Below are 72089 nucleotides of genomic sequence, written 5' to 3' on the forward strand. Positions count from 1 at the left end.
CGCAATAGTTGCTATAGAGATATTCTCTTCGACTTTTGTTCAGGCGACAGCGTGCCCGATTTTCTCCTCTTCGTATGCAACCCTCGTGGCCCGACACGTTTCTCCTCTGCTCTTCCTCGTTTCCCTCCTCTCTTCCTTTTACTTTACAGACATTCTGAGACTTTCACGCGACGTTGTTCATTCGACAGCGAAACCGTTTCTTGCCCAATCTCCACGAAAACGTTATTATAGTTATTCGCGAACTTTAATCTTTGAATAAATTAAATTCTGTCATAGAGAGAACACAAATAATTATAGATTCTTCACCAACTATTGTCGCTAATTTTAAATATAATTTTTTGATTCGTTTCTTCGTGATTATTAATGAATTTTATTTAAAATGTTCGCGCAAAGAGAAGATTGCAATAAATATATTAGTTAAAAGAGAAAATAATTTTTCTGCTAAAGTTTCAAAATCTGTGGATAGATTTTCAGAAGTTAATAAAATAATTGTCTCTGATATTTATATTTATACACAAATGATTATACTAGAATTAAATTTCGATAAACTAAGCTTCCAAAAATGTTATGTCGTATATTATGGTTATATTATAGATGGAGATGTAATATATTTTATAAGCTCCAGAGGCACACACACACACATACACACACATTCTAGGATAAGAAAACACTGAAAAAAAGACGTTCCCCAATTTATTAAGCGTACCGCATTCATTCACGTCGTCAGCAGGTTGTAATTAATAACCCGTTTAATCAGGTTCACGGTGCGCGTTGGATCTCCGATGGAAAAAACGCATCCGTAAAAACGCACTGATTTATAGTCAGGCGAGAGAGACAAAATAAAAGCGTGCCGAGGAAGCGATGCGGCTCGGATTGATTGACGTTAAGTCGACCGGCTGACTCGATTATCGTTCGTCCCTCATCATTAAGAAGAAACATGGTTCGCTTCGAAGTAAAACTTCCACTTATGCGGATTAAGATAAGTAATTACGTCTTATGGATTCAGAAGCTTTTCAGATTAATCGATTTCCTGCGAAAAAACGGACTGCCAATGCGTGCCAACTATTAATTTTCATATCATCCTGTATTAAGTGTGTGCTTTCATGAACGGCAATGCTGTTGTCGCTCATCCGAAGCGTTTTATTCCTACATGGAAGTCGTTCGAATCAATTAATTGCCTCATTAACGCGAATAATCGTTCGCCGAGTTGAGCAAAAAAAGAAAAATTTAATTTATCGTCGAGAGATGCGTAGCGCAACTAATGATACTCTCACGATCGATAATATCTCGGTGTTTCGCATTTGCAAATAATGCTTTCCAAATATTGAAATATTAATCGAAAATGCAAATTTCACCTCCGCCGCTCTTGTTCACTTTCGCTTCTCGATAACGGCTTGATCGACTTCCGCGCATTTCAACTCGACGACGACGCGTCTTCCACGTCGAGATACGGTGTTTCCCCGCAACATTCCCCATCTTTAGCAGACTCCCGGACTTGCCGGAAGTCCTTCGCAACACGCTCAAGGGCTTTCTATTGTTTCGCAAGACGCAATACGTACGGCTACTGCCGGTTGAGCAACTTGTCCGCCGCAATCTCGCCAATATTGTCCGAGTTTGAGCGTTACCTCTGGAGAACGTCAGAACGTACGCCGGAAAGCAACCAAGTCGAGCAACTCCGCGAGAGGAGAGACCGGAATCCCGGTGAAGGGGGAACGCACACGAGATAGAATCCCATTCAATTTTCTATGGCCTTCAGGAATCTAGAATCATGAATTTTACGAAATCTCGTGACTGGCGTAAATCCTTCGAGGAATTAAGTTCCGCGAGCGGAGAGAAAGACCTTGCCGAACCATAGACTATAACCTTTTTAAATCCATTATCAGAATTACATGCTCTTGCCACCGCCGAGTATCGACCGTTACCATCGCTCGCGGTCACAAAATACGGCCGCATTACGTTGCTGCGCGAAAAAACGAGATTGAGAAAGATCGGACGCGCAAGAAATCTCCGCCAGACGTATATCGAGCGGTATCAATTAAAATTGATGGATGAAAATTTATCGGCGATTGATAGTCTCCATCAGTTCATCCGCAGCAATGCCCGAGATGGATGATGAGAAGGCTCGCAATAAGACATCCTACGAGAATATAATTTATTAAAGCGAAATGTAATTACGAGAGGAGAGATTTTAAAATGTCAATCAAAATATCAATAAATATATAATTATTATTGCCCATATAAATTTAGCATGTATGCGTCTAATTAGTTTTAAATTGAATATAAAAAACTATTTGTAGAATTTTGTACGTCTTTTTAAAACCGTAAACATCTGTTATATCAACACTAATTAATTTTTGAAAAAAATTCGTTTGCATATCGTATATATCGTGATATATAGAATAAAAAAGGTTGAATAAAAAAAGAGAAAAATGTGCTCCCTGATCAATTTCCGTTGCGACTCCATCAGCGTATAGTCGTAAACGTTGAAAAAACTTATCTCCCAACTTACATCGAAAGACAAATTATCGCATAAAGACATCCATCTTTCTGATTGATATCTGCGGACAAGCCAGAACAGATGCGAGCGCTAGTCGTTTCGGTGGGCGCGGGAATAAGCGAAAAAAGGAGCGATGGAAACAGAAGCGGATGAATGGAGACGAAATCTCTAGAGTGCGGAGAAAATCCTCCCGTAAACCAACGCTTTACATTCGTCGTTTGCGAACTGGAAAACGTATATCCATTGTACATTCACTGAGAAGCGAATTAAGGCGAATAGATTTTTCCACCTATCCCCGTCTCTTTCTTTTAAAAGCGAGAAAGAGAGGGAGATAGAGAGAGAGAGAGAAAGAGGAGAAGGACGACGAGGTCGGGATACCACGATAGGCAGAAAGAGCACGCGTACGTGCCGGCGTTGCACAAAGGGCCCGGTGTTACCCCGATGCATTGTGCAACGGTCCTGCAATCCATTGCGAGAGCCACGGGACTGTCAAGAGAGCAGTTCTTGGCCCTCTCGACTCTAAGAAAAGAAGAGAAGAAAAAAACAGTGGCACGAAACCGTTCCGTCGACCACACGACTCACGAGCGACGACGTCAAGGTAGACTGAGCGCCGGCCAGAGTGAATCACAGCGAATCGCGTCCGTGGAACAAGGACAGCGACTTGTATAGGCCTGCAGCTGTCAGATAGAGCGCTCCTCATCAGTGCGCGAAATGAACAAAATCTACACCTGCGAAATACAGGTCGTGGGTGCGGACATGACATTTTTTCGGAAGAGAGAGATAGGAGGGATATCGATCGCAGTCCGGCATCTCCGATCTCGGTTCCTCCCAAAGTCCTGTCGCATCCACCCTTTTTTTTTTTATCGCTCGCTCCGACGAAGAACTATCACCGAAAGGACAGACGTACGAACTTCGGACAACCCCATCCGTCTATTAATCCGACCTTTTGTGCCGCCTATCGATCACTCCCCCTCCGCGCTCTGGGGGGGCACTACGTATCTCTCTGAGCGATCCTTGATATTCTTTCTCTCTCCGTACCCTCTCGCTCAGGTAAAGCCACACGCTGCGTAACCAAAAGTTCCGCGGCTTGGACCAGAAACCGCGGGAGGTACTCGTCGGTCGTGTATTAATTATGATAATTATACCAGAAACACTCAGAGGTCAGTAACGCGAGCTGCGAAGGAAATAACTCTGGTGGACTTTCCTTAGATATGATAAAACGGATCGTTGACTGTCGTATCGAGGAAAAATATCATAAAATAAAGATAAGCCATAAGATTCCCACGAATATCCCAGAATTCTTGCCTCGACTTTACGGTTGAAACGAGCTTCGAAATATCTCTGTGAACATATAAAATGAAACAAAATAAAATTTTGAAGCTTAATCGACCGTGCAACGCAAGCTGTCAATTCGCTCAAATATCATCTTTCTTAAATGCGTCGCGTAACTCGTCAACAAATTTTTCATCCGACTTTTCCATTAACTCTTACGAAATGCTACACTTCCGTCTCGCGTGTCGTATGACGCAAGAGAAAATAATTTCGTCAAATTCCAAACTAACGGCGACACAACACGAAGCCCCGCAAACTTTGAAGAAAATTACACCGGTGCCCGATCAATAGCCGCTCGTCTCCTTGAGGCGGATATCTCGTGCGGGCAAAGCCATCGAGTATGCACGACGTATTGAAACGTACCGCGCGGGAGGGGGAAATGCCGACGCATTCATGATTGCATAAGTAGCGCAACGGCTCGGTATAAAAGCCTGTTGCACAAATGCATATCCCGCAGCGAGAGACCAGGGAGATCGCCGAGAGCCTACTCGAGTTACTCGCCGCCGCTCACAATTGTGTCGTCGTTGCGTGTGCGTAAGTCCTATTTCCCCTTCTCCCCCCTCCCCCCCGCCCACTGTCCTCTCTCTTGCGCGAACCCAGGCGATTCGCAAACTGCCGTGTAATAGCGCAATCCACGGGGATTGCAGGGTGGTTCGACGTTTTCAGAATGGAATTCCGTGGAAGAGCTCGCGTCGTGCAGGAGAACGGAGCTCCCTTTTCCACGCAACGTCTCGCTTTTCCCGATTATTATTATCGACGCTCGTAAACCATCGCCGATACAATGGAACTTTGCGGCGAGTTTGGAGCTTGGATGCGAACATGCGTGCGTGCGCACGCGCTCGCATATGGTAGTTTAATGACGACAACTTTTGTACACCATCGGATAGCCCATTGTTCGCCTCTATAAGCGCGTAGAAGCGCGAATCATAAACTCGTGCCCGTGCTGTTATAATGCGGATCTTTATTTGCAATGCGCCTCGAGGAGCAACGCAATACGTGGTAGTCGAAGCATTCTTCCGACAACAATCAACGAAGATTACGTATCAACTCCGAGTATCTATGAACTACAAGAGATACGTAAGATTGTATTCTCGCCTTCCTTAGCGTCGCATTGAAACGCTAAATTTAGCTATTTCATTTTTTTGTATCTCGTTACGTAATAAATGTAGGATTAACGTCAACGCGCAAGAATCAGACAATACAGCGCTAAATATTTGAGCGTTTCGAATCTATAAATATCAAAGTGACTCTGATCCCTTCTGACGCAACTATTTCGTTGTTATTTCACGAAACACATTCAGAAAATAATAATATATCCCGCCGCGGGCACTCGACCTAGATCTCGACTCGGGGTTTAAAAATTGGAGAGCTCACGCTCAAGATCGAGTACTTGAAAACTAGTAGTGTACCTTCGAGACGCGGTTCGATGTAACATATGCGTTGAAAAAATCTCTCGTAACAATTCCATTATATCACGGCACAATCGCAACAATCGCGATAATAGAAACAAGCGTTTCTCTACGTGGAACGTTCTCATCTCCCGGGCATTAGCGAGCTAATGAAACGTGAGTTGGATTCGAGTCCGTGGTATCGCATTTCCGGAAGCTGAGAGGGGTCTAGCACCGCGTGTCCTGCCAGCAGCAGGAAGAAGCGGGACAGGCGTTTGTAGAAAAAAAGAGACCGAGGGACGCGCGACGCGGGATGGGAAGAAACCTGATCAATTTATTTATTAAACGTTTTTCGTGCCTTTGTTGGGGCTGTTGGGTTCCCATGGGAAATACGAGGCGCTTAAATGAGTACCGACGGCGAAGGAGACGGGAGTGAATCTCGTCGCGGGAAGGAGTAAGAGCGGGATCGGGCGCAGATTCCCTCTTCTAATGGAATCAGCGTCGAGTACCGGCGGCCGCCAAAGGTCCAGGCGACGAAGCAAGACTCGATACGCGTGCGATAGCACGAATTTTCGTCGGCGGAACGAAACGCTTTCCCGTCGATCTTCGTAAGGACGGCTGCTCCCGAGAATCGGACCGGACGCGGAGGGACGGGAAAAGAAGCGAGAGGCCGATTCTTCTCCCGGGAGGAGACAGCGGTTCGCCATTAGCGCAATCTAATCGTCGGGGGTCCCTTAATAACAGGTTGGCCTCGGGTTCGTCTCGGTGCAAGAGAGACGGAGAGAGAGAAACGAGAAACACCGGCGCGAAGAGGAAAGAGAGGACGACGTCGGAGGCTGCGCGGACTCAAATTCATTCGGTTTCTCGGATACCATTCTGCGCGAGGATCCTTTCTGTAATCTCTCGACCGGAGCTCAATTAATGCTTAACGACAAACGTCGAGAAGAACCCTCGCTAGAGCGATGAGTGGTGCGTGGGATCGGCGAAGAAGCTGCTCGGTAAGAACGCTCCTTCGGAAGATACCGCTAATTGTAAAGCGCCCTCGTACCGCAAATTGCCGAGCATGCGTCCGAAGAATGCGCGTCGAATCGTCCTTCCTTCCTACGAGCGTTACGAGCGCATCGCCCGTCGAACAGGGTCCCTCGTCCTTGGGCGGATCGAGTTAGTCCTCCTGTCTTCTGGCGCTCTCGGCTCCGCCGCTTTCATCCGTGTACCTCCGCTAATTGAAAATCGCGATAGCGGCACGGTGAGGAGAAGTAAATAGCACGTTCGGATTGATTGAGTTTATTGAGTGAGTAGACTCACGATGTAATGTTCAATGATACACCCTGAATGGGGGTCTGATTGGCAGGCACTCGGCTGCGCGAAAATACACGGTCGTTAAGTCTCGATTCTGATAATGTATAATCGAAATAAATATCGTTTCACTTTATCTCGTGTGCTCCTCGTCGTCTTTTCAGAAGTCCGAGCCTAACGAGCGATTTTGTTAGCCTTTCGTAAGTGCACCGAGAGTACTGTTATTACGTAATATTGACGTGAAATTGGTTATTCGTTAATCACGTAAACGTCCAGATTTTCGCATTTATCAATAATATTAATATATCGTACAGGAATGATCAAATCTTCAAGTCATTGCTCGACATATTGCACAATGATTAATGATACGCAAATAAAGTGCGTTTTTGTTAAATATTAAAATTGTCATAAATTAAGATCGTTGATAAGATATTAAAAATATTTATCATATCGCATTTAATATCAATAAATATTTGCATAAAATCACATAAAATTATTAAAATATTTCTAGTACAAAATTCTTGTTAAATTCCGTATAAACAATATTTCAGAAATAATATTTTAGTATCACAAAATTATCGATATATCCTCTCCAACGTCGTCGTATAAAAAACTGCAACGGGGAGCACGACAATTCCTTTCATTTTAAACCTTACAATCCGATACACGTATCTATACGCGGATACAATTTGTTGCACGATTCTTCCCGGAATCCTGTGGGAGCAAGAGCTTTGTCATTATCTCGATAGGTATCGGACGCTGCCCAGGGAGAAGCAAGAAGCAGGTACGAGGCGAGGGAAAAAGCAGGGCTCTCAGTCACAAGTAGAAATTGAGGGAGAGAAATATCTCGTTTCTGAATTATAACCGGTCGCCGGTATAAAAGTCTCAAGAAAGATGGATCAGCCATACCGCGATCCCTTTCGCGTATAACCGACGTAATTCGCCTCCTAGGCAGAGCACGGGATGCAATCTGCCAGATTGTGGGGCACACCGAAATTACCGGGTTACGGGGAGAAGTCTTCGTAGATCGGGTCTGGCCCAGAGAGAGTCGTCGGCTTTCAGAAAACCAACGTGCCATTAGCGGCCGGTCTCCCTCGTCCGCTCGTCAATATCCCAGCATGCACGCAGGCGGGCCTCAACGCCGGTAAATAATGCGCCACGAGAGGGTGTGCCCTGTGAGACAAAGGGAAGAACTCGGCCCCCTTTTGTTTTCTCCCGTAGATCCTGACGTCGTAATCGCGTCGCCCGTTTCCTGGATCTTAGCTCGTATCGCGAGGCCGAGAAGCCTCGTATAATCCTTTTTATCGCCAGCAGGCAATTATCTTGTGTCATGGGCAACTTCCGGGAAATTAAAATTGAGAAAAAATACATAATGTACGATTGTGAAATATACGACTTTTAGTTTCGGTATCTGCCCCAGGGAATCCCTCTCGATTAGATTAATGGCATTAATACTATAGCGAGAATCACGCTCTCATAGTTTCTCATTGTTCATAATTTCCAGCGATATCGGACAAGAGATTCCGTAAATGTATGAAAATGTGTCGGCATCGATGAAACGAATAAGCGAGTTAAAAGTAATCGTATAAAGATCGCAGGTAAAACGATCATAAAAAGCTGACGGTAGCTATAAAAAGGACAATCAAATCTTCAACTATCTTCTCAGTCCATATACTGCCCAATAATGTAAGAATACCATCCAAACGATGGAACGAACTGCCCGCATCGTTCGAGTAGATGAAATTTATGACTGGCGCGAGTTTTATACGTGGAATGCCAGAGATTTGTCGGACAACTTATCGATTCCATTAAGTACTATTAGCGAAGCGGATTATAAGAGAGACGTAGATATGAAAGAACTGAACTCTAGGCACGCTTACCTGCCTAAGCATACCTCTCGGTCGAAAGGTGGATGTATTTGTTTTAGGAGGGCTCCAAAGGACAGAAAGATCCTGCGTGCCAGATAAAGGATCTTGGTCGAAGGTTCTCTTTCTCTTCGCGCGCGGTCTATCCTCGAATATTTCGAATGCATCGACTGGACAAGGCATATTCATCTTCTATGTTTCTTGGCCCCACCGATATCTTCGTGAAACCTCTGAAACGTCTAGGGTACGTCGAGCGAACATTTTTCATCTTGCTCTTTCTTTTCTGGTTTTTTCCTTGTTTTCCTGCTCCTGCTTTGGGTCCTTTTTTTACGAGAAATGGAACAAGCTCGAATTTCACTCGTGGGGTCTTCGAAGAGACTCGTAATTCTAGATGGTCGACATCGATTTTCCTCTTGAAAATTAATGGATACGTTGACACACGCAAAAAAACCATATTCCACTCTACTGAATTTCCTACGATTTTACCGCATGTCAATTTCATCGATGCGATCAGCATGTTAAATGAATCGTGCCGCGTTTCTATCTCGACTTATATATTTTTTTAATAAATTTTTATTTCATTTTGAGGCTCTTGTTATATAAGAAAAATTTTACATTTTTATTTCATAAATGTAATAAAGAAAATATGCATAAATGATATTATAAATATATTTATCTTTGAAAATATTTATAAATATGTACACACAAGCTGCAGATTATTTTTATATTTTAGGATATTATATTTTAAGAGAGAAATTTCTCTCGCACACTCAAAATCTGTTTTATATTTTAATCATCTCGCGGATTCTCATAACAAAATTTTTATACATATTTAGGTATATACAAAATACGAATTTTTATATTTATGTAAACCGGCTTGCCTTTCTCACCCCCGATTCGATTCGACCATAGAATTTCTCGTCTGGTTTTCTCAAGGGAAGAACGATACGGGAGCGGCGGCATCTTCGAGTTCAGTTGACCTCCTGGCGAAACGAAACGACCTTACAAGAGTTTCCTCTTAAGAAAAGCAACCCACGAGAGCGAATACAAGAATCTGAGAAAAAAATATTCTACGGCTTGTCGGCCGAACCTTCAACGAGGTACTTCTGGGTGAATTCCGCACGAGGAAGAGACTCGTTATATATCTGAGTCTCGAAATGTACGTTGGTAATTTTTTTATTTTCCGGTTGATAAGGACCGATTTCCGGCGCGTTTTTTTTAGAGAACGATTATATTTTGACGATAGTGCCGCATATCATGACGTACCAAAAAGGAACTTTTAAATGTGAAACGATTTCTGGGCGTCATATGCAATTGAGACTTTTTAGAATGAATGCATAACATATGTTACGTGATTGGGAAAATTAATTTTCTACAATCATTCTAAAAATTACAGAACTGATCACTATTAAGAATATCGTGAAAATATACATACAATTTTATATCGATAAAAAGTATATCAATAAATGTATATGTCAAACGAAAACAAACAAAAATAAGAGTATTTGTTCATAACTGCAAAATAATAGATAATCTCTGCGATTTCTTATGATAATAAACATATGCTTATTAAGCGCAGTCATCGCACATTAAATACTCATGAAATTATCATTTATTGATGATTCGCTACCATGTCTCTTTCGAGAAGCGTTATAACATTTCGAAGAGAAAGGAATTCAATAGAATCGGATGCAAGATCGTCGGAGGACCCGACAATCATTTGGAAGGACTGTATCATGGTCCAGGCATATTCACCCCCCGCTGTTAAGCAGCTTCGTGGCGGCAGACGGGAGGGGGTGTGGCACATGAAACACCCTTTGGGATCCTGTGGTCATCCCCGGCCGTCGGCAGCCTTTAAAGCTCCGTGCACAACGAACGTGGCATTATGCAGACTCAAGGCTACACGGGCCGTTACGGAACCGCCCCGTAATGGGATAAAAATAACCGTGTTTATATAGGATTACGAAGCGATCATCTTCTCCATTCGAGACTCTACGTAAAGTTATGACAAAGGGGGTTTGATGGAAGGGTACAATTTTTCATCTCTCTCTTACTCGCTATATTACTGTCTATCAAGAAGGACTTTCATTTCATCGATTAGAAATCCTATAACAGAGGAATATGGACGAAACACGTGCCGTATCGTGTTACCATATTATCAAGATCAGACACGAGAGTGTCTCAATAATTATGAATAGCGAATGTATATGATACATACAGACAACGATATTCTAATAATAGCGGGAATAAAAACACGCATGCAGAATTTTCGCTTGCTTCAAATCTTAATTAATTAATATTTTATACATGCACACAAATATATTTTTAAAAATTATGGGGATATTTATATATTTATAAATATTTGAAGTATTGGTTTATTTTTAATATTACATTTTTCTGTCTCTCTAATTTAAAACTTCGTATTTAAACTTTTATATATTGAATTTAAGTAGGAGGAAAATCCAGCATTTTCTACTTATGTTCGATATTATGAATATTTGACGTAGATTCTGAGATAATATTTAAGAAGAAAATAAATAAAGTACAAGAAAGATTCGAAATCGAATGAAATATTGATCGATCAATTAGAGCTCAAATGAAAAGGTCTTTATCACTCGATAATGAAGATATTTAAAATTAAAGACAATATTCTTCGTGGCAATCTATTTTTGCAGAACTAATCTCTTCGAAACTCGCTATCCCCTTGCACGCTCTCTGACATTCTCTTCGACCTAGGGTAGAAAAAGGGAAAGGGAGGGAGGAGGAAGGCGATATCGATGAAACTTGTATGTTTGTCTTTGTAACGCGTGCGTTAACGAGATACATCGCGAGGTTGGATATCGAGGATTATTTGATTACAATCTCACAAATTTGCATGAATTTACTTGTCGGAAATCCCTCACCGGTTAGCGATTCTCTCTCTCTCTCTCTCTCTCTCTCTCTCTCTCTCTCTCTCTCTTCTCTGTACTATGATCACAATACTATCTGTCTATCTTTTTGGTAAACCGAATCGATCAGCGGTCAGGGAAAAAGGGACAAAACTGGAATGGGAGACGCATGAAAATGAACATTATTAAATTGTTGTACGATAATGTGAAACCCAGCCATATAAATTGACTAATTTGACAACGTTGAATTAGGCGCGACGGGCTGGGACTGGGACATCAGATTGATCAAGATCAAACTAAAACGCGTTTGTTGTACCCGATTCCACGAGTATACGTATATACAGTCCAGTGACGAGGTTAAATTTGTATGTTAATAATGGGTTTGTTTGCGGTGTCCATCTCGACAGTCAATATTTATTTATCGAACGTTGTGATACAAGTACGTGCTACGTCGCGCTGACGAGCAGGAAAAAAACGAAGATGGGTAAAAAGGTCACTGTAAATAAATGGCCGGTGTATTTATTTGGCGGAAAAAAAAACAAATTTATGCATCAACCAGAAAAATGTAGATTCTATATATATATATATATATATTCTTAACTTGAATCCCTGTCAAAAAGTAAAAAGGATAGCTTTTCAATTTTCCAGATTTTGCCTTTTCCCGCGGACTTTTCTCTCCCCTACAATAGGGACTAGAAATCAAGCAGGCAACATTTTTTTTTAGTTTAATATACGAGTTTCGTGCGGTCGTTAATTCAATTTGTCCACGAAATATTCACAAGTTTAACGCGCAAAATATTCTCCGTCGAATTACTCGCGGTCTCATCATACATTTCTAACGTGCGTGCGCGTAACCAAATCAAATGCTCGAAAATTCGGCGGCGGCGTCCCTCGAGTAATCGGGGAAACAAGCAGCATGGACAAACATTCCTCCTGCGAGGTACCGTCCGCGACAACCGGATGGGATAAATATTTAACAAAGTCTGCGGCCATCTCTCTGTACACGGGGCTATATACTCCGTCTCGTGCGGCAGTTCGGACAGCACTCTGCGGCATCCGCGTGTGCAGCAACGAACAGCATCCATGCGCTCCCACCACGCGCTCTTTTCCTCTTAGCTGCCTCTCCGCCTCCGCCGATACCTACACCATCACGGCATCGCCTCTACCGCTATTACCACCACCCGCCGTCCGCTGTACCTCCACCACTGTCGTCAGCGACCTCCACCACGTTCGCCCAGCACCGGCGCCCAAGAGGCGAAGGGCCCCGGCATCTCCGCGCTACGCGTCAGTTGGCCGACATGAGCCGCGCGTGCTGGGGCTCCCGGTGTTTATCCGCTCTTAACGGCTAATCCCGAAGCGTACCCTCGTATATCGGGACGCGCGCGTGCACGTACCCGCTCGTGAAACGTACACGAGGGGCGAAAACGACGTTTCTCACAGTTCGTACCTGCGGGGAGATTTTTTTCACGTACGGACCTCTTCTCCAGCTACGATTTTTAACGGCGTGAATAGCTTCCTCGTGACGGGAAGATCTGTGTTCTTTGTCGCGCGTTTTGCCAGGATCACGATTACGAAGGGATCGCGAGCGAGATCGATGTGAAATAGTTTACCCCCCGAATTGGCAAACGAATATCGATAATTCGTGGTCCGGGAGTGAGGAATGACGTTACGACGTACGGTGTAACGAACTTACGACGATGATAACGCCAGTGTCAGTGCAGTGGGGTTAAAGTGCCAGCCGGTTTATGGATAACCACGCTTCACTGATTGGCTGCACGAGTAAGTGTTATCATTAGTTGCGTAATGCGTCGTGTAGCGAATTTTTCTTGTATCACGTCGACCTAGGAAATGCGTCCCGATAATGTATGTAAAATAACGCTTTTCGTCGAAACGTGCGCGGAATACCGTTCGTAAAATGCAAATATCTCATGGGAATAACATTACAATAATTTCACAAAACTGTGCGAAATAAAATAATAAAATTTGGACACCGTGTATTATGACATTTTGTCGTAATTTTAATGTCAATTCAGTGAAAAGATTAAAATTGAAAAAATATTTTCTTTAAAACATCAAATATTTTATCATGTATTTGTAAGCATAATTTTTTTTAATACAATTTAAACGCTTAATTTTTTTTAATACAATTTAAACGCTTAAATGCGTCGCCTTTAAACGTGATTTAAATGCTTAAACGCTGGCAGTCTCTCGCGACATTTCAGACGACTAATCGAGATAATTCATTATATATGCTCTCCAGCGACTACGAATATTTCCGATTCATTCCGGTGACTGCACATTTTCAAAAGCCCGCTAGGGACCAAATCGAAAGATGAACGTTAGCATTTAACCCCTGCATTCCCGCTGGGTTGCATCCACACCGTACAAAAGTCTCCGGGAGCCTATTAAAAACTCGCGTCTCTATCATAAACTCGTGGCTCGTCGAGCCAAGTTTCGTTCCCTCTTCGTGTATTCGGCCTCTTCCAAAATACCGGTTGTTACGAAGCGCGACTCGGTGATCGCTTTCCGATATCAACTACCGGATTTGCGCGAAACGACTATAATCTTCAACCCCCCGCTACTGCTCTGGCGGATTTGAGCACGCCGTCATATTACAGGTCTGCGCATTAAATGAATAAAGTCGTTGAGAAAAAAATTATACGAGCGGCATTAACTCGATACACATTATTACTTGTTGCTTCATCGGTGCCATGTTTATATCGCTCTTTTATGCCGGCATAAAAGTGTAAAACTTGACCGGAGGAGCAAAATATCCGAGACATTTTAAGGTGTATTTTAAGAATTATCTTAAATCCCACTTTCCTTCCCAGTCTTGCTAGATAAATGAAAATACACGCGAAATAAAAATAAAATAACGTCGAATACGATAAATGGCTCCCGGGCGATCGGTAAACCTACAGAGACTGCGCGCGAGGAGAAAGAGTACGCGTAATCATAAAGTATCCTCCCGTATGCACCATGGAATAAAGATTTACAAGTACTCGGGGGCACTTACTAGGATTACGTGTACGGGAGCACGTTCTTCGATACGACTTAATGGCAGCAATAAGTTGTCGGCGATTTATGTCGCGTATATGCCTCCCGTATCTTTTACCCTTTAAAATTTCGTACCATTGCCGCTACCTATCGCGCATCTACTCGTAAATACGCGAAATGCGTGTCTTTGGAGAGAAGTTCCCCGAAGATGTAGAGATTACACGCGATTCGCAATAATACATCGCTATTACATCGGCTAGATCGTTGATGGTGATTTGCACAACGATCGATTCAATCACGGCCTTTTCGACGGTTATCCCGGTAGAACGATGTTATCACGATCCGTTTTGCGGGCTTATAACGAGGAAAACGACGCTGTAAGCACGGCATTATCCTCAACAAATCGGTAACATTATGCTTCCAACTATTTACGGCATTTATTGGCTGTGAATCGTTAGTCGTGACACTCACGACCTCACAATCGCTCGTAAAGATCGCGTCTTTGTGGCACGAATAAATCTCTCGGAATGGAAAACGCTCGACACAGCGCACTCGTTCACTGAACGAGCGTCGTTAATTAATAATATCGCGCTATCTCTTTAAACTGCGACGGTAGAATGTATTAATCATATTAATGGCACCGTACATTAATAATTACCGCTTTGTTCCATTTCGCGCCTGTCATGCCCGTTGAAACAATTTCATACGCGTATCATACGCAGTAAAATGTTATACTAATTATACGCTCATAAATTTTGCGATAATAAATCGCGAAAAAATGCTAAATAAACGATAGAAAGTTTCTCTCTCGCGTTTTACTATCCTATCGCAAAACTTTATATCGATCGGAGAGCTAAATCTGTGGATCGATGTTTGCGATCTTGAATAGCGACGTAAGATCGTTATAAATAACTCTGGAACGCGATGGCGATGTGATCTCAAAACGATTACAAGAGAACAGATCCGGCCGTTGACTAAACATTTCGATCGATCACGTTGATGTGGTACTTGTCGATTGAAAGGAGGAGAGACCTTATATTTGACTCGGAGACACTATTAAACGACACGATAAACTGATCCGTTCCCAGCCTCATAATGATGACTACAACGTGGAAAAGGGCCCTCGAAAATAATGAAGCGCAGCGAGGCGCCTTATGCCTTATGGATCCCTTTATTTCTGCCTTTACCGCGTTCGTAAATACACTGATGCGAGCGTGACACGCGCGCGCTTCTTTGAATGTTGCCGTCACCGACGGTTTGCCTCTCGACCAACGTTGCCTTCCTTCTTCATCCGCGCCGGTTCCGTAACGCCGCGCTTTCAACTTCCGCTCTTTCTCGAGTAACAAAAAATAATTACAAAGGAAATAACTTTGCGTTTCTCTTACAAGATGCTCGCTGTGATTTTGCGGACACGTACGCGTATGAAAGCAACGAATTTAAATTACTAAAGACACTTTTTCTACAAAAAAGCAACTCAACAAATCTTGATGAAAAATGTACACCGTGTATGAGATAGTACGCGCGTTTTATGCATGAGATGTATAAAAATACTAGATTTTTCATCATCTGCTTTTCAACCTTAATAATGAATTAAGTAATAATCCAATAAAATTGTTTGCAATTTTATCAACAATGATTTGAAGATATTTATCGATCGGTGGATTTGCCGTTTTCCTCGCTTCCTCCGAACGTGCAATTTCAGCTTCATCGGACGCTTCGTAATGCGTTCGTTGAAATTCTCCCCTCCCGCTCCCTCCGCCATGAATAAAAATATCATGTCGGGATATTCTGGAGTGAAACTATTACGCGAAACCTACACTCTCGAATCTCCACGGGATCCGCGTAGAGGCCAGCCGTGGTCGGCCCGATACGTACTCCCGGCAAGTTAATACGCCATTCACACGCGATATTATTCGCGGAAGGGTATACATTCGTGCGCATTGGTCACGTTCGTGTCGGGGCCGACGATTTTATGCCGACGTCTATCATTTTACGTCGCCGCCGCCGGCGTCTTCGTCGAACGTTTCTCACCCCTGGCGCGCGCGTTTCCCGACTTCCGTTCGCGCTTGTACGTACGATGATATGCCATACGTGCCCGGTCGTCGAGTTCGCCGAGGAAGACAGGAAACTCGTACGTACGTGCTACGAGTGCGTGAACCGACCAGCGCTCAATGACTGCCGGTGACTATGGCATGATACCCCGCCGCGCTTCCCCGTGCTTCGACCATTAAAAACTCGGTACCGTTTCGCCTCGTCCTTCGTTATCGCGCCGTCAGGATCAATGAAGCCCGGGCTGCCACGCAGGACGCGTGTATCGCGGTCTCGATCAGCTCGCAGGAAACAGCGTTGCTGCATCGGCTCGAGAGGAGAATCGGCGTCATCGAAAGAGGGCCCACCTGGCACGCGCAGGGTCCCATCTGCGACGGTCGATTCATTCGGGGCCTCCGTGAGAACACGAAGCGCCTACCTGCCTCGAAGGGACGCACAAAAGGGACCCGGGGCCCGGTGTCCCTATGCGAAAAATATATTCACGCGTCGACGAATTTCTGCGGTGGCGAAACGCGATCGTGTCTTGGAGAGCGCGCTGACCGATCGATCGCGCGATCGATCTTTAAGGGACCGCTGGCTCGATGTGACGTAATCTGATCGAGGAACACGAACGATACAAATCGAGAAACTCGATGAAGATGCCGATTCAACGGCAGATGTTACGCGCTCTATAAGATTATTCGATTGATCGATAACGGTGTCGAGCGATGATCTTTAAAGAGTTAATGTATGAACGGGAAGCACACGAGATGAAGATGATAAAGACACGCAATTTCGTTTCATTCAAGTCATAAATCTTGAAATACTTTTATATACCTCCCGAATGTAGCGATAAAACCACATGAATAAAATGCATTTGAACGACAGCTATACCATCCGCTTTTTTAGATAATTCTATAGTTTATAATAAAGATTACAAAGTCGAGAGAAAGACCGCAACGCCCATCGCAAACAGTTTCACGCCGCTTTTATAGGAGCGTTATCGAGGATTCCTTATCGACGCGAGTAAAATTGACGAATTTTACAGAGGCCAGGAAGCCCTTTATCGTTCTTTACACGACGTAATAGCCGAAGGCGTCAAACGCCTGAAAAATCTTGGCGCGCGCGAAAGGAGCATCCTTCTCGTTTACGTCCACCGATATGTGCGGTCGCGTCCTCGTTTTCTCGCATAGCGGCTTTCGTCATATATCGCGCGCGTAGCTCCATCGCGATACCGAGGGATATCTCGCCCGAGGCGCCTCTAGTCGCACATTGTACTTTATATTCATGCAAAAACGTCAAATAACTTCCAGGCGCGGTGTTTGCCTCGTCGGCCAAAAGCCGGCGCGGAAAAGCGACGTTTGATCCTTCATCCAAAGTCCGGGGAAACTTGCGCCGCCGCCATCGTCGACGTGCCCGGCGCGATCCGCGTCTCCGCGATATATTTTCAGCCCGTTCCACCCTTTTTGGCGTTCCTGTTTGCGAGATGACTACGCGCAAAAGAGCCGTAGCAGCACGTTACTCGGCTCTGTGCGCGGGCGATGAAACGATCAAAGAGCAAAGGGGGACGGTGTATTTCGGTGTTTGGTCGAGCGTGCGGAGCCGACGACGTCGAGGCGATGCCCGATTTTCGAAATGCCCTCGAGAGGAGTGCACCTAGGACTGCCAAGGGTCGATCGGGAAAAACTCCTTGGCCGCGGTCGGGATCCTTTGATCCCGTTTCCGTGTTGCAAGTTGTAAAGATCCTTTTGTTACCGGATGCCCGGAATCGTGACGACACCGTTGCTTCTCCCCCTCGCGCGCAAAGTAATCGCAGAGTTCATGAATACCGCGACGCTTGATTTCACGGATTGCACTCTTTTAAATCCCTCTCGCAAGGCCTTTTGATCTCCCGAGTTATTACGTTTACTTTACGTTGGAAGCCGAAGCACGCGCCAAAGTTTTACTGGAATACGCAAGGTTGGCGCGAGATAAATATCCTTGATACCCTCACGAACAGATAACTTATGTTGCGATCTCTCTCTCTTTTTCTCTTCTACAAAGATCTCATTGTGAATTATCGATTTTGAAATCGCAAGTGTAATAAGCCCGGCAAAGCAACCTTTCTTACGTGATACGATAGGGTATCGCAAAAATGAAGAGGTCAGTGACTACGTTAGTAAGAAATATCGAGGCCGCGAGAAAAAAGCGAATTATTCCTACAAACCGCAAGCAATAGGATTCATCCCGTTACAGACCATTAATAACCGCTGGAAATCGATAACCACATCAGCACATCTTTGAACACCTGCAAATATCTCTCTCCTAACAATACAATTGCTTTTAAAACCGCTGCAGCACGGTGCCTCAAAGAAGCGCACAAATGGAATCCCTTTGCCGCAGGTAGTCACGAATTTGTATACGTTCACGAAGTCGCAGGTTTCCACTCCCGTCAAGTCGGGTCTCGCTCTCGACTCGCTTCTCTCTCTCTCTTTTCTCTCAGACCACGAAAAAACCAAACCACATATATATCTATGGGAGAGAAAAAAACGTACGCGACACGATAAGATCGATCTGATGGAAATAAAAAACCGCGATAATCTATCCTTGATTGAGGAGGATTCAGATCTTGCGCGGATAAGGCGCGCGACCGATCGAGTTTGTGTGACTAGACGCATCTGCCCGTTGGCTAAATAACAGCCAGCGAGAGAAGAAGGACCGGTATCTGGAGGAATCTACGAGAACGTCGGGAAAGAGAGAGAGAGAAAGAAGACGATGGATACAAGCACGAGGGAAGAGACACGAGAGGAAGAGGCAGCGCGCGCGGCTAAGGAAAAGAAAGGCGATATCCTCTACGTGCGGTCTATAAAGACGCTGCGCGAACCCACATCCCCGCGGCCGCCGCCCCGCGGGGGAGGTTGACATGTTTATTTCGCTCCGTAATCTTCTCGGATTACGTTACGGAGCGAGAGAGACGGATGCAAAGTGGAGGGAAACGAACCGAAGGAACACGGGCCCTCGGCGAGGAGTTCTGGATGATATTCGCGGCTCGATGTGTGTTCCGAGGGAATCTCCTGCGGTTGTCGGTACATCCTTGAGGAATGTTCGCGCAGTTTACGCGGATTAGTTTCGCGAACGCTCGTGATATTCCGCGGAAACCACGTTGCCCATGTTTACCAAATGCAAACGACCGGAAGCAATAGACGAAAAGAATTATTTCTGTCATTTATATCTGTGCAAAAAAAAACATAGGAACTAAAATATTTTAAAACTTCGGGACAAACATATATTTTAATACTTTAGGACGATTATAACGGAATAAAAACCTATTCGTTTAATTGTCAAGAATTAAGACGTTGGAATTTATGTCTGACATTTCTAATCCAGGATGATCGTCGTTTATCTCTGCCCGACGAATCTTAAATTATTGAGAACAACTGACTCTTCTAATATTTATATCCGCATTTATAATATATTTCTCTGGCACGATTATTTCCAGAACATAACGCTCGTATCCATCGAAAATTCCCCGAAAGTATGAGCGATATATCACACGTGTACATTTCCTGACCTGACCCTTCTGAAAGGCGACCGCATCGAGAACCGGTAGCTGTATTCTTTTGACTAGGGTCCAGTTTGGTAGTCGCTCTACCTGTTGTCATACGATATTCAAGATGCATCATTTAAGCCGCTCTTGTGTCGCGCTCGCCTTCTAGTTGTTACGAAAAAGGGTATCATCTTCGCTCGCTTTAGTTGCAAACGCCGACATTGCGGCGATATTGCACCAGAAGACACTGCGGCTTACCTAGGCATGTTCAACAAAAGGTAGAAAGAATTGTAGCCAGCTTTCCTCTGGCTTTTCCAACCAAATGGAACCCGGGACAAGAGGATTCGTGCCAACTGCAGCGTAAAATGCCATGTGGCGGTCACGTTGAGTGTTTTTAAACCTTTGCATGGATAATGGCGGGCACGTTTATAAATTGAATTCTCGTCCCGCGGGATTAGGACGAACTCTCGAGATGAGAAATCTGTCTATAGCTCAGCGATGTATGCAGTTATAATGCGCGTGTTGCATCGATTATTCCACGTCATGAATCTTGGAGAGCATTTTCGGCCCCGGTGTCGTACAGTAATTTCATCGATATTCCAAAAGCTATTGTTGATCGAAAAGATGAAAAGCGAACAGATTCAATCACGCTGGAATTAAAAAAAAATATTCGCTTACGTTAAGAATTTATTACGAAATTATATATATTTTTGTTATATGTATATGTTGTTGTATTTTTGTATTATATATATTTCATGTGTGGAAAAGTTAATTGAAATAATATATCGTAGTGTGTTAAAAACAACATTGTAAACTCGATTAATTTGCGAGGTATCGCTTTAAATGGCGAGTAAATTATGTTATCGCGATTATATATCCGGAGAGCAAAAAGACTCTATCGCCAACACGGAACTTAAAAAGGCGGCTCGCCATTTCTTTTTTTTACCGCACGCGAAATTTCACCTTTGCGTTTGCTCACGAGAAAGCTGCTGTACAATAGCGCTTACGGATGTAATCGAGCATCTAGCGAAAGACCTTGACGAACGACATTGATAAACGATCTCTTAGTTGCGTTTCAACTAACCGACTAGGATCGTATAACAGCTTGGTACTAACAAGCTTTGCACATACGCACGCTAGATAGGTGTGTGGGTGCTCTCGCAATTGTAAGTTTCTGCGCGAATTTTGTTGCATGATATGCGCACATCGCGTGGATTTTAAGCATCTCGCTGGGAGTTTAAAGTATCGATCGATAAGAGCGAGGGTAATTCTCGCGTAACATTCGAGGTGTAATGCCCTACGAGCGGCGATGTTATTTAAGCGTAAATGTAGATTAATATGCGCGACGAAATATACGTTACTGAAACTTCGTTGTAAAGCGATGCGTTTCGCAGGCAATATATTTAGAGATAAACTCGATGAAATCTCATTACACCAAGTTGACTCGTACTTTATCATTGACCCTACTTTTAAACGCATCGAGTTTTTTAAATTTTCCATCCACGACTAATAATTTTATATATATAAAAGAGATACGATATATTTAACAATGTTATTTATAATTATTTACAATTTAATTGATTAATAATTTTATTTAGAAATGTATTAAATAAATATATAAATGATATATATTTTATATATCATTATATATAATAAATTTTGTTTATATAAGAAAAGTCATACTTTCGACAGACGAATCACGCTTAATAATTAATTTCGACGGCTATCGATCGGAATCCGTCCTCCGAAGAAACAGCAGGTCTCGCGTTCGAGGGAGCTATCGAAACATAAGGGGAAATTACGCCCTCTCCCTTGGCTTTCCTTTCACGGTAGCAACGACTGGAAATGAAGGCGCCGCGAGGAAATTTTGCGTGCTGGAAAGTGTCTGCCGCCGTTGGAATATTTAAAAGCCAAGGGCCGCCAGCCACGTCATAAGTGGCACTCTCGACTTTCCTCTAACCGTCTCTTACGCTTTCCGGTAGAAACAACGTCGCGGCGACCCGATCGACGTTAAAACCATTTCACCTGGATACTTCTTCGCCCCGTTGCGTGCGAGATGGAATTTTCATTCTGCGCAAATATATTATACGTTTCGTACGTTACGTAGTAAGAAGCAAAGTAGGTTGCCTTATCGTATTTCTCGAAATTGCTCAAAGTCGCGCGAATTTTACTTATGCTCTTTTAGTCCATGATTTGCGGCGCGCACGATTATATTTCGCGTTCGCGGAAAACTATTTTCGTGTTAACGAGAAAGCCAGATGTGTTGAAATTGTTGAATTAATCGATCGTTGTTTCTCGTTTGTGTTGCAGGTGCGGGCTCGTAGCAAGCCGACGAGTGACCAGTGTTGTGTCGAGTGGCACCGAGTGACGGTATTTAAGTGTGATTCGCGATCGTTCCTTTGCACGAGAGATGAACGAATGATCGGACCGCGGTGATCCCTGATACGCGATGAGGCCGAAATCTTGCTCGCTGTTTCTCTTGTTCTGCGTTCTTCTACCCGGAGTGGTTCGTCCCTTCACGTCCGGCGAAGGTAAGTTAAAGAGAATTAAATCTCGAAATTATATATGCAAAATTCTTGTGTGTGTGTATCTGTGTACATTTATATGGAAAGCTGCGCCATGCTCTCTCGTAAAACTTCAGGCTAGCTGTGTCAAGGCAGTTGAGGAAGAGATCTCGTGGAAGATCGTTAAGTTTGCCATTTAACTCATGCGGAGAACCTATAATGATCTCCCATTCCCGTGGATACCAAGAGCCGTGCAGCTCAAGTATTCTCGCTCGAGGTACTCGCGCCAAACGCAATGTCCGAGTACTACTTTACGCGAGTCCTTCTACCGGACGCAGGCGCCGGAGAAATGCGCGAGAGAAATTACTATGAGACTGTAAATTACGTTGCGTCGTTGATGGAACGATCACCGGTCGCGTTAATTTGCCTTCAGACTCGAGACGTTTTACATATATTTTTATTTTGCGATTGACAAAAGGGAAGAAATAAAAAGAAAATGAGGAGAAAATACGGAAGTATTTTTAATAACAGCGTGACGATGGTAAACGCGACAAGCCACTTGAAAATATCATCCGCCAATTTCTGGATCTCCTCGGAGCGAGACGTAATACAGGGTGTTTCATAAGTGGTGGGCAAAATTTCAGGAATGGATTCCTCATGCTTAGAGAAGAAAAAAAAAGTTAATCAACACAGGTCCGGAAATGATTAATTGAAAAAAATGATTAGTATTAAGATTTTTGTAATGTAAAATTTCGTCTCATTTCTCGCCTTAGAAGTCCTTTTATAGGCATCAAAAATGTTTCTCAAGTTCGACGGCCTGAAAAACATTGTTGATGCCTGTAAAAGGATTTCTAAGACGAGAAATGAGACAAAATTTTGTATTACAAAAATTTTAATAAAAAACTAATCATTTCCGGACCTACGTTGATTAACTTTTTATTCTTCTCTAAGCATGAGGAATCCATTCCTGAAATTTTGCCCACCACTTATGAAACACCCTGTATATCCAGATGATTCAGGTGTTTCACTAACGATCGCGAGCGGGAAATGAAAACAGAGGTATATGCCTTTTGCGGGTTGCAGCGAGGAAGGAAAGTCGAGCGTTGCGGGCTAGAGAGATATACGAGCACACACAAGCGTTACGAATACGCGCGGGAATATCCGTCGCGGGAACGAGATCGGGAGAGACTGCTAATTATACAGCGAGGCAGTCTGACTGATTAGTCGTCGGCATAACTGGCCGGTTACGTTACACCAGCCCGTTTTCGATGATGGATTGTACTCTCCCCGAGAGTTACTTTTGAGAGCGACCTCCTGGAACTATAACCCCTCGTGCTCTTCTTTCTTCAGTCTTCTCCTCTCACGAAGGGACACGTGGTCGACTAATTAGCGCTCCCGACGTATCCTCGTCATCGTCGTTCGCGTTAACGACGGATCGTATCTACCGCGACGCGGATATTTGTCCTGCTGCGCGTTAAAAAGGGCGAGCGATAATCAATCTCTGTTAACCGGGGACAAAAGTATCGCGCTCGACGTCGTCCCAAAACAAACACGTAAACAGTAATCCATCTTCCGCGTTCTTTCATCGTCTCTTTCGCGCATTGTCCAAAATTTCGCTCGCATCAACAGCGACGTGTGTAGCGAGTTACCTTCGTTAGCGTGTAACTGTTTCCCTGGCAAGCGGAAAACGGACGATGTATGATTTAACGCTAGCGCGAAAGGAGGATACAATTATGACTCGCTAACCGTCTTCTTCTCCAACATCTAACTATATAATCTTGACTACACGCGCTCGGCTCTCATCCTTATTATCTCGCGCGAGACGCGCGTTGCCCACGCGCGCACACATCGACAGGAACAAACGGCGCCGGCTTGAAAAACATTCGTTTTCCATTCCCCTGGGTACGTGCTGTACAATAGAAATCGCAACATAATGCGCGTACACGGCGCGTACACACACGTCGTCTTCCTCCGGCTATTTTTCTCGCGGTTATGCACCGGGTAGATAAATAATTCCCATTCTGGCGCGCATCCTCGCGATGGAAGCTACAAGCGCGGATATTCTTCGCACAGTCACCATCGCGAGAAATCATATTTCACATATGTACGTACACGTGCTCGCGAAGCGTGCCTTCCATTTCTCACGCACGTCGCTCGGATAAGTAACAATTATCCTGAGCGGTCGCGAAACAATGCGGATGTAGCAAGGCGGTTAAAATTTTCAATCTCTGCGCGCGAAGGCTATACGTTTGCTTGTCGTATTGAAGACTTCATTGTACACGATTAGAATCGAACGAAACGCGATTGCTCCGAAATAATGGCGTAGACGCGACTCGCCGCATCTATTAAGCATATGAAAAAGATCGCAATCTATTCTCCGAGTCATCGCGTGTAACTCGCCGAGATAATTGTCGCACTCGTTACTATCATCGTTACGCGAAAAACAAGCCTTAATGGCGATATACTTAGAGCTCGCTGATAAATATACAATTACGGCCTCTGACCTCGTAATAATTTCAACGAGACTTACACGGCGCCTATCGCGTCCGCCGAAGGCGCTCCGCGTTGAAGGAACGGACGCGGGGCGATCAGTCTTCTCCCGGTCTACTCGATTCTATCCTATCTAAGGCGTAATCATCAACGTCGTCATCACGAGGGCAGGAAGCGGCGAACAAACGGCGCCTAGCCGCTCGCTCGCGCAGCCATTCTCCTTACGTGCGACTACTCGCCGAGCGAAGGAGAGAGAGCGCGGATTATTACAGGACACGCACGCACGCACACACGCTCGCACGTGCGTGAATAATTACCTCGACGATTTATCGCGACGTGAAATCGCGTCATAATTTCGCCGTCTTGAGCGGCCTGGCGCTGCCGCGCCGCGCGCCGAGAAAAATATTAGCCGCGTTAATAATTAACGGGTCGCCCGCGGAGAGGACGTGCCGCTCCAACGGCTCCGCGTTCTCACGTTTTGGCCGCGCGCGGTAGCCGCCGCACCCGGTTTTCACCGGGTTGCACCGCGTTGCACTCGCGCGCGCCGGTGGCGACGTGCAATTTTTCAGCCACCCTCGTTATCTCGCGACGCGACTCGACGCGATGCGATGCAACGAGTTCGCGAATTTCACGTCCGCATGATGTATTCGGCTCGCGGGACAATTCTTTTTTCTTTTTTTTTTTTTTACGTGACGTAACCCGAATTCGGGCTTTCGCCCAAATACCGCGAGCCCCCCGCGTACTCCTCGCGGAGTATTAAATTTATGAAAGCGATAGAGTCGCTCCGGCCGAAAATTTATGCCCCGCGACGCGGGATTATGCGGAGAATCGATCGTTAATTCGCGCGCGTTCCGAGTTGCTTTAATGATTTATACAGCGGGGCTTGTACGAGGCCTCCTCCGAGAGGAAGGAGAACGCAAAATTGATTTCGCCGATCGACGTTTTTACGACTCCAACGCGAGAGAAACTTGGTCGAGAGCTTCGGTCGTTGTTAATGACTCGGGATATCATTGGGAAATCATCTGTCCCGTCGCTCCGAAACGAGCTTCTTCGTGAATCGCCAGGCGCGGTTCGGTAAATTACACGAGCCGTGACGAATTCGCGTACCGGCAATCGCCGGTGTTTCTAATCATACCTCGCGGAATGATCGCGCTATAAATCGCCGGGCGTTATATCATCGCTTTCACGATCAGAGATTCGTTATCCTCGATCACAGCGCGCGGTGCTTACACGTCGGGAGAGGATAATAGGATCCCGCGCGCGAATACATCGCGCGGATTCGAAAGGGATCCGCTACTCACGCCGGCCGGTCGGCCCGGTCAACCCTCCCACTTTGATAAGTATCATAAGTAAATCGCGATTATCGTTCGCGATATAATCGCCGATCGAGAACGGAGCCGGCTGGGCGAGCTGGACGGAGCGATGGGAGCCGGGAAATCTGGTCTCTCGCGAAATCGCCACGGGCAAAAATGCAAAAGCCGCGAACACGTCAATTGGTACGCGCGCTCGCTCCGTCGTGCAATTACCCGGTTGATTTCAGCAGAGGTGGTCTCGTCTCGCCAGACTCGAAAAGAACGGTTCTTGTGATGAAGCAAGGCAGAGAGAAAGAGAGAGAGAGGAAAAAAGTAAAATGAACGGTGATCGCGAATGAGGATGAAAACACGAAAAAGGGGGAGAGTCTCTTTAATACCTCGTGGCCTCTCATCGGGTATTCGACTGATCGAGAAGGAATCGCGCGTTTCTCGCTGCGACGAAAGGTCAGGTCAGCTTTAATTATCGTAAATCAAACGAGCGGCCGCCGCACCGTGTCGGCCGAGGAGGCCCCAAGTTGCGCAAGCACGATTATTGTTGAAATCGGGGAGAATATTGGCGAGGAGGAGCAGGGGGGGGAGACCGAACGGTGCCTCGCGAATATGCGAGGGAACGGCGATCGTGAAATATCGACCGATCGGATTACGCTCCTCGGAGTCGTGATATTCTCGCACGATAAAACTGCTTTTTTTTAATGAGATTATAGCACACGGTTCTTATGATTACCTTCAATTAATTATGAAATTATAAATAATGAAACAAGCGTATCTGACGTAAGCTTAAGGAATATTAACGATTTCAAAATCTGTCTATGTCAAGAATTAATATTAGGCAATGCCCATTTAAGCGGAGCATGTAAGGAATAAACATGACAACTTTTTTAAAAAAATGTAAAAAATGTTTATATAAAAAATCCATGATAAATTCTCATTATTATAACAGTAGATTCTAGTAGTAGATTCTACGCGTATAATGAAAAATAAAAATCCTCGAGAAAGATATCGCACAGATTCGATTATAAAACTCATCTTACTTTGGCCTTGTTTCATCGCGCTCGCTTTCATTTCGAACAAAACAGAATGAATCGTTTCAATGCAATTTTGTTGCAAAGAGAATCGTTACGGTGCACATTCGATTCAATATAACCGCAGCGATGATCCGCTATAATGTTACATGGAGCGCGAATTTTCATTCAGTTTTAATAGCCTGAAACTAATAAAAAGATATGGGCGTATACGTGTGGGAGAGAAAGAGAGAGTATCGAGGAAGTAAATCGGCATGACGTATGCGATTCGACCTCGCTGTTATCAATGCACTCTCCAAGAAGCCACCGCGGGAGGTAACACGCGAACAGTCGTATCTGATTCTGTTATTCGCTTAATTACACGCCTTAACGTAGCGGCGATGCCGTGCCGCAATCGAGTCGTGTAATACGCATCATCACCCTCCATTTTCCACTCTTTGCGCTACTCTCACCCTCACTGCTCATGCATTTGCGAGCTCTTTAATTCATTTAGTCGCCGTCGACGCATACGCGGCCGTCATACGTGTGTTACGCGCTTCTGGCTATATTCGATTATTCTTTCGCAAAAATTCTATTTCCTAGCCCTCCTATATTTCGAGAACTTTTTGCGAGAAAAATTTGGGAAAAAAAATTTCGACTACATATACAATTAAGTCCGGGCAAAATCAACTTGAAATTAAGCAAATGATATCGCTACGAGCTCGAAATAGCCTGTAGGGTTGTTCTATCGGTAAAGTTTTTAAAATCCTATCGGAAACACGTGCTACTTTCACACGCATGCAAAGTAATACACGATAAGCAATCTCCCTCTACATCTACAGGGATTAAGATGTATCGATTCGAATCAGTCGGAATACTTTAATCCGTCCCACGATGTCATCTCGTCGCCAATCTCGCCGGAGCAAAGCAGAATCACGATCTCTATCAGCCTCTCTTCGGATAGAGGTCGTAGCCGATCTCCATCTGCGTTGGATCCTATCTCCCACGCATGAATCCCGCGCGATATCGATCGATAAAAAAATCATCGCATCGACCCACTCGTTGTCATGTCTCTCGTTAGTCGGCATGACGATTCGACAAAGTCTCGACGAGCGCGGAACTTGACTCGCATTATTTGGATCCGGAGGTCGTGATCTGTGAACGGTCTAGAATACAATGGTGACCCGACCTGACTAGGCGCCGTTCGCTATTGTGACGTGACGACACGGTACGTCCGCAACGTCCTCCAACCGGAAACGGACTCTACCGCGCGACGATAGACGAACGTGGAAACGTTAATTCAATACGACTTTTGGGCCCTATTGTCGGCTCGCTCTCTCGAAAACCATTCACAATATTTGCTCTGCACCTGGATGGCAACTATATCGCACAACGCGACTTTTAATCCGATTTTCGAAAAGTCGAAAACGATAATCGCCTTTCATCATGTTGTTCGAAAAGGGGATCGAGGACTTTATTTCGCTAAGACTTTTTTTGAAAAAGTTTCACCACGTGTTATGTTTATTTTGCATGTTGATTCGAATCTCATCATTTTCTTATTCGCATCATTCGTATCAGTCTTGCGTGCGCATGAAAATTAGGGAAAAGAAAAACATAAACCGTTGGGTCAATGTTGCCGCGGCCACGAAGCGGTGGATGATGGTTTGGACGTTGCTCGGTTCGCCGGCTAAAATAACAAGGCACGTGACGCGAGAAACAAGGAACCCCTTGTCTCTTCCTTAATTCATCTCTCTTCCCTTCGCGGCATCTCGACGCGCTCGTCCATGTCCTTGCTCACGCTCGGTGCCGAGCAAGAATCTCTCGACGGTGTTCCCGGTGTGCTGCTGTTGCAGGTACCTTTGTTAATTAAGAGGCGTCATGTGTGGTCTCTCACCCCGGCGTGCGGACGCATCATGAAACCGTACACGAATGCACCGTGTGACTCGTGTCTGTCTCGTCCCGGGCGCGATACGTGGTCAACCCGCACAGTAGCCACGTGAGGTTCGAGGATGTGAATGCACATCGCGTTCACGTACACGTATGTGTGTGTAACCGCTACCGTCTGCCTGCCTGCTTGTCTGCGACGCGTATCTAACGGAGACACGACTAACTAGCTTGCCCGCCGCGGCTAACGAGGAGGGGCTCATGCTGGCGCCGCGACCAGGTGATCCAGGCGACGATACGAGACCGGATACGTTTCCATCCGAGCCCTATCGTCTATCCGATCGAGCCGAATTATCGGAAACCGATGGCAATTCTCCGGACCGGCGAAACGACGCGATCGCCGCGCACGTGTCGCGTGACATCGCGCTTGATGGGGTTACGCCTCTCTCTCGCCTGTCCCCCCCTTGTCCCGCGCGAAATTTTTTCCAGCATCGCCATATTAATCGGCGGATTAAGGTAAACGTAGCTTTCGTATCGCGGAACCAATTCGAAATATGTACGCGCGACGGCGCGAGTTGTAATTTAACGTTCCCCGGCTACGCGCGTATAAAATGAATAATGATCGTGACGCTCCGCGCGTTCACGGTCATCGAATATTCATTGTGGACAAGATTCCGCCGCTCCGAATAATTATCTAGAACCAATGGAGGAACTTTTTACCGCGGACTGACTCGACATTACAGTGTCGCGTGACCTGCCTCAATTAAGTCGTCCGCTTCGTGTCTGCATTTTCTCTCCGCGGCTCTTGTTTTCGGCGTTTAAAGACCTCGCTTCGGCCAAGACAACTAACCGTGTCATTGAACGTTGTTAAAAATACACGCGCATCGATGGAACGGCGACGCATATCGCATTCGAGTCGCCGTCGAGAGAGAAAGAGAGAGAGAGAGAGAGAGATATATCGAACGGTTCCGCGTGCATTCCTATCAATAGATTCGATCTGGTAGAATTGTCGGGAAGCAATGAAAATCCCATTCCATCTCGTTCCACTTTCCTCGCTATCGCGTGACGTTGCCCGATTAAATCCGCGTCTTGTTATCGCGTGCACTCTTTCCTTTGTACGTATCCAATGTGTTGGAAAAGCCGCTATCACGGAGAATGCTATATAACCCACCGAACAAATAGATCACGGCTACAAATTATACAACGTCCGTCCGATTCGACGAGAAGGCCGTAAACGCGCTCGAGGCAACTGCAATTAAGAAACTCGAATATAAAACCAGCCAATTCTAATTGGGGCTGACGGTTATTCCATCCGCGCTGATATTAAACGTCGAACCTTCGGCTTGTACGCGACGTACGTTACGTAATAACGTCCAAGACATGCGACCGGCGATACGACGATTCGTCGTACAACGCTCGCATACATCCCCGCGTATATGAAACACGTACAATAAAATCCCCAATGAATGCAGCGGAAGAGCTATACGCATGTTCGAAATGGTTAACGAACTGGCTCGCATGCTCCCAAACGGCTAACGAGAATTCGTATGGATGAATTCGCCATCAGGAGAAACCGGGTAGAATGATTTCGATGGATTCTATCGGCCATTCGATCTGCTCGAATTATCGGAAACCGATGAAAATCCTATTTTACTTACGCGTCTCGTATTCGTACGAGTACGTCGCGCGTTACCGAATTCTGTCTGTGACTCCGACGTCATCGTTACGTCCCCGTTCGGGGAACCCCTCGGCTATTGCCAATCCCATTGTAACATCATCGTCGTCGTCGATCGCTCTCTCCCCTTTTTCTCCTTTTCATTCGAGTCTCAAAGGCGGCTATATATTTTTTAACGCGCTCCCTTTATTTTGTTGACTTGAAAATAGCCGTTTCGAATGCGACGGAATTAGCCGACGAATGTGAAGCGACTGTCAAAATCCAAAATCGGAGAAAACCAATATCGAATCATACACACATATTGTGCGTCGCTAGTCGAAATTGTTACGATCAAATGCTATGTCCGTGTTTCATACATCTAACAATATACATCTAAAACAATCGATCGTAAGACAATGCGCGCTTCTGTATCGATGCCGCACATCAGTCGTTGTTGCAATTCGTCGACCTCGATATAGATTCGTGTTAACCCGTTAATGTTAACAGCCGTACGGTATTTTTGCCTCTATATTTATATACGCAACATCGTGCTCGATATCGAACTTGACAAATTGAGCACTGCATAAAAAATGGAATACGCGGGCGGTTTATTACTGACACATCGCATTTTTTAAGCTTCGTGATAAAATGAGAGAGAGAGAGAGAGAGAGAGAGAGAGAGAGAGAGAGAGAGAGAGAGAAAGAGGCGACGGTATAGGGTGGCACGTTAAATTGTGGCCCCCGGCCAAATGTCGCACGGGGATAAAGGTCTAACCACTCGTTGGCGGAAAATACATCGGACTTGTGCACCGGTGCGCCGCGTAAATCCGAAAATTCATTACTGCAGTGCGCACCGCGATTGTTCGTAGCCGGCATTTCCTAGTCGGCCTGCGCGAAGCGACGCTGCATTAATGGCCGGGCGTCAGGATTTACAGGAGGGACACCATTGTGTTGACGGGCAAATATAAAATTTTTCACGGCTCCGATAGAACACGCGCACACCCGTGAATAATGATCATCGTCGAATTAATAACTGAAACGTGAATTACGATTATGGCGTATTTAGAATGTAGACAATCTCGACTCCGGACGTGCAGCTTCGTCAAATTTTCGCCGATTATATACGAAACGTTAAGTAACGATAATAATATGGAATCGATTCAATACTACGCTATAGCAAGTTCTAATATCTTTGTCGCATTTAATTATTAATTTTAATATACAAACTGTGCGTTAGTTTGCAGAATAATAAATATTAAATTTAAAAAATTGTTTTATTTTAAATAATAATAATATAGATATTTATGATATTATTATATGCATTATAAATGCATATGAAAAATAAAAAGCAGTTTAAAAAAAAACAATTTCTTTTTGTATTAGAAGGTGAAGATGCCGCAGAGGAGGAGGACGCGTATCTGGAAGAAGATGATGTGCCTTCGGCTACGATAGCCAGCGATACCGAGTTGATTTCCGAAGGTGGCGGTCATCTACCAGTTTTTCTCACGGAACCCGTAAACTCTTTTGTCGTGAAGAACAAACCCGCAACTCTGCATTGTAAAGCCGCTCACGCGCTACAGATTTATTTCCGTTGTAACAACGTGAGGGCGGAGGAGTCTCAGCAGCAGGATTTCGTAGATCCCCATACGGGAACAAGGATCGTCGACTGCGAACTCAATGTCACGAGAGATCATATCGAGGAGTACTTTAGCAAGGATAAATTCAAATGCGAATGCATCGCTTGGTCTGGATCAGGGCAGATTAAGAGTCAACCGGCAATTATCGATGTTGCTTGTAAGTAATACGCATACGTAAAAATAAAATTGTATTAATAATCTTCTTAAAAAGATTCTAAATGTCTTATTCCACGGTTAAAATTTTTTTAAAAAACTTTTTCTGAATAAAATGCTGCAACGTGTAGCTATATTATCATAGCAAATTACAACACGTGGCTTATATTTTCTTATTTTTAAGTCAAACAGGTCTTACTCTCGGTGTGTAGTTAAAGTACGTGAATCAAAGAGGTTTGAAATAAACGCCGCGAGGGGGGGGGGATTCTGGGGACAGTCGACTTTTCGTCTCACTTTGCCTTTGTTCCGTCGTAATTATCTTGATTCTCCTGCCAACGAAGTCGTTATTTAATTCTGTCTCTTAATTGACGACAATGCAATGAGCGTCGAGTTTCCAAGAGAATCAATTTAAAGGGACAACCACTTGGCCAATTTCAGTTACATAACTCAAATACTAAATGTAAAAATGCGTTTCAAGAGATAGAAAGATACATCGTATATATTACCGAAAAAATTGAAGATATTGCGTAATATAAAAAAAAGATCTGTATATATATATGAACCAATTTTTTCTTTCAAAAATATTAAAATTAAAAAAAAAATAATACTTTAAATTTCATAAATTTTAATTGCATTTTATTCTTTTTATTATTATTCACGTTTATCAAGACGGGCACGTAAAATTATTTTTTTCAGACTTGAAGAAACAGTTCGAATCGCCACCGTACTCTGTATCGGTCGAAGCAGGTCAAAGCACCGAACTCAGATGTTTGCCTCCAGTAGGAGTGCCACCACCTAGAGTTTACTGGTTAAGAAATAATGTCCCCGTGGACACTGAGTCGGATACACTTCTCGTGTCCAGCGAGGGCCATCTACTTATTGGTCAAGCGAAACTTAGTCATCAGGCCAATTACACGTGCGTCGCTGAAAATATTGCCGCGAAACGACTAAGCGATCCAGTTAGCTTAACAGTATACGGTAAGAGTTCGTACGATTCTTTTTCTTTTTCAAAAATTATTTTTTGTATGTATAATTAATTCTACTTATTATTATTTCCCGGCATTTTACGCATCTATTGCACGTTCAATATCTAAACAGTAATATAATTTTTTAAAATTATAATAAATAATTAATATTAAAGTTAATGAAAAATTAATAAACACAAATTTCTTGTCGCATATCGTTTCAACAATATTTTTGTTGGTTTCGATTAGTTAACGGTGGCTGGTCTTCCTGGTCGTCTTGGTCGGAATGCCACTCGCGATGCGCGAAAGGCGGTCAGAAGAGGACGAGAACGTGCACGAATCCAGCGCCCATGAACGGCGGCCAGTCGTGCCTCGGCCCGGCTCAGCAAAAGATGGACTGCAACACAGCTTGCCCCGGTGAGTCCCCTTGAATTCATTATCCGCGCGCATTAGACTTTCACAGAAGAAACCTTTCTCTATCGAGAAATCCTCTATTTTCATATATTTCTTTGTTCTAATCTACTTGAGATAACGTCAAAGTAGTTAATGTGTAACAAGCGAAAAAGATGCCTTCCTCTTTCTCCTCATAACTCGTGTCGCGCAAACGATGGACGAGTAGGTTTTGCCATCGCGAGACGATATTACTGATGCTAAAGAGAGAAGAAGTCTCGCTTGATTTACGACCTGATCTCCTCCCCTTCCCTCTCTCCGCTCTCTTTCCACGTCGAGCGTATCTGTTGCGCACGTCATAGGCTCTTTGTGAAGTCTTTTAAATCGTATTCACCTTTCGAAACGTTTGCGACATCTTAAAAGCATCCGTGACTATCCTCGTAAAGAATACGGGCACTGCATGCAAACAATTGAACCTGGGATAATGTTCGAGGAAAATCGATAATGTTCGCTTTACACGTCGATGATTGAGACATTGATCGATCTGATATTCTTTTGGCATTTTCACGACGCACTTTTTATTCCCCTTAACGCTCGCTCACTTTGGAATAGCCGGCCCTTTGGAGGAATTCACTAACACCCTGGGTAAGTCCTTCACATGTGCATGAATCATGGCCCTCGGCCACGGACGAAAATTAAACCGCGACCGCAGCTACGACCGCGCATGTAAGGGTGTTTTAATAAAACGTAGTAAACCGTAGCGTTGGAAAGCAAGCGTGCCGCACTGTTTATCCGGTGGCGCTTAAGTGCCAATAAAGCAGCCGGCTTTGGAGCGAGAGACCGAGGACGTAAACGGGTTCGGCGCGATTAGGTCCTGGTTCTTTTCTTTTCTCCTCCACGCTTGATGATGACTCGAAGGAAAAACGTGTCGATACGAGTCAATTATACGAAAGGGAAATAAACGTCGTGGTAAGAGCCGGTAACAACGGCAGTAAACGTAACCGAATTGACAAGTATGGTCTTCTCGTAACAAGACCGCGAAGATTCGCGCGGAGTTACGAGCCCGTTTTGTCCTGTTAAAGTTTTTTATTGTCGCTCGATCGGACTTGTCTTAACAACTTGGAACGAAGCGAGAACGAACTCGATCTTTTTTTTCCCGCCAGTTGTGGACGGCGGATGGTCCAGATGGTCGACATGGTCGGTGTGTGGGAGCGATTGCACTCACACGAGGAGGAGATCGTGCGACGAGCCGCCACCCAGCCACGGCGGGCGATCTTGCCAGGGCAGGGACATCAATGTGGCGAATTGCACCGGCGGCATGTGCAACGGTAAGTCACCGGCAAACTTTTCTACGTCTTGATTGCGTTTTACGCTCGTCGCAATCTTTTTGCGTACCGTAAAGTTCCGATGAGACGTCGCGTACTTGGGATAAGTTTTAAACGGATATACTCTTCATTTCTCGTAATGTAAAAATAAGTACCATCTTCATTTTTAAACTTTTTAAAATAATGACGATTTTATCGAAAGTCCTATTTCTTAAGCGATAATATTTCTTAGGCGGTATCATTAGTCTATTTAAAAGAGTAGTTTTTTTCAAATCGTTTTCATAATTTCTTCCAATTGTAACATTTTTTCGATACAATGGATCACGGTAAATGTAATCGTGATATAAAACAAATATCATCGACTAGCAGATACAAGCAGTTTTCCAAAGTAATTTATTAGAAGACTTCGATACTATCGAAATCCTTTAATTATCCAACTTACCGGCGCTTCCTTTTACAGTCAACGGCAATGTGAAGGTGGGCGGCGCTCATTTCACCGAGGAAGGTGAGTTGGGCAAGCAATAAAGCATTTTCTCGCTCTTTTAATCTCCGTCGATCCGTTTCCTTTTACGATTTTACCTCGCGTCGTTTCCTCTGCCGTTCGTTTGGTCGGGCGCGTTCAGCAAAGAGAAAAGTTTCTCGATTAGATAAGCTAGGATCTCTCTCTCTCCCTCTTCTGCCATGTACTCGAACCTCCTCCGATTCGTTCCGGATTTGTACATGTTCGCGAAAATAAAAAAATAAAAAAACAAAATAAAACGAGATGAGGAGAGTAGGAGGTTCCCTCGCGCACAGGGCGCGACCAAGGCGTTCAACCGCAAAGTAAATGTCCTTAACTCGTCGTGCGACATTCTTGGATGGATTCTTCACGCCCGGTGCACGCCATTTATATTCCCGGCGACGCGGCGCTATACCCGACGATCTGATACCATTCAAATCAGATGTTTTATGCGCCTCGAAAAATACGGCAAAATAGAGAGCGCGAATCCAGGCGCGGTGAACATTAGCATTATTCATTAATCTGGTATAATAACGCGAATCGAGGCGCCCGCGTTGTACATCAGCCTCGTCGATCTCTCTCCGCGCGCTTATGCTAAAAATATAATTCCCGCGGATGAAACGATAGCCGGTCGACTGCCAGCGATATCGCTCGCTTTACCTCGACGTATTTGCCAACGCGTTTTTCCGCGTCAATAACGAGCTCGGAGCGCTCTCCCGCGGTACTATTTACTTTTAATTACTCGACTGGTTAATTATTGACGCTCCCGCGAAGGCCCGGCATGATCGTCGCGACCCCTCGTTTCGTCGATCCAAACAATCGTAACAATGAGGTAGCCAAGGGTGGCCCACTGGTCCGCACAGACGCCGCACCCCCCCTCGTCGCCCCTCCCTCCCGCCACCCTAAGGTAGCCAATTCTATCGACCGAGGCACATCAAAGTTGCACGCGATACGGCTGCACCCTCTCTACCCCCTTTGCGCCAAGGGGCGGAGAACCGGCTTTAATATCGAAGAAAATTATGTAATCGGTAGCCGTTACGCCCTCGTCGCGGAAGGGGGAAATTGATCGCGCATGCAAATAAAGTGCCATTATCCCATAGCGTAGACCCGAGCGTGTACACGACTGGATCTCTGCTCGAGGGGGCTGGATGCCCCGAAACGCTCCCTCCCTCTTGAATCCAGAAGTGAGTTCGATTTTCCTGAAAGCGGCGATAAAATATAGATGGAAGATACGGCTACGCGCCGCCGACGCCGCCGGAGAAACGTGATGCGATTTACCGCCTTACGCCGACAAACGTCTTGCGAGAACCTTGAGTCATCCCGGACGCGTCCCTGCTTTAAATATTTAAGACGCGATACCTTCAATCAAGATAACATTTAAAATGGACAGCTTACGATGATCGATATTAAAGTGCATCGCTTCAGCGAATTGTTATTATAGATTTTTATCTCGATGACGATAAAAAAGGAAATAGATAAATTTTTTAAATTTCTAATAAATCTAAAAGTAATAATGTAGATATTATAATCTGAAGAAATGTATAATTTTCATAAAATAAATATAAAGAAATTGATAAATGTTGATTGATGACAGAATTGAAAGCATTTGCACGATATCTACGATCTCTCGGGAATAAAAAATAAAAAATAGCTTCAAATATATTAGATCCGGGTTATGAAACATTATCAATGATCCCGAGGAAAATAAATATCCCGATACCCTTGAAAAGTCACTTTTTCATGTTGGTTCCAGAAGGAGGGTTGGGGCCGCACGCGTTTCCGATTTCGTCTTATCGCCTTCTGCGGGTAACGACGTGTAACTATTGCGTTTTCGAAATCCCTTTCCCGAATTCGTATGCATTTTCGTCGCTGTCGTATATATTGACGTGCGAGGCACGTGTCGAGAACACGGCGCGCGCCAACGAGGCGGACATGATCCCGCGAAAGGGAGTTCGAGCTCGAAAGTCACGTAGCAGGGTTACGACCTCGTATGGCTTTGACATTCTAAAATTGGAAGAAGCTTAAGAGTGTCAGGCTCGCATGGCAGGCGGTTGAGGTATTTCTCGAAAACTTTTACGACCGCGGGGACATTTTCTACGTCGTCTCGTTGTCGCAGAACCGGGCGGCTTCGTGAATGGTTAAGCACCCGGAAAGTAATCCGATAAAAGAAAAAAAATTGCCCATAATTCGGATAACTGCGGCGAGAGCTTCTACGCCGTCGCGTTTTACTACACGCCCGAGTTTTATTTTTTTCGAGAATTTCATTTCCTTCGGTTGCATTTACTTACATTATCCATATATCCGGAACGGCCCTCGTAAAACATCACGGTGAATTCATTTTTGCATAAGCATTTTTGCATAAGCATTTTTGCGCCGCCCCGGGCGATTCTCGAGGACAGGACGTATCTTCGCGTAATTTCATCTATACGCCGCATGCTTCGTTAAATACCCGCTACATTATGATGCAATCTTGGTCGATGGTTTTAAACCGCTTCCCACGCCGCGGTTTCCGTCGACGGATTTTCCCCCCCTCCTCCTCCTCCTCCTCCCCCACGTCGGACGCAACACGGCAAGAACTCAAGATTATTATTCCGCTCGTAGCGTGTTCGTGTCGCGGTACTTTTATTGCGTACGTTAATGACAGCGATAATAATGATCGGAATCTTTATAGCCGTACGAAATAACGCGGAGCTGTAAAACGATAAACTGACGCGCTAAAGAAAACGAGCGCGCGCGAGGGAAACGAGCGTGTCGCCGAAGTAAATGGAGAGGAACCTTAAAACTTTTCTACGGTGCTCATAATATTTAGCGACGCGGGAGCGTTTAACGCTGTCCGTCGCTTTTGGGCTTCTTTTGTCTCCACAAAAGGAGTCTCAAACTCTAAAAAGTAAATAAAAGTTACGACGTCGAGTATTCATGAGGAAACGATGCAATCCTTTCACGCAATGTATACTGAAAATTGCGAGCAATTTTCACGCCGTTTACAATAAAAAGCGTTATATCGTCGTTTTTTCTTTTTCTTTTTTTTTTTTCAAAAAAGTTTTCGCGCACAATTATTATCCTTTTTTTAAAAATAATCGAGAGACACGGAAAAATTCGCAATGATTTTTACAGCGAATCGCCAGATGGATGTAGCCTTGTATGTCGGTCTAACGGTCGCCTGTGTAGTAATTGGTGGCTTGGCGATTTTTCTGACGAGACTCCTGCGACGCAAAGGTCGCGATCATTCCTTGTACTCCATGGCTCGTAATGGTAAGCTTGTAATATTAAGAAATATATGAACGTGCGTGGGTGATAGTATTAAATTAAAGAAAAAAATAAATAGATAATATATCTTAACGTTAATTTAGCATGAAACGTAAAACTTTGTTTTTTTTTTTACAAAGATTAGATTTTCTCTCTTTACCATATTTTATGATCAATTAAACACACGAATAAAATAAATATTTGCATCGTAATATTTTTAATTACGCTCGTGGAAAATTGTTTTCTATAATATTTTCTGTTTAATATATCACAAACAGATAAATTTCTCGCGTGACTAGGAATGAGCAAGATACTATTTCGAAATTGACATAAATAGCTAACAATTTACCAGGTGAGAAAAAAAAGAGAAATTAAATTTTTTTTTTTTTAAATATTGCTAATAATTTCCAAACTTTCTCGTTATCTCTCGGTATAATATATCTCAATATATGCATATCTCGTGACGATGAGGATGAAACGCGCGAGTCGTTCGATCGTGGCTCACTGTAAAAATCGGAATAGTATCTCGGCGACGTTTATCCGCAGCGCGCAGAGATACCCACGAGCCGTGCTTCGGCCGTGTGCGTTTCAGAATTCCAGCCGGAGTTCTTCCCGGACCAGGACAAGAAGCTGAGCCTGCAACCGGACGTGACGGCGACCAGCGTGCCGGCCTGCTACGAGTATCCTTTCGATCCGAAACTGTCGATGTCGAGATCCCTCTCGGAACATCACTACGATGTGCCGCACTTGTCGATCGCGCCGCAACCGTCGCCGATGTCACCCACGCCGAGCACGTCGACTCAAGAGTCCTGCAGCGACAAGCAGATTCATTCCGATAGCGAGAACAGCGTCACGAGCTCCTACCCCTCCTCGGACTCGACGTACAACGTCGCCTCGGAGAGCGTCCGGCTGCCAAAATTGGAGGCCGGAAACGTCGCCAGGGCGGCGGTAAACACGCGCGGCGCCCTGCTGGTGCTTCCGGACTCTGGAATCTCCATGTCGGTGCCGGAGGGTGCTGTTCCCAAGCCGCTCCGGGCGGAACTTTATCTGGCGGTGCTTAACGAGGATCGTTACAGGCCCCGATTACCCGGTGAGTGCAAATTATTCATGGCCCTGCGCGCTTTACGCGTCGAGAAGCAGATGCCGAGCTTTACGATCGCAGCTGCAAACTTTCCGAATGTATATTCGAAATGTTCGCGATAACGCGATGTTATTTTTATATCAATGCCGTTTCGCACGTGCTTCGGATTATATACCCAGAGTTTGAGATTCAATGTAGGCCACCGCTGTATCGATTCTTTTGTGTTGCGAACAACGAGAATAAAATTCTCGGAAAAGAAAAGTTTTAACAAACTCTGATAAATTCGTTTTGTACCCGTTATTAAAAGATATATGCGCGTGTTAAATTACGTTAAATCATGTTTATTAGATAAATACAATTAATCAAGCGCGAAAGTTCAATGTAGCGGAAATTGTAACGCCGCGATAACGATAACGTACAATAACGGCATTAAGCTCGATAATGCATGATATTGCACTCGTGTTCATTTTTCCGCACCGTATCCCATACCCGGTTCGAATCTCGATTCCGTTTTTTTCCCTGTAGATGGGATAACCCAGTTATCGGCCGTGGTGACCTGCGGCCCGTCGTCGGCGACCTTCAACAAACCTGTGATTCTTCAATTCGAGCATTGCGCCGTGTTGCATCCGGCAACCTGGGAATTAAGCGTTTGGGCTTGCGACGGTGTTAACGTCGACGACGGTTCCTCGTCGATAGTATCGAAAGATCACCAGTCAATTACATGGAGCAGAGTGTTAACTCTAGGCAACGAGACTATCAATACACCGTTGTTCACGCAGTTAGATCGCTCGGAGGCTTTCATTGTGACCGAGCAGCTTCGCAGTTACGTTTTAGCCGGTCAGAGTTGCGAAAGTTCGATCGCCACAAAGCGATTGCGATTAGCGCTCTTCGCCAGCCAGGCCGGTCAGTGTTGTGTCAGAGTTTACGCCGTGGAGGATACGAGGGCGGCCATGAAAGCCATCGTCGATCGGGAGTCGCAGATCAGAGGCTATCTGCTGGACAAGCCGCGCACGTTGCTGTTCCAAGACAACGGGGAATCGCTCTGCGTCAGTCTCGAAGAAGTCGGCAACGAGTGGCAAAGCAAGTCGCCCACGGAACGCCAGGAAGTCTCGTTCCGGGATGTTTGGAACTGTCAAGAGAACGCCAAGCACGTGACCTTCGGCCTGGATACGGCTTTTGACCCGACCATCACGAGGAGCTACAAGCTGCAAGTCTCGCAAGGAAACTCTGAGAGACAAGTCTTCAGAATCGTTTACGACGGAGCAAAACAGTTGATCTCCTCGGGTAGCGTCACGAGACCACTCAGGGAAGTCACCGTGGTTAGCAGCGGACACGCTAACAACGCCACGACAGACCCTACCACGCTACGACCTTTTCGGTTTACGAGATCCTTGAGGAAGCAGCTCTGCCAATGTTTAGACCCGCCGAACGCTCTGGGTAATGATTGGAGAATGCTCGCGCAAAGGCTTCAAGTCGACAGGTTAGTGGCTTCGGCTTTTCTCGTTTTGCTTATTATTCATGCTTAATCTTCTTTAGATACGCTAGTGTGTTTATGCAGAGTGTATAAAATACATTCGTTAGCGCGAAGAGATCCATGCACTTCAATGCAGATAAAACAACACGCGATAGCAAATATTTGCTTCAATAATAAAGTCGGAGAATTTCTCTAAGATGATTAATATAATTGATAAAACCTATCGAATCTTTTTACATTTTGCATAATTAATTTAAAAAATGTCGATAATGTTTAACCGCAATAAAGTTTTATCATGGGGTTTCTAGTCGTTCATTTCGTTGTAACATAAACTTGCTTCAAACGCGTGTTCTATTTCGCTGGCAATATATCCGCTTGTACCACTTTCCTCGGTAATCACGCAGCCGGTGTCTTCGTTCGTGTAACAGGTACATCAATTACTTCGCGACTAAGGCCAGCCCGACCGAGCATATTCTCGATTTGTGGGAGGCAAGGCACCGGGAACCGACAGCGGTGACGGATCTGCTGAACCATCTTAGAATAATGGGCAGAACCGACGCCGCCACGATTCTGGAGGCGCAGCTCGGCCCGTGGCTCTGAATAAACAGAAAACCGGATCTCGAGAAGCGTTTCCAGCGGTGAGTGAAAGTCGAGACCATTGTACGCCCACCCAGAACGGGCAACCAGTGTATTGATGGGTGATCGAACGGCGACCGATGAACTCGAAATCGATCAGTGAATACAGTGAGCCGGATTGCCTAATGAATGAATACGCGAGAGAGGAAGGAGTGAGAAGCAAGGAGGCAGGAGAACTAGGTTCTTCGAAACGGACTCATCGAAACACTGCCTTAATTATGCGCGACACACGCGTCAGTACTTTGTATATAAACGTGCGATAGTGGCAAGTCCTTTGGAATTTCCTCTTGAGAGGGGATCCCACGGACAAGTTGAGGACCGAGAAATATTTGTATCCGTGAGTTCAAGAGCGATATAATACGCGTAAAAAAAAACCGTATACAGGGTGTATCTGAAATGATGCAAAATTCTGAAATGAGCTAAAATTCGAAAATGTGTGAAATTGACCAAACACCCGCAACGCAAATTTATTTATCTCTCAAAAGAGAGTGATAGATAACGTCAAAACCTTTTTTTCTGAAATACAGCCAATTTTTAATTTTTTCCCCAAACTTTAGAAGCCTCTAGCTCGGAGGGAGGGTTCATTTGCGGACCCATGTTCGTAGGAAAAAAAGTCTTATATTATTTTAATCTCTAGAATACGCTCCTAAAGTTTAGTGCATCATTTCAGATACACCCTGTATAATTGTGACGAAATAATTAGGGACTGTGCATTTAGACGGACATACATGTACATACATACACTAAAAACACGCGCGCAGATGAATATATCCATTTTAGATGGATGTTTCTATATAAATACATGTTATATATAGATATATATATATATATATATATATACAGGACACCAAGTAAAGTTCGAGCGGATCGACAATATCCGCGACACTTCGACGCGATGACGCAATTATTATCGATTTGTTAACACGCATGCACGCGAGCACGAGCGAGTGGTTATTATTTTTCTGAAAATCGTGCCAAAATTACTTCGGTTTCGTACGCGTACATTTCCGTTTATTGTTGCATTAGAATTTCGTGAATATGCCGTATGTCCCTTTTATGCGTGTCGACAATACAGAGATCGCGGTGAACACGAGAGGATATGATGCGTGTCGCTTTAAATGCGTTGCGCACAGAGTCCGAGCAACGCGATCGCATAAAACAAGCTAATTATAACAGACATGATTTAAATCAACGATTTATTTGAGAGATTGTATATTTGTTACTTTCGACGAATAAAATATTCTTGTATACCTCAGAGTCAAACTCATTTGTTTTCATTAATACTTGCGTCCCGTACTCATACATATTCTTCCCGTCGAGTAAAAGATTCTACCAATCAAGTTTATTAATTCGCGCAATTTTGTTCCTCGCGCTTGCAGTAATATATAATACAACATTCTCAAAATGTCTCTGAAAGCATTTCTCATTTCTTGACAAGTTTAAGCAAAATTATATCTACCTTATATTCGCCGCAAATTTGCTTAAATACGCTTAAACGAAATATGCTTAAACGAAAAAAAAAAAAATAGATGAAAGATTGCGATATAATCCATAAAATCCACACGGCACTTTTTGACGTGAAATCTCATATCAAAACTGCCCGTGCTGTAAAGAACGTTGTACCGTAATAACTCTGCAAACGTACTTTATCGGCATACTGTCAATAATTTTTTGCCAGCGAAGAAACATTCTTCTCTCGGGGTTGGTATTAAAGGCGCACCTTCGCGCGCGCACGAAGCAAGGGCTGTATATTACTTCAATTTCAGCTTGTCTCCGGACGTTCGACAGGGACAAGATATTCTATCTTCCACCTCCTCGATCTCGGCTGCGGCAGCTTTCTTCGATTTTCTCTCGTCAAAAATAGGTACGTACTTTTTATAAAAGTTGAAGAAGGTGGAAATAGGTGACAATGGACGTCGCGGGAACGTTGCAATTTTGAAATGTCGATACCAGTCACGCATGTATTCCCCCTTCCTTTTCTCTCGCGCTTTCTTGCTCGAATCGAGTTTTTCTAAACTTTTCGCGATTATTTATACAATAATGTCAATATAATTTGCCAACCATATGCCACATTTCGTTAGCAGAGATAGTATTTTTTAATTTCTAGGGCAGTATTGTCCATTGGACGTTTTGAAAACGATCGACTTCTTTCAATTAACGGAAAACGAATCACGTATAAAATCACTGGCAACATAAAGTTAGCGTTTGAAACGAGATATTTTGTTGATTAAATAAAAATTAATTTTGCTAACGTACACATGTCTATTTCAATTGTTTTGCGAGAGCATGCACAATTTAAATAGATTGAAACAAAAACGTTGCAATAAATTCAACGATCGGACAGAATCGCTCGATTATCGAAACGAGTGACGTTTCCATCGTATTTATATGTGTTAGTACGGTAAATTAAACTTTATCTGATTCAATAAATGCTTTATCTCTGCTGAATTGTGAGAAACTTTCGTCGCTCCACTGGCGACGCGCTGTGCCGGAAATTAAACGGGTAAGGCGGCACTCTCGACGATATGGGATGGGAATGTAGAGAAGCAAAAGGAAAGTATTTAAACTTCCTTTTAATCGCTGCAAAAATGATAAACATCAGAATTAACTTAGTTTACCGCACAGTTTTTACAAAAATGTCAACTACATTTCACATAAACTATTTAACTTGCCTAATAAAATTTCTTTATCGTGATATATTTTTTGATAAAAAATAAAAATATGTGTATGTTGCAGTATAATATTAACCAAGGTTATTTTTTAACATATAAAACTGTAATTTTTCATTCGATAAATACACACTCTGCAAACAAGTTAATCGTTTCATCATTTTTTTTTCAACTTTAAAAATATTTTTCCTCGCTTTTTTACATCGTTATTTACAAGCGATAATTTATTACGAATGACGGAAATAAATAAACTCTCTTGCGCTTTCTCTCTCTCTCTCTCTCTCTCATTTCCCAAAATATTAATTAGGACAACTCAAGAGATGCAAGTTTCCCAGAATTCAATCAACTTTTTACGAAATATGAGACATATTCAAACTAAAAAAAATGATCGATGACTCAGGTGCACATTTATTCGAAAATTAAAAAGTGCTCGGCACTAAAGAAGCGCGGTGCACAATTCCGCTTTTCTTTTTCCCTCTTTCTTTAAAACGCTCCCCGTGAGATCGTTGCGTAAACGTAACGGAATGCGCACAAGTGTTTTTCAAGTGCTCCAGCATGTTGCCGATCAGACAGACTAAGCGCTATAAAAATAGCTCGAGAGAGCAAAGTTACTTCCTCTCACGGTGAATGAATTCCTTGAATAGATTTTGTTATTCGTTGATAATCGATTACCTATCGACACGTATCATCGTTGAATTTAATGAACAATCTTTCGCATTCCTTGTAATCATATGTTATACTTTTTCAAATTTTCAACTACCTTCATTAAGATAATTTGATCATATTTTATTTAGATATATAATATAGTCAATAATAAAACTTAAACAATTTTTTTTTCTTCACGAGAGATTCAACACACATTGACCGAAGCATTGTATACATCTCTGGCCTATTACGGGATGGCGTGATATATCGAACCGAGTATCGCATATCGCTCGCCATTTGAAAGACAGTCAATGACGCATCGGCATGTCGAATCCTCATTGAGAATGCATATGTGAAAATAAGCGCTCCGATTCGTTCCTGTCGTGGTGAGGCGCTGGGCGGACAGAGTCTCTCGTCTTTTTTCGCCTCGTCGTTCGCCTCGCGTGGGTATACTCGGTATACACGAGCGGTCTAGAACGGCCGGCGTTAGAGGCAGGCGTGGAGGCAGATAGGGCGTAAATTATAATAAAGCCGCACGCAGATCTCACGGCTCTCTCGAGCATCTCTCTCCTCGACTCGAGGCGCGCCGAGATGTTGTATCGACATTAATGACTTATTGGCATGTTGAATCATCATTAAGAGTGCTCGAAAGCGCGCGCTCCGATTCTTTTCTTTCGACAGACTTCAACGGGTTCCGTTTCCTCTTTTTTTCTCCTCCGTTGGTCTTCTTTTTCCTTCGCCCACCGAACACGCCAGCCACCTCGCGTGCGCGGATGCTCGTCCTTTCGTGACAGAAAGTGCAAGTAATAACACGCGTTGCAGCAGGCACGGTCATTATTTTCTACCGTTTGATCGCACGCGTGTGCGCCACGCGTGTTCCGGTCACGGCATGCGCGAAAGGTTCGGTATCGACGTGCAAATGACACGTTGGACGGAATCGCCGCACTTATTCGCGTATCCACCCGATCGAAGGATATCGTGTTGCAAGAATTTAAATTTATACCGAAGGCGACGCGAACACGAAACGCGCCTATCGCGATAATTTTCAAAGATTTTCATCTGTTTAACGCGAGAGAGCCAATCTATCTAAATTTTTTACAATTTTTTTTTAAGCGGAGAATTTTTTTGCTATATTTCCTATCGATGGTTTATTATTCGTGCGAATCTTAACGACACATTACTTATAGGAATTTACGCTCGCATTCGTCAAGGATAGTGTTACAACACATTACATCTAGACTTTGCGTAGACGCGCTCAAGATGCATCTCGCAGGAAGAAATACTCGAGATTGTCGTGTAAACATGTCTGATAAAATCATCATTATATTCGTATTTTATGGATTAGCATTTCAGTGACCGGAGATAAGCAATGATTTCAACACGAGATGAATGATGAATTCGAATGACTTATACTAGAGATTAGAGATTGAATTTTTTTCGATAACGATTATATGAAAACAAATTGACGAATATTTTTTAACAACGAAAACATAACGCCTAATAATGTCTAATTACAAGGAGGAAAAATCTATCTTACGTATTATACATTGATATCTTTAATCAACATGATTATGTCTCTCGAGAGATATTTATGGGAATTATGCAAAGATATGCACACATAAAGCGTAAAGGAGGTAATACGATAAACATACGTTTACGTAAGTGCGTAACACGCGCGAGAATTTCGCAAAGTAGGCGTCGAAAGCCACTTATCGCTGATTTATGACGCTGTTGCCGTCATTGGATCGCGCGGAAAAAGGCCGCGAGTATCTTCCGCGATCTTCACCTCTCGACACACGACGTTTCGCGAAACGCCACGTCTGCGAAATCTTGCAAATCCCCGAGAGACATGTGTAAATACGAGACGAAGATTACGGTGCTCTTCTCGGGCGAGAAAGATACGTTTCAACGAGCCTGGATGCATAATACATGCATCGAATCTCGTACCTATAACTCCGTACAATGTCAACGGAGACGTATTTATTGCAGACTCCATTGAAAAAAGTGCCTCGACTGAGAGCTCGTGCATAACACAGCATTATTACATCGGGCATTTCGTCCCATGTGAAATCGATTTCGGCGACGACGACCGAGGCAGAGAGAACCATCCTCATTCTTTCCGACTTGCTCCAAGGAAACTCACCTATTTCACGATACGTACCTCCGGTCTCGAGCGTTTCTCCAATTTTCTTCGCTCATCGTCCCGTATATTATCCGCGACGCTTGTTGCTGAGATAGTCGCAACAACCAACATTCGGGTAAACAACGTCTATGCTTTGTTTTCAAGACCCGACACGGTCCATTCTAGCGCTGTTTTTACGTCGACATCGTTGTTTCGTCGAGGTAAGTTAAAATGCTGGTAGAAATGGCAGAGATCGCGTGTAGTTTCCCCAAGAAACATTTGTTTCCACCTTGTTTTTCAGAATGATTCAATGTCGAAGGATCCGTCGATTGTATGACGTAGATCAGATTATCCGACAAGTTGGTAAAAAATCTTGGATTCTACAAATGTCTTTCGTGTGTTTTGCAAAAACTCATGAAAGTAATAAATATATCTGAAGTAAAAATTAAATTTCTTCGTTCCAAGTTTCTTCCTTCTTGCTTTGAAAGTTTTCATTACGTTTCATAAAATACATTATCGGATTTCTACATTTAGCGATCGACACTTTAATATCCTCGCACACGAGATAAAATGACCAAACCATCGCAATTGTATCGCCGACGTACATATGTATCCACCCCTGCTAACCATTGTCGATCTGGTTCCGAAGACAACAGATATAAACGGATACTCGTTCGCAAACCCACGCGATTTTAGTGACTCACTTCGGGATATGCGAGAGGCGCTACGTTCTGTATGTCACTTACAAATGGTCTCGCGACAGAGAGCCGCATAATGTACGAAAGACAGGCGGCGGTTTTATCGTGCCTTCAGCGCGATAAGATCGCGGAGACAGGCCGGCTCTCTCGATTCCTCCTTTGCAGATATGTCGCGCGTCCAATTAAACACTTTCCCTAACTCGAGATAATTACTGTAATTTATGCGCGTATAAGCTGTCGCTCTAAATCTACGACTCTAATGACTATTTCCCCCTCTTTTTCTCTGTTTAATCATGATGCGACTTCCTTTGAAACAGATGTTTTTAATGCCAATGCAAGCGCAGCTGTTGATACGTGTATTTTTCAAAATATTTTTTGACGCTTTCATAACGATATTTTGTTGATGCAGCCAGATTACGCTACATATACCGCAGTAAATTTTATACAATCGTGCTCTCTCTTTCTACGTTACATGGTAATAGCTTTACATATCACGTCATAGTGTCGCGTCGCACATACACGCTGTCGCGCTATCAAGATCCATTTCACAACAAGCTTTTCTCCCTCTTTCAGTTCCAGCATTCGTGTGTCCCCTTTCCCTCTCCACTCTTCTCAACACCGATATGTATACCTCGGCAACCCTTCCCAGTAATATTTCACTCACCCTTAACGTTGAATCGAGTTAATGTTTTTAAAATTCCTACCATGACCCATGGCTATACGTCTCGTCACAGACTAATTCTCACCCCTCCCTCGTCAAGCTCCTCGAAATCGTTTACGTTTACATGAGGGAACCACCATCTATACATTGAAGCGTGAACGTCTCCGAAAAGCGCATCCTTCATGCTCATACACAGAGAAAAATGTATATTGTATTCAAGTAAATATTATTTATTTTAAGTATATCGCAAGTTTGTATATGCGCAAATATATTATAAGTTTACCACAAGCATTAAATTTAATTGAATATATTCTGAATTTTAGTAAGTGCGGTATTTTAGTCAAGAATATTAAATTAAAACAAAAATTTGGTTTACTCACTACAAGAGTTGACGTAAAGTGAGTTTGATTTTTCTTTGATACAATTTTATAATATTCTTGAAGAGAAAATAAATTCTTCCTTTGAGTACATGATAATGAGATTTTCTAACACTTGTGATGAGTATATTTTAAGATTATTATCAAGAATATATTCTTAGTTGAAGAAAACTATTACTTAAAAAAAGAAAAATAAACCGAGTAATCGCTTTTCTTGGCAGTAGAATGATATTTTTCTCCGTGTACATGCAACGAGTTATTATTAAAAAAGAGAGACCCTAAAGAAAAGAGCAAATTCGCGCAAATCCTAGCGTTCGAGGATAACTCGCCGGTGCCGAACCCCGAAGGACGAAGGGGCCGCATTGTGCCTTCAACTTTGCTCTCTCTGCCATACAATAAAATCCTCTTTGCACGGCGCGTCATTGTTTAACAACTGATTGACGTTGATCGAGGGGCACGCGTATCGGCGCGTCCTTCTCCCCCTCTTGGCAAAGTGTCACCACATGGAAGACTCACACGCGTTCGCGCGCGCGAATATAAACGGGAATGGAACGGAAATCGAAACGCACACGTGCGATTCCCTGACTTGCGGGATATCTTTGACGTCCGGCGTTGTCAGTATCGAGCATTGTGCGATGCGGGGAACTCAGTGACGCGTGACACGTCCCTGGAGAGCCGAGGGTGCTGCTAAATAGAACGCCCATTAGTAACGAATACCGCGAGGAATCCCCTTGTGCACCACGAATGCGTAATGCGGCAACGCGGTCGCCGAGAAGGGGGTTGAGAAGCGAAGGTACCCTCACGGGAGGGCCCCTTCCGGGAACGATACGCGGTCGTGATAATTTTCTGTTACCCGCTCGCACCGCCGAGGGTGCGGATTTTCGACGCCGTCGAAAGCGAGCGAGACCAATCGCGCGGCGCGCGTAATGGCTGCTTAGCTTTAATCATCTTTGCGTGTTTCCGTGTAACAGCGGCTTGCGCGTTTATCTAGGGGAATTGCTTACACGCGCATGTTGTTACAAGAACTGTTTGAACAAGGAAGCAACTTGAATCACGGCTATTAGGATTACGACGCCAGATGTTAATTTGCGGATCAAATTGATGCTAACGGGAAGAGAAAGATATTACTCGACTTGCATTCGCGATAATTTAGACGTGTACAAAAACCGCGTGCGCGGTTTTTATGTAAAATGATGTAAAGAAAATCCCGCACAACAATTTTGGCACATTTTTCACTCTCTTGGAATTATATTTTGCGCGAACTCGTGAAAACCACGATTTTTTAATCGTAATATTATTTTAAAGGATTTATGAATGTGTACGAAATTTATGTCGAATGCTCGAAAATGATGGATAACGCAATGCGAAAAATTTTAACGATTATTGTTTAAGCCAAATAATTATTCAATCAATCGTGTAAGCAGGCTTTTTCGCAAGTTCAGAGAATGGCGAACCGTGAGTTTGCGGACTGATTAAATATGTATGCGATCATAATTTGAAATGTATTTTACACAATGTTATACTACTGATAATTATAAACTGCAATAAACAACGCAATCATACGATTTAAATGCTTTTGTTTATCGAATCGTTTGCAATGGGGACATTATGAAATTACCAACTACAGGAGTGACAGCATTTGCATATACATGTATTTATACGATAGATTAGTTAATTGCATAGCCGGGTGTAATTAAAAGCGTTATTACCTGACCTTACATTAAAACCTAAATTAATATCGTTGTTTTTTTATCACAAAGTGATATCTCTTTCGTAAATCAGGATCATATAATAATATTCCGAGCGACATAATAATGTCCGCGTATTTTATCGCCGCGTTGGCGCAAAATTCATGCGCTACCGTGTTACCATGTAATTAACGCGTTTCAACATCCTTTGTACCTATCAATTTGAGCCTTACTTTCTGTATGATTAAAGCGGTCGCTGACAAGTGAAATCTTTCGCATCGACGAGAAAGTAGGCACTTCTTAGCGCGGAAACACCCGCTCGTTTAATAATGTGGAAATCGTTACCCGCCAATTGAGATATCAATCTCGACAATCATTTAATTGCACGATATCGATGTAAGACCTATGTCCGATCGCGATAAAACGCGATTAATCCAATCGCGGCTTGCGAAACGTTGACGTCAACCGGCACTTACGGCTTTTCACGGATTAACATTAAATTCTACCTCTTTTCCCAGCGTGTTTGCCAGCGACGGTGGATACGAGTTTTGTAAACAGATGTAATAGACGAGCGAAACAGAGTAGAGTAGATTTCTCACGCGGGATTTCGCGCTAACGAGTTCCGAACGTTTGAAAATGTTCCTTCACCTCCTACTTTGCAAAGCGGTTACAAGTTCGAAAGCGTAACGAACAAATAGAGAGAACGATTTTGTCCTTGGTCCAAGTGAAAAGTTGGTGAAAAGGCACGTGAAAACCGGACGGTCGTGTTAAACCCACCTGAAATTGGCAGCTCTGCTCTGCGCAGAGGGTGCTAATTTCGGAGGGTCGGCTCCGCGGCCCTGTAATTAATGGGGTTTGTCATCCGAGTAAAAAAGTCCCGTGGGTGCAGCCGCATCGACGCGGCGCGATCGTTGATTGGTATCGGTAATTGGCCTGATTGTCTCGTGGCCCAATTAATTTAATTACCTTCAATTAAGGGACACTCTCTTCCGCCGGGCTCCTTTGCCGCAACCTACGCCTTTTTTTCGCGCTCAAACGCGCCAACTATTTTTTTCCCGCCGAAAATTTAATAACTCCCGAGGTTCGATTTCGATGCGAGATCCTTGGATGCGGGTTCCACGTCGAAATGGGGAAAACCGCGCCCGGGTTGTGATATTAATAGAAATTCTACCTCATTACGCGCTCGGATCAGCCTTCCGTGCCATTCGTTGCCGGTTCATCGCGTGTTATGTATAATACATACGTGTGGTGTACATCCGTACGTTTACTATGTAAAACGCATTTACAGAATTGGAGAGATAGTTCAATAAAGTTTGTAATTTATACAATATTATATGGTCTGGTCTGGAAAGCCTTCATTTATAATTCCAGCAAAATATATAGACTGTTGCAAATAAATGGCAAAGTATTTCTGCGTTATTAGACGAACTTTAGATTCAATTTCGAGAGTTGTTGTTATAAAAAATAAACATATTTTCCCAAATTGTGTATTGGAAAAATATTTATTTGCTTGCTGAAAGATATAATTTTTAAATATCAGAATAATTGTACTTTTAATTTTTTCAGGAAATTTTCTCGATAGTAACAATTGCATATGTAATAATAATTTCTCAATAACACATTTTTTATTATGAAAAAAATAAATAAATAAATAAAAAACTTGTAAAAAAATTCGAATATCTACAATATTTTTCCGTAATTAAAATGGAAAATATTTCAGGAAATGGTCGAAATGAGAGCAAATATCAAGAAAACGGTTAATGAGGACCAACGAATGAGCCCGGGCAATATATTTACGCGAGACATAGACGCTAAAGTAGCGGCGGAGTCGGCGAGAAACCGCGCGGGAGAATTATAAGTTTACGTCGCAGTCCGTTTTGTCATTCTTGAGCGCCTAGTTTATGTAAATTACGGGGTCGACACGCTCTCTCTCTCTTGCGCGCAAAGCCCCCTTAAAATACTACGACGACGATATTGCCGAGCGCGCGCGCGGGGGGGCAACCCGTAGTAATGCCATGCAAATCTCAGCTAGTTTCGAAAGTTCGTTATAACAAGCTGCCAGAATTTCGCGAGAGGAACAAGAGGAAAAAAAAAAAGAAAAGGGGAGAACGATGCGCGACTAAGCGGCGGAACGAAAAATTACGCGCTAACTCGCGACAGTGCTTCGCGTTATTTCTGTACGAGCGGCGGCCACAAAATGGGAAAAAAAGAAGAATCGTCGACTGCTAGACGATCCTTTGTGCATGAAAACTGGCCGGAAAATGAGCTTCCTGCGGATCCCTTTAATTAAGACTCGGAGCGAAAGAACAAAAGCGCGCCGTACGCTTTCATCATTAAACGGAGTTCTAATCTCGGACGGTCTTCCGATTTCGGTTCGTTTCTACTTTTCCGAATATCTTCGATGCGAGAGGGCTACGCGGTATTTCGGGGCGCGAATAGAGATGCGGCGGATGCACACGATAAACACAATTTAACGAGCAAACCCGGCGTAAGGACGATGTCAAACAGCTCGAGACTATGAGAGTTGAATCAAGTCGACGCGCATATACGCGAGACAAATATTTCCAAAGACCAGGCCGCAATCAATGCGAAATACCAGCGACACACACACGACACGCACGGATCTGGAATTCCGAAATAGGCGACGATCTCTCGATCGGCTCGGGGGGGCAGGCACGCGTCGCGCGGGCTGCGCAGCAATTTCCGGTTCGGTATTTTCGGATCGATTCGCAACCCCTTTCCTCGCTCTCGCCGCGCACTGCGTTCAACGCGAGTGCGGGTATTCCGTTCGTTTTCTCCCTTCGCTCGCCTCGTCCAGTCACCCTCGTTCGCTCGGGCACCCCTCGCATCCAATTTTACTGCTCGTGCTCGAGCGTGACAGAGACACGCGGGCGCGAGAGGAGCAGACGCGGGGCGAAGCGGGGAGGGGGGGGCGGGGAGGGAGAGGCCGACTTCCAAATGGATATTAATAGTTCTGCTTCAAGCACCCCGCGATCGTCGCTGATTACGCCGTTACAGCTGTTATCCTTGATTAAAGCTGGGTGCCGGTGGGTGCTTAGACAAACGGCGGCGACAACGCGAGAACGCGGAGAGGAAGAACGAGGAAAGAGAAACGGAGGGATGGAAGGACCGGGAGCGAAACGAAGAGAGCTCGGACCCATTTATATAAATTCAACCGCGGTAGCGCCACGACAAACGGCCCCGGTGGGCCCAGTAAACAAAGCTGCCCCGACGAAGCTGCTCCGGAAACCGGTTTAGAGCGCATCTGTAGCGTCCGCGTAGATACGCTCGTGTGGTATTTTGCGAGATGCATCCCGCGAGATTTGCCGCGTAAAACGCCGAGTCTCGATGGTTAAACCGGTAACGATAGCGGCGGAAAAAAGTACTTGCGACGCAAGAGCGCGGACGCGGCTTTGCGATCCAGAAGGAGGCCTTCCTCTTCTTGCTCGCGGTGTAGGCGAAGAACCGGCGTAATTAACCGGTAACAAGACCAATAAAAGTATCGTTAATCTTTGCGAGGCGCTCCGCGCGACAATTGCGACAGGAAGCGATAAACCCCTCCGGCAATTCCGCGTGGAGAGGTAGCGCGACGTCGCGTCGCTTCTACGGGGACTCGCTCGAGACTCGCCCGAGAGAGAATGCGGGAGATATTCGGGTCATCGGACGTTACGAAGAATCGAGCGATATAATGCGGGACAGGCAACGCGCGTGCTCCGCGTAATGGATCATTGATCAAATTAATGATCGCCCGCAAGAAACGTCGACCAGTTCGTTAAAACGGAATATCAAAGTTTCATCATCGAACGGTACATCCAAGATATCGATACCGCATACTGATATTGTTCCAGATATTATAAAGTTCGAAATGGAGAGTAAAATATTCTTCTGCCCTCGATATGCATTTTTTTATGCAGAGTATACACGTGCATATAACGTTTTTGCGAACAAAGTTAATTTTCTCGGGAAGGAAAAATGTTATAAATTTTATAATTTCAGTTATTAATATTCGCTTAAAAATGTCCCGCGGCATCTCGATATTTTCAAGACGGCAAGAATTATTACGTGAATTAATACCTCCGTAATTATAATGCACAGAGTCCATCTCGTCTGCGAAATTATAAATTTCATGTTTACACAGCGAATGCATACGTGCTACATCCTGTGCTGCTCAATCGGGCATTAGATTAACAGACACGCATCGTGAGTAGTAAGAAATCGTCTCGACCTCCTTGCGAGAGCATATTTGCGCGTGGATTACAAGCGAAATCATGAACGAGGAAAGTCATGTTGCGAAAGCAAACACGCGTTTCTGTTATTCCATCAACTGCGAAACGACGTGCGCGATATGCCACATGTAAAAGCAAGCTCGTCCGATATTTTATTGATTCTCGGCAAACCCATAGCCGAAAAAGGAACATCGCGTTATTTTTTCGACCAACATTTATGATTGTCATTATAAATGATAAAGAAGAATATGTCTCTCTCTTTCTCTCAAATGCGGAAAATTAAAATATCTTAATTAAGTCTGATTACGTAACGGATCATAAATCTAGACACGATAAGGCTATTAATCCGACTACAAAAATCGTCAATATAAATAATAATTCCTGCTGCACCGTCATAAATTTCCAAACAACTCTATAAAATACTTTGCTTTTAATTACTGCAAACTAACAACGCAACCTATATTTAACGAGATCGCGTAGCCATACAGCATGTATGTCGATCGGCCGATTTTACGCCGACATGAAATACGACTTAATCGTGTGCACCGGCGTAAGGTTAACGACGATGGAAGGCGTAACAAGCCGCGGCGTATTAAAGCGAACAAAGATATTCAATTTCTCGAGAGATACACGGTATCTCTGTACCTCGTTGAGAATCGATCGATCTCGCCGGGATCGGGTAGGGCCCACAGAATCCCCCTGCTTTTCTGGCGCGTGTTCCACGTGTCGTCGCGATACCGATCTGACATTGTGCGCCCTCATCGAGAGGATTTCGTGTACGGCACTGTCCAACAGAGGCCTACGGCCTTCGTTATTCGCCGGCACGATTACGCGTAGGAGTTGCGCGGACCCTGTTAAAATCAACGGGGGCCCCGGCGTAGTTAAAATGCCGATGTTAATCGCCCGGAGGCCTCGTTAGCGGCCTTTACCTCGCGGCCTCACCTTCCTTCTCCTCCTTCCTTACCTTCTCCACCTCGTCATTCTCGCGCGTTTTCAATCCGGAACACCAGGCGTCACGAGGTATGACTGTCGACTTGTATGCTCCGCGGGCGCAAATAGATCGCTCTATAAATAGCGGAGAATGCCTGTTCGAGAGCCGCGACTTGTTGCGGAGGCGTGGATTAATTAGCTATAAGAGGAAAATTACCATAAAGTCTTCCTCAAGCGATTCGATATTAACTCTTCTTTCCCCCCCGTGTATAATATCAAAGCAATTTTCATATCTTTTTGATTTAGGTTTAAGAGATGGAAGGGAAATAAAAATTTCTAGAAATTAAAATACGAGCTGGAAAAATATTTATAATAATTAAATGATAAATATTTGAGAGTGAGTAAATTATTTGCGTGTCAAACTATTTTTTGGTGTCATAATCATTCTTAAGTTATGATGAAAAAAAAAAGAGAGAGGAGCCACCTCTTCGACCGCTTTGTTAGCGAGGCGCGTCTCGCTTTGGCCAAATTAAATTTGTCCCCCAATTCGGTTGTTTCCGGCCTCTGGGACGGCTTCGAGTGCCAATTTAGCGGCATCTGGCCTCGGTCTGTTTTTCTTTAAGAGACTATCGAAGAGCCAGGTCTCGCGACGTCTCATTCTCGAAAACTTTTACTCTCCTTTTAACATCATACTTTGATAAGGTAAACTTCTCTTTACGTTGATTAAAAGTCGCGCCTTCTCGAAATAGAAACGAAATTCACCGGGCGAGATAATTCCGTTACGAAACGTTCAATTGAGCATAAAAGAACGACGAAAGCGGAGGAATATAAAGCACATATTTCGAATTCCTATTGAAATATTTGCCTCTCGGCAGATTTCGTTATATTCCGACCTAATTTCAATAACCAGTTTATCCGCTTATCCCGCCGGGATTTCACCCTACACGCATCGTTCCTTCTTATCCCGCGACTCGATCTACCGAGAAATCCGCCGGTTCTCTCCGCCAAAACTGTATTATCAATCGTAATTCGTAGTCCCTCGCAAGAGCATCCTCAACGTTACAATGTTGTAGGGGGAAAAATGCCGAAGGTCTTCGTTAACATTAAAGCGTCATCTCTTCCCTCCTGCATTTCTTCCTCTATCCGAAAGAAAAGAAAACTCGCCGAGGGAGGAAGTAAGGGAAATTCGTTTACTCGTGTCGCGAAAGAGACGCGCATAAATCTCGACTTGCGCGAGCGGGCACACTGTCGTGAGTCATCCCCGTGGAACCCCCCATGAAACTTTCGACGCATCTCTCCCTTCAGCGTCATTGTGATCTTTGCTGCCATTAAAGCGCGATTCCCAACGACTCTCGGTGGGTCAGCAAGAAAAGTCGGGCGCACAACGAGAGAAAGAAGGCCACTTCTCACCCCCGCATCTTCCACTTCTCTTCCACTCTTACGCAGCTAATGGCACGTGGTCCGCGTCTCTGACTACGCACGTGACGCATGTCATGGCTATATATTGTCTCGCTGGCTCTATGACTCGAAAAGGAGCGAGACGGAGTGTATGCGATCTAGATCGTAAAGACGCCCGTAAAGCGATCGTAAAGCGACCGTCGAGTATTGATCCTGGATATTTCGAAAGTGTGACGCGATGTACAAAAATTCAGCGCATGTAATCAAATAGCTCTCCAATTTTGCAGCAAAATTGCATAAAAAAGCATTGAAAAATGTAGGAAAACGAAGAAGAGCAAAAACAGAAATTCGATTATTTTGAAGGAGGGATAGATATCGTGAAAAACGCGCGGATATTTGGATCGTTTTAAAACTTTAATGCATAAAAATGTCAAACTATATATAAATCAACCATGTACTCGTTTTATTACAGGAAAATATCAAGCAGGACGATAAACGCTGCACGAATCGCTCGTTCGTCAAGCGCGTCGCAAATGTCACCAACTGTCGTAAAAATATCGTTTACGAAGTAACATTTTACCGGGTAATCGTCTCGTGGCATCGCAATCATCCGAGAAAGGTTACCCGCGTAAGTTGCAGCGAACAGAATTACGAACGACAACTCGCGGGCCGATAATAGCGAAAGCCAACCTTATATCTTCCTTCGTTTTCCCTCTCTTTCTCTCTCTTCCTCTCTTCCTCCGTCTTCCGATATTCCTCGGGGCACGCATCTCGTTGCATTCTCCACTACGACCGCTGCGTTTACTATTGCGCCGGTGCCGTAAAGTAGGCTACCGAGCGTAAGCCTCGGCGCACGGGAGCTACGAGGCATTTGCATTATTGCAAATTTATGACTGCACAGACTACAACCCCTCGGATGCCCGACGCCAACCATCGCGGTCGCTCTCCGCCGCCTCAGAGATGTATTATGCATTATCTTTCCAGCATGTAGATCAACGTTAGTCCAACTTTCCCAAGACGCTCTCGCTTCTGCCACGTTCGCGATATCTGCGAATTGGAGAAGATCGCGTGGATTGATTTACATTCCGAAATTACTTAACGTGTCCTCAAATAATGTATAGTTTATTAGTTTTTAGCAATTGATAAGACGTCGATTAATTTTCCAATCATCTCTTCATCTCTCTTTTATCTCCAGATTTAAATTGTTAATAAAATAAATTATGATTAGTTTGTTATTTGTGTGCTCTTTTTTTCTGACCTATTTTTACTGCTTAAATTATAATCGATAATTCATTAATTCAGTTTTGCATATATGCAACGATAGCAGCTACGCTCATCGTCATGTCACAACTTTACTTTATTATTCCATCACATCGAAAGCGCGATAAGAATCAAAAGACACGCGTAATGCTTCCCGTACGTGACAAGTTTCGATTGACTTCATAAAAGACATTCATGTGCTCAGCACTCGATAGCCTTATTAAAGAAGCTGTACCTTAACTAGTGTATCGAGGACGTTTCGAAATCATCGCGATGATTCGTCGAATCGAGATATCATATATTCAAAGATCCTAAGCTTTCACGATTGCTCATTACGATACTGTATTCACAATTTCTTATCTATAATTATCTGTCTTGTTCACTTATACATACGCATATCCGTACATGTATCCATCCAAAATATCTTTGCTTCCTAAGATCCCGTAAGAACCGATGGACGTCTTCATACCAAAGTTATTGTTTCGCAAGTCGCGCGTATAACAAGAGCTCTCCTAAAGCGGTTTATACATGTATAGATAACATCGTAATATTCTTCGGTAGCGACCGAGATACAATTGAATAAGGTTTGTCGCGAAGTCAAAGTGCTCCCTGGCGTGTGCCTTCGTGTACGGGATTGCTTTCCGAGTAAGTTTCACATGGCGCTGAGATGGCCGTCGTGACGAGTTAAACCGCACGAGCTTATCCATCGGCGCGATGAAGGTGCCGAGGAAGTGGCGGCGCGTCACTATTCCGGCTATTCACGACCGGAGGCCTTTCTAAATCGGCGCAATAATTCATCGGATATGCGGTGAGCGCCGCAAGCCCCCGGCTTCTAGGAATGCCACTGACTAAACCCGGGGGCATCCCATATCCGCGAGGTCCTGGCAACTTGACAAGCCAATCCGCTCCACACGGTGCCAAGGCGCCGTGTTCCTATTTGTACCAAAACAAAACGTATGCACGTGCCGCGCGGACCCCTGCCTGCTAGAGAAGATATCTCGTGAAGATCGCGCAGCCTGCGTTAATCTTCGCCTCGACTTTACGCGCTATCTCCGCACGTCGTTCGCGAAAACCATCGAGAGAACTCGCAGCGTAAAATGAAACGTATTATAGATGAATTGTTATAAATGAAATAATTGAAATAGATCGAATAATAACGAATGGCATTTGCCTAATTGGTGAAATCGACAAATTACTTATCGGCAAATTAATTATATATCTAAGCGATAAATGTCTCCTGCTGATGTAATTCCAATTATTGATAAAACTATATATTTCTCTCTTTTATACAGATTTCTCTCTTGTATAGATACGAAAATTTATAACTACTTGATAAACAAGATTATCAACTTAATGAATGAATTAATTATTGATAAATTATTGGAATTGGTAACTGTTAATTCCGATAATCTGACAATGTTCGGAGAAAGAAGAGTATTAGATATCGCTCGTTGAATGGAAAATCTTTTTCACAAAAACAAAAATAAATTTTCGCATCTGTCTCCAGAGAGAAAAATATGCAGCTATAAATATACCATTATAGGGTAATATGATTCTAATCACACAAAGCTTCTACGATAGCTTTGTATATATCTCCCTCTTGATAATAGCGGTGAGTCGATTAATCCTACCGCGGATGCTCTCTATCACGCAAGCGTCTTTAACTGGGGCTACTCCGACGAACTGTCCAATTAAGATTTCTCCGCAAAACGCCCCCTCCCTCCCCTGTAATCTCTCCCCTGAATCTACAAAGGGAAGGGGAGATCCGCGCCCGCTGTGGAATCAGGAAATACCCCTCATCCGAGTAAATCTGTCGTCGAGGACGAGCGCTTATCGCCGCGGCATAAGAATCGTGCGACGACAGGAATCCGGTAAATATAGAACGCCTTATATACCCTCGTACGTCTCCTCTACGTCCGTTAAGCCAGATGTAACGTTTCACTTCCGTTTTCGCCGACACCTCCTCGCCTCATCTCTCTTCTCCGCTCCATTTTTTTTTACGCCCGATTTCCCCGGACGAGCCCAAGGGTACGGCACAGCTCGCCTCGGCCCTCCATGATGGATTTAATTGAGAAGGATCAGGGAAAAACGGTTCGCCACCAAGAGGAAAATTGCGTGTATTTATAGTTAAGTATGCGCTTTCGAGGAAATCGTTAGCGAAAATGAGCCATTATTGTGAAATCGTAACCAACCGTTAATAAGATGACGCGACAACGTGATAATAAATCGTCGCGGATAACGTGGTAAGAAATTTAATTTAATTAACAGCTAGATTGTAAATTTAATTCCGCGAAAAGAATAATAAAATGCGATAATATTATCTGTTGGTATTATATAACATATATTGCTGAGAGAGATATATTTTGATTTAACGACTCTCTCTTATATTCCTTCATAAAAAACAAAATAAATAAATTCTGGAACTTGTCACACTTACTCACGTTCTCCCCTGAGCAAATTCATATTCATACTGGAAAGTTTTAAGCGAACGCTTTTCCGGGCATGAGTTGGGCACCGTTTCAAAAAATCGTTGGCAACCGAGCGCGATCTTTCGAGACGAATGGCGTCGACCGCAAGCGCCAGTAACTGGAAACATTCGCGTCCGACTTCACGGACCGTGTCGGGGCTCATTAGGAAACGCATAATGATAGACCCGAATTTATACGATCGCGAAAACACGATCGTGCACTCGTGAACTTCTCCGAGAAGAGCGTTTCGGGCTCGGAATACCTCAATAAAGTCGGTATACATGTAGGTCATGGCGAGACGAGCGAGCGAGACGTTACATTTCCCTGATCTACGGGCTGGCAGCGATTCAACGATGGTACACGTTGGCGGGGTCGTCCTCTCCTTCGGACGATAGAATTAAATTTCGCCGGCTTCATTTGCGCCGACCGCATTGCCTCTACCCGTTTATTTGCTCGCGGACTTGGTTACATTCCAAGCGGTTCGACGGTAAGGACTTTTCCAATGACTCCGGCGCGACGACGAGCTCGACGGCCCCGATACGATCGATATCTCTTTATCGTCCGTATTTGCATCCACGACGGAGATCTCTTCCTTTTTCGCATCATAAGTAATCGCTCGGTGCTGCCGAGAGAAGTACTCCGAAAGCAATACGCCTGGCAATTAATCGGCTAGCCGAGCGTGCACGTATATACGATCGGAATACGATCGGAAGAGACGTCCGCTCGCCTACCGAGTCAATCTCTTAAGCATTTCGCGCCGAAGCGAGGCTATTCCGCGTTCCCTCCACGCGCCGGGTAACATAAATCAGACTAGAATAAAATAAAATAAAATAAAAGCAACCGCACGCTCTCTCGGAGGAGCCCTGCCTACCACTCGCCACCGCGATTTTCATCTGCGCAGGTCTCGTTCGTACACGTATATCTGATTATAAGCCAAGTATACGTAAAATCTCTTCCAAAGGGATAGCATCAGCCATTGGCACGCTAACCGGATAAGTCGATCTACCCATAATAGGATCACTATCAGCGCAGAGCTCATGACTTTAGACACGTACAGCCCAGCGCGCACGGGCCCTATAAATATCGTTTCTCATCAGGAAACGCCAGATTTTTCATTCGACGATGATGCACGGCGTTGCTCTTTCTTTCTCTCTCTCTTTCTCTCTCGTCTCCAATCGCCCGCCACGTAAATATAGACGTGTCTACACAGATATATCTCGCGACTCGTTACGACCCGTTGCACTCTCTCTCTCTCTCTCTCTCTCTCTCTCTCTCTCTCTCTCTTGCTTTTTTACCTCTTTCATTCTCTTGTCTTCTCTCTCTCCAACTCTTCTAACGAATAAAAATATATCCCGCGATTCTTAACCGACATCCTTCAAGGACGAGTTCCTCGTTCGAATGCATATTGATACAAGTTTATCTACGTACGAGTCCATCATGTTCGCCGGCAAAAGATCGAGACGGTGACCTGAACTGACGGAGATAAGGATACTTATAATGCGCACTATGCATTCCATATCCTGTCGTCAATGCCGTGTTTGCTTATTTTGTCGTAAGAACCGGTCGTTTGTCACCGCAATGCCTATTTATATCAGCTCGCCACAACGTCTCTTCTTGGTGACAAATGTGTTGGGTTCATGCTGCGATCCGCGTATTCCGAGTCGTTATATCACTCGCGCCTCAAGAGCAGCGTTTCGTCCTCGAGATTTAATTGTAAGACTTTATCGCGATATACAATGAACAAAACTCTGAGGACATTCCTAGTTGAATGTTACTATCAAGACTAATAATAGCTTCATCTCGCTTCTTTAAAAACTTATATCTGTGCGCGTGTAAATAGAAAATAAGAAAATAATTACATGTGAAAAAGATGCAATCTGAAAACAGTGAGTCTCTATAGGTTGCTGGAAGACCAAACAAAATTATTAAATTTTTAGCGCAACATTATTATAAAATAAAAATTAAAAAATAATTTTAAAAATTATTCTTTTACAGAGAATGTATAGATTAACATAATAATGCCTTGAAACATTTGCGTTTTTTTATAATATTATAAAATATTGTAGTCACGTATAAATTTTATATTTAACACGCCTCGAAAATGTGCACAATGTAGAAGTTCACGTCGACAGTTTAAACACATTTAGAGACTGCGCAAAAAGTTTAGGCCAAGTTTAAGAGCAAAGTTTCAGGTACGGAGAGAGAAACTTTTTAATGAAACATTATTTCGCATGATTAACACACCGAATTAATTAATATTCCTGTTGCGCGATATTATTTTAGCGATCGTGATATTTTAAAAACGGACATAAAAAGAAGAGAATTCGACATTATGTAGAAAATCACGCCGCAAAAAACTTTTTCGCACCTATAAGCGTTTGCATGTAATAGCGAGTAGGATAATTCTCGAATTACCCTACTCGCTAGCCCATAATTTAATTTTATTATTCCCTACCTCACGTGTCACAATCTACCTCACAACTTGCCGCAACTTGCCGCTAACTTGGTTCGTTCCTGTCCTACACGAGTTTGAGAACATTTTCCTTTAATCTTAACCCGGTACAAGACACCCACGCTTGGAAAGAAAGGGCGGCCGAAGTCGTGCGTGTGCGACGGAAGTTCGTAAGGGTCTCACTTTGCGAGTTTCTGGACGGTGTGTTTGCAACGCCTCACGAAGGTTGCGTTACGTACATTTGGAAGGCATTAACGCGTCACTCCGAAAATCCGACAGCGTCGACGAAATGCCGCTCATTAAAATTCCATCGGGAGTCCCCCGCCGCTCGACATCGCGCATCAGCTTTATGGGTTCCGCGTGTGTCATCCTGTCGCTCCTCGTCGCGTAATGACGTGACTCCTACGCTCCTACATCCGTCTAGAATAGAGTCGTGGACAAGACGGAGAGTCCAACTGCTCTGGCAACAAAGAAAGAAGCTATCTTCTTTTCCGGAGCGAGTCAGTGGACGCGAAAGAAGTCAACATTGTCCAAATAAAATTCACCTCGTTTAAGTCTGAAATGCCGCAACCTCCAAATAATTTGACACATGCGTCTTTTACATATATTCCTTCTGTTCATTAAAATGTTTTCCCTTCATTAACTTAATTAATAGCGACATAAATATCAAAAGCTTTGTAAGAGAATATTGTTGTACATTATATATAATTTACCGTTATACAAGAAATTTCGTCTGTTAAAATGAGCTTTATATATTATCCCGTTAACGTATCTTTCAGGAATAATGTGATAAAATATCAAAGGCTAAAACCGTCCTATAATTATTCATATTGATATTCAAAATTCTATTTCGGATAAATAAAATTGAATGAGGTTGCTCCCCATTTATTTTGCGTTAAATGAATTGCCGGCTAAAATTAAATGTCGATTCGTATTATCGCTCGTTACAATACGTCACTCAATACTAATTTTATTATTATTCGACGTTTTTGGCTTTATATTTAGTTTGACAATTAATCGAGAGAACTTATTAGTTATTCAAAAAACTACCACAGAAAGCGCAAACTTCTATAAAAATACAATATTGTGTGGAGGCAATACTTTATAGCAGAATCCTTTAAATTGCAACGCGTCTCATAAGCTACCCCTTTTATTGTCGCAGAAATAAGAGCAGAATCCAATACACCTCCCGGCGAGAATTTATCGTCAATATAAATGCTTACAAGTAATCTTTATAGCCGTAGCATTGTATGATTAAAATCGCGACTCTCTAACCCAATATCTAGCTACCACAAGTTGCGCGGTCGGGGAAGGGGCTTTGAGAGGCCGGGAGGAGACCTTCTTCCTTCCGCTTAATTTCGTAGTTCGACCGTTAAAGAGGAGCTTTAAGGCGGAGGTGGCATATTTCTGCTCGGAATTGCAGGCTTAAGACCGCAAGCAGCCCTCCTGTCGCTCGGCGCATATCAAGTACTTGGGGATTCCTCCTGCCTCCGCCGCCACCTGCCCATCCTCTTTCTCTCGCAACCGTCTTTCGCCACCGTCTTTCCTCATCCCCTGAAATCTCCCTTTCCGTGGGTAACGCGTGCCACCCCTTTTCTGCTCTTGTCCTGCTCCCCACAGCCACCTTGCTGAGGATTACCCGATATTACGCGGGTTTGACGGCTCGCCTCGAGTGGAGCCTCGTAAAATGAACGGTGGCAGCCGTGAGGGGACGCGAAGAACCATATCGCCGAACAGATGCCCTCGAGGAAGCTACGACTCTTCGGATTCCAACGATTTCGTAGAGAGTTTCCCGGAGGTGAAGACGCGCGATGGGGAGGCGTGAGTTCGCCTTTACCCGAGTATTATACGATTATTAAGACACGCAGGGCGTCTGCTGCAATATTCGGCGTAACATTCCCCTCATCTTATAAATTTTCCCGCATATCGTTGTTCCGTTCATATCTCGGAAGTCGTTTGCGAAGAGCAGAAAACGAATACAAAAAAATTAAAATGGCAAAATAACCGCGGTAAAGAGTCATTAAACGTCAAATTAAGTGTCGTTAGATTTCTTTAAAAAACGCAAACAATGTTTCATGCTTGTATTAAATCGAGTATACAACGCATACGGTGTCTTTCCTCATATTTAACTGTCATAATCATTCGTCGGATCCATTTGTCACTCAGCATGGTAGCGTGCCAGACCGAGAGAGAATTATCTCGAGTGACGTAGTGAATTCCATACGAACGAATTAGATCCGTGCGTCTGTCGAACGTCCAGAGAGCGTTCGTTGTCGACCTTATAAAACAACCAAATCGGAGGTCCTGCGTTCTAACAAGAGCACTCTCGAGCGAAACTGCTAACGTCGGTAACGTGGGGGAATCGAGCTCGGCAGAGTGCAAGAGGTCATATTCGTAAGAGAAAGAATCGTCGCTCGCGAGGGATCGAACGTCGAGGGCCCGTAAGGTCGCCGAGATATTTACATTGGAACGGTCGTCGGTCCCTTCCACGGCCGGCGGCATTATCAATATTCATAATCCGGAGCTGGAGACATCCGTGGAACGTGCAGCACGCCGGCCGACCGCATGCGGCGCACGGACAGAGGCGAACGATGAGGAAAAAAATGAGGAAGGGCCCGACGGGAACACACGAGGGGAGCAGAGCGTATAGAGCCAAGAGGGCCCCGACAAGCGATGGAGGGGAAGAGAGGACGCGCTGACCGCAAAAGATCCAAATCGACGGGTAAATACGTTGTTGACTCTGCGGAGAGAAGCCCGAAAGCCAAATGGAATTCGGTTCGGTGATTTAGTGGGCGGTCTTCGGAGACCGCCGGCCGCCACGACTACCTCCGCTACCCTTCCACCGCTCTTCCTTCTCTATACTGACATCTTGCAGCCGTTGCCGTCGAAGAAGCCACCGCGAAGAAGCATCGCGACTGCTACCGTGTAGGCTGGACGCGCGCGTGTCGATTCCTCTCAAGGACTTGAAGCTTCATAGGTTCTATTTAGGATCTTCTATTTCGATTGAGGAGAGCTCGAGGTAATAACAAAATAAGCTGCACCAGGTCAGCGACGAAAAAGACTATAAATAATTAATGAGAAATATTTTGAAACCGTCTAATTGTAACTCTCGAGGATACTATGTATATGTCCCACAGTTTACTTAAATATGCATTATTTAACGTCTATATAAAGATCTTTTTTGATCGCATAATAAATTTATGGGGATACTAATTTTGTATGAGCGTTTAAATAAATAATATCGAGGGAGAGAGCTTAAAAGTTATTTCTGATACATCGGTTGATGTCAAGACATCTTCATCATATTTTACAGAGTTCAAATCTGAATTATAAAATTATCTCGATCAATATTTCCAATTTTGGAGACCTGTGTTACGAGTGACAAAAAAGTCGGAGAGAAATGTACATCAAACAAATTGCACAATAATTTGCAACTGTGAGTATACGTATTAAAATATACGACAAAAAGCATTCAACATTTCCGGATTCGTAATCTCTAGCTAAAGAAGTCTTCAAAAAGTACAACATCTTTTTATGCCTTCAAATGAGTAATTTACTCAAACATATCAATGTAATAGTGGGTCATGAAGAATATCGTTTCGAAAAGTCGTATCTGTGCCGAGCTTCTTGCAGCTGCAAGAGAGATTCGGGGAAGCGAACCAATTAGTGTTTTGCTCGGCTAATGAATCGTCGTCCGGACCATTCCTGCTCCCGGTTGCAGGCAGGTTAGGTTAGTTTAAAAGGAGGTATGTCTGACTCGCTCTTGGACGGAGGGCAGACAAGAAGAGACAGAGAGAGAATCAGGTTTGCGAGCGAACGAGCAAGTCCACGAAGCACAAAGGCCGAGCTACCTTGCCGAAGAAGTGGGTTATTAATTATCAGTGCTACCTCTGTCCCCTCAGCTCCATCCTACTCTTCCTTTACAACCGCCAACAGCTATCCTACCTATCTCGAGTGCCTGCAGCCTCCGACTGTCCCGGTTCGGTCGTGAGCCTCGCCAACGTACAAAATAGAAGATGCAATAAATACACAATAACATTCGCGCATCTTTCTTCACGTATCATTAATTATTCATACAAAAAAGTACCGTGTACACACGTCAATTATTTAAAAAGCCAGTCATTCAAAACATTTTTATTTGTAGGAATCCCCGTTATTATAATAAAGGAATATGTGTAGATGTAATGAGCCGTATTATTAACGTAATAATAAAAGCTGGAAATCTCATATATATAAAAAATGCACAATTGCTTTCATCGCGTAACACTTGCAACGTGATATTCGCGCGCGCCATATCCCTTCCGCTCTTCGAAATTACGCTTTATCACCAGATTGCACAATTTTGCCATTCCGTCGGAGATTAGCCACGATATACCGCGAGTGTGTTGTACACGTACGTGTTTGTACGTGCGGCAAGTCGTAGCACAGAAGCATTCCGTGGTTAAAGCTGCGATTGCCGCGATACTCGGAGAAAATGGATACCCGGCAATGTACTTCTTATTGGACGACGATATACGAAGAATTCATACGACTGTATACCCTCGGAGGTACGAGAGATTAAAACCGCGGGAGAGAGAGAAAGGGAGAAGCGAGCAAGAGGGAGGAAGAGCGCGCGGATAGAGAAGCGAGCGAGCGAGCGAGTCGTAGATGCTGAAAAGGACCTTGAACCTTGGGAGGCTCCAATCACCGTTGCGCGAGTTCGTTTGCCTAGCGGGACGAGATTTATACCTCAATTGCTGCGAACCTCAATCAGCAGTGCGCATACAAATATTAAGTGTCACCAATACTCCGAAGCGATTGCATCGTTTCAACGGTCACGCGTGCAGCAAAGTGTTATTAATCGAATCAATCTCTAACGCCCATCGCAAATAGTATAAGTCTCAATTATTTTTATCGATCGATTATTTATAATTTCCATAAATTAAGGTAAGAGCAGTTCTACGAGTCTGATCGCGACCGGAATGACGGTACAAACAACTCTCGCGCGACGTTAACAACGTTAAGATCACTCTTTCGTGTAATTACTTCCTGTAATAAGATAAGACGCATGACATTGATGCATTAAGTGGAACTCAAGCTTTACATTTCGTAATAACCGTAACTCGATATCCATGCAACTGACAAACTTACTTGTGAGAAAATTAGCTCGCTGTTTGCGAACAGCATGACGCCGCCGATCCGCCGAGGCCGCTGTCTATAACTGTTACTTCGACTACGAGCTACCATAATCGAGCGTGTTCGCCGATAAAATTTACGAGCGCCCGCATTGTCCTGTCTGAAAACGGTCGATACGATGACGTACGACAGGTACGATGACACGCGGATTACGACCAGCGCGTGTCCGACACCAAGTATCGCTCGGTACGAACACAGCCGTCCGTCGAGCAATCAAACTCGCTATGTGCATCTCGTAAGACACGCGTCGATGTGCGTTTTACTATCCGGCCATCCTCGTTCCCCGACATCTTTTCGCTCGCCTCGATCTCCGAGTGACACGCGAATTCATTATCGTGCACGGAAATCTGCTCCATCGTCCACTCGAGACAATTCGACCGCGACGATTATCGATTAAACGCGATTAAATACTATCGGGATATTATATCAGCGCGCAGGGATTTCAATTCGCTTGTTTTTATCACCGACGTGTTATTGCGCAGGAATTCCGTTCCTGATGACGGTGATCTGTGCGCGATGGCAAAAATATCTCGCGTTAAACATCGATGAAATGGAATTATTTCCCGTGAATAACACGTAGCAAAAATATCGCGCGTTAAAAATCGACGGAATTAAATTCTTTCCCGTGAGCCTGCTCGTGGAATTGTCCGACAATTACCACATCCGCGAGGAGCTGCATGTAAGCCAAGGCGGTAAATCAGCCGATTGCGAGAAAGACGGTATTATGCATTCTAAACTCTGACACTTTCGCCCATCGATCTAACTAATGGCGGCCTCTCAGCTGATCATAGGCGCTCGTTACCGCCTTTAGGCAGTAAAAGTCAACTTTGCCGTATTTATGATCAAAGAAGAAAAGGCGATAAAGAGACACGGTACCAAAAATCTCTTAAGACACTCGCGTTTCGAGGCCACGAAATAAAATTTTCGTTTCTACGTTACAAATATTAAATCGTATCACGGTATCGTCATTAACGCGGCGTTATTTTTAAAGATCACGAAGCCTTCTATCGCTTTTGAAGAATCAGCTCTACGGACACCGATATTTCATCGTGCTCCGAGATAGAAAGTTCTCGAGGAGGAAACGAGCGCAAAGAGTTTGTATCGGATCGATTTAATTGAACAAATCTCGTGATATCGCTACTAAAACCCAGCCTCGGTCGCCTACTCGTATAAGAAACGCAGATCAGGAACGATTAATATCGCATTTGCCGGCCAATCACGGATGTCCGTTCTCGCCTTTGAACGCTGGAGGCAAACAGCTCGAATGATATTTACGATCGGCGGGGCCTGAGGCTTGTTCGTAGACGCCGACTTTCTTAGTCACAATGTAATAACGCGCTTTGCGCTCGACGCGCGCACGTTTACGAGACGTCGTCGGGCGCATTTTACCACGTAAACGTAGGCGGCAACACCTGGAGGTAATTTACGGACACGAATTTACCGTCCTTTGTCCGGCTCTCGGCACTTTTCTACCGTTCCTCGTACCGAGATATGGTTTAGTGATTTGCGCGAGAAAGATCTCACGAAACAAATGTAAAAAAATGAAATATAAAGAGATGCGCCGACTTTGATTCGATTTCATTTAAAAAAAACGGGCATTTTCTGCAATTATTTATATATTTTCTTAAACCATATTCAATAATTTTTGGTCAAAATTCCACCGTATCTATCGTATAAACGATTATTATTGGCGAATCTACAGAGTATGCGCTGTCTTGGTATGCATAGTATCTTGAAACTTGAAATGATTCATATTCCAAGATCAAACGGTTCCTCGGAGAGAGAAACCCTTAAAGTGCCACTTAAACGTACCGTTACCTAGTCAATGCAATCGGAATGCGAATTGCATCGTCGATGGTAACAGCACCATCCTCCAATTTGAATCTCCCGTTTAATTTTAGTAACAATGTGACCGAGACAGTCCAAGTGTACAAACTCCGCAACGATCGAAACAATAAAGGGGAAGATGGAATCGGCGGCGTGATAAAGGAATAGAAGGGAGAGAGAGATGCAAAATATATATATATATATATATATATACATATATATATGAAAGGAAGGGTCTACCATGCGCACCGCGTGACTGCCGGACCCGGAGGGCACTCATTCTCTTAATCTGATCGCTTAGTCCCGGTTATTATGCTATTACGGCGTATGACTTGACGAGTTCGAAGGCAATTATCGACAGTTAGATTTCCAGGCTCCGACACACCACGCCATGGACAATGGCCGGTGAAAGGCGAAGGTTCGATCGATATCTCGCACAGACAGCGATGCCAGCCACGTTGCTGCGGCTGCTGCTTTCCGGCGTGGCCGTTGCTGCTGCCGATGGCTGCCGCAGCAGTTGCTGATGCTGCCAATCCGTGATTGCCGTGGACCGCCCGCTCCGTGTGCGGCCGTCGCGATTACTAGCCCCCGAGGAACGGTATCGATCGGAAGATCGAGATGAAATAGTCGGTAGGAATCTTTCGTTTAACGCTTCTTGCTTTCGAGTCCTTTATAAACAGCGTCGCGTAACTTGACGCGAAAGATCATTTCGATAATACAGTGTCATTGTAAGAACGCTGTTAAATAATTATAATGTCGCAACATTTCCGCTAAGAAAATATTCACTCCTCCCCTAAAAAAAATATATATATGCGTATAAAGATAAAATATGAACCCTAGAGATCTCCTATGCATGCGTGTGGGTAATAAACGCATGACGAAGAAAATCATCGTACCGCGATCGGTTAGGGATTAACCGCAGTTTGGCTAATCGCGCTCGTTTCACGCTTCCTTGGCGTGCCACGAAACGGCTCGGTCGCCCCATCGCATCAGTGCATCGCGATAACGCCGCAAATAAGCAAAGATTCACGACATCAGGCACGTGCGTGGAACGTGGGCGGTGCACACGTGGCATTAAGTCCGCGCGCCTCGAGTCTCGCTCGCCAAGAGTTCGATACATAAACGACGTCTCTTTTCCCCCGGTTCTAGAGTCGATGATCCGTCGTAGAGGTCGATGGTCGCCGGTCGTTAACGGTCGTCCCTCAGGAATAATTAAATGCCTCCTCCGCGGATAAAGACAATGGCGTACCGTGTTAAGATAGGGTTACGTCGCCGAGATTAGCGGATAGCACGAATTGCTGCACTCTTCTCCCTCCTGTTATCGTCGCGTCGATATTGGCGGGTTCCATGATTCGAGATGCCACCCCGCGGACCTGTTAGGTTGCATCGGCACGATCGAATTAATCCGCGGCGACGAACACGCGG

The 72089-nt window shown here is 44.2% G+C and overlaps 1 protein-coding gene across 2 annotated transcripts; it reads left to right on the forward strand.

Annotated features, from left to right (window-relative positions):
- The first annotated feature begins 12536 nt into the window (after positions 1-12536).
- Positions 12537-43318, forward strand: LOC105254692 (netrin receptor UNC5C). Of its 2 annotated transcripts, XM_011263526.3 has the most exons (12): positions 12537-13045; positions 22128-22348; positions 32046-32456; positions 33149-33430; positions 33667-33834; positions 34420-34452; positions 34971-35135; positions 35593-35637; positions 38746-38883; positions 39470-39967; positions 40484-41438; positions 41861-43318. In XM_011263526.3, the coding sequence occupies exons 2-12, from the start codon at positions 22267-22269 to the stop codon at positions 42030-42032; spliced, it is 2949 nt and encodes a 982-aa protein (XP_011261828.1). In that variant the 5' UTR covers positions 12537-13045; positions 22128-22266; the 3' UTR covers positions 42033-43318. The 2 variants fall into 2 exon arrangements, with proteins under 2 accessions (XP_011261828.1, XP_011261829.1); XM_011263527.3 differs by lacking the exon at positions 34420-34452.
- Positions 43319-72089: the final 28771 nt, after the last annotated feature.

This window comes from Camponotus floridanus, unplaced genomic scaffold, assembly GCF_003227725.1.
Source record: "Camponotus floridanus strain SB8 unplaced genomic scaffold, Cflo_v7.5 scaffold30, whole genome shotgun sequence".
NCBI classification, from domain to species: Eukaryota; Metazoa; Arthropoda; class Insecta; order Hymenoptera; family Formicidae; genus Camponotus; species Camponotus floridanus.

Excerpts from the sequence above, each read along its gene's own strand:
- LOC105254692 (XM_011263526.3), top strand. The coding sequence starts at position 22,267 with ATGAGGCCGAAATCTTGCTCGCTGTTTCTCTTGTTCTGCGTTCTTCTA. Across the intron at positions 22,349-32,045 it reads TCCCTTCACGTCCGGCGAAG|AAGGTGAAGATGCCGCAGAG; the intron begins GTAAGTTAAAGA and ends TTTTTGTATTAG. Across the intron at positions 35,136-35,592 it reads CACCGGCGGCATGTGCAACG|TCAACGGCAATGTGAAGGTG; the intron begins GTAAGTCACCGG and ends TTCCTTTTACAG.